Source organism: Spea bombifrons, chromosome 6, assembly GCF_027358695.1.
Source record: "Spea bombifrons isolate aSpeBom1 chromosome 6, aSpeBom1.2.pri, whole genome shotgun sequence".
NCBI classification, from domain to species: domain Eukaryota; kingdom Metazoa; phylum Chordata; class Amphibia; order Anura; family Pelobatidae; genus Spea; species Spea bombifrons.
Genome location: NC_071092.1, coordinates 36,931,410 through 37,003,498, shown reverse-complemented (window position 1 = coordinate 37,003,498; position 72,089 = coordinate 36,931,410). Strand labels below are relative to the sequence as shown.

Sequence of the window (72,089 nt, the reverse complement as noted above, 5' to 3'; positions counted from 1 at the left end):
AATGGAGATAGATACCCATCTGATGGTTTGTAGTAAAAAAATGTAAGGGAATCAAAGAAAATAAAGAGAACTAAAGTAAAATGTGGGCTGAATTTTAATAGTGATATTAAAGTGAAGGATAGAAATAGGGAATGTCTAATATTTTTTAATTCTCTTTTGTTCTAGAAAAATCTGCTTCAGTTGTTATCTTAGGAAAGTATCAAAGACCTTTATATCATCATTGCCTCTTTAACGTCATAAGCAGTCCTGTTGGTACAATAACAAATGGCGAGAGCAATATGTAATATAAATATACCATAAAAAAAATAAGATGTGACCCATCTCATAAAGGTATTTTACGTTTCTAAGCTTTAATTCTAAGCCTCCTCCACATCACATACAGCAACAGCTCACAGCCTGTCCCAGAATAACAGTTGACATTGTGTCACTCGACAGCATCTGTGCTGTTAAAGAGCAGGTGAGATCATTCAATAAAAGACAAACTTACACTTTCATGACTACATAACGACAGGAACGCTCCTGACAAAATGGTGTTTCTTCAATAGCATCATCTGCACAAAATGTATTTTTAGCCATAATTCTAACCACTACTGTTAAAGGGGCAGCAACGCTTTATTCGTTTTAGGGATGAGTGGCGCAGACACTATTTGCCTTACTAATACCTGTCTTTCAGTGAAAGTCAGAAACGAGACTTTCCTACCAGCTTTGTTCAAGATTGAACTCTGCCGGCATAGAGTCAACACGGTTGCATGCTAAACGGACTAACAGTCCATCAAGTATAAAGGTGCTTTGCAGAGCAATTCACATAGAAACACCCTGCAGACCTTGATCCCAACAAAAAGATCTCACTGGCACATTGATCATTTTAATCCATGCGTGATACGCCGGTATTTCACATGTAAAAGCATACATTAATTGGATGCAAACACAGAAAAAAAATACATAGAGATATACAGCAATGGTGACATTCAGGGGCGTAACTAGAAACCTCAGGGCCCCGGTGCGAGAATCTGTTAAGGTCATATGCCGGCGCTCAGCGTGAAGCGCCGGCACCCGAGACAAACGCCTCACGCTCCCAACACTGCACTCTGGGCAGCGCTGAGGCAGCGGCAACGGCGGTAACGGCGGCAGCAGCGGTGACGGCGGCAGCAGCGGCGGGGAGCGGAGGCATCCTGGATTTCTGTCAGTCAGTGGGGCCCAAGAGTTGCCGAGCGGTCGTTTTCAGCAACCGCTCGGCACCCCTTGGGCCCCCCTGACTGGCAGAACTCCAGGGCCCGGTCGCAGTTGCGACCCCTGCGACCCCGGTAGCTCCGCCACTGGTGACATTATAAAATGGTGTTCATCAAAGAACAAAGAAAGGGCAGTATCGCTGTAAAGCCTGCACAGCTGGGAAAAAACTTTGTGTGTCAGTCAAAAAAATTCAATACTGGATTAGCAGGGGTTCTGTAGGGTAGGAGGCAGGTGAATGCAGGAAACTGTAGGGTGTAGATACAGGAGATTGATGGGGATATTATTACATAGGTATAGGGGATGATACAAAAAACTGGTGAGAGGGGATATTATGAGAAACAGCTGTTGATTAATTTAATGCCCAGAACATAAAAAAAATCTGAAGTTTGTATATCAAGGAATACAATTGCATTTCACAATGCTCTTACACTCGGTAGAAGCGCGGTAACAAGTCATAGCTGAAATTCAACAGAGAATGGCTTCTTTTCTCACAAACACCCACACAGCATCCATATATTCAGAGGCCAATTTTCTTTTATTGCATGTAAAGCAGGCTGATAACACTTACTTTTTTTGTTATATGCTGTGAGCCATGACTGTACCAAGAGAATGGCAAGGATGGTAAGCCTATCAGAGAACCAATCCAAATGGTCTATTAACTCATGATATAGCAGGAAGAAAATGCTTATAACTAATTGTCTGCTGGATAAAGCCTACAAAGATTCTGCTTCAGTTATAAGTGCATCTGAAAACACATATGCTCTACCACATCATACAGTTGCCCTAACTGGTCTCAGTTCCACTACTATAAGTGACAAACAACTTTATCACTGAGAAAAGCCAGCGCCATATTCTACACTAGGCCAAGAGAACAGGGTTGCCACCCAGTGCCACCAGTTTCTTTTGCAGTGGGGAGCAGGCAGAATATGTGAATAGTATTGGGGGGGAAAGAGGGACATGGTGGGAAAACATGCCAATACAACAACAAATCCCTCTATTAAAACTGATTTATTTTTTACCAATTAATTAAGCCATGTTATCTATGTGTATTTCTTAGACCTTAGAAAAATTACAAGTAATGAATAAGTATGGTTCAAAGCGCTGTTTGGACCACCACTGTGCTTCAAAATATCAACAGTGCTTTACAAAAACTGTGGGAAAAAGGATAACGAGGGGGCAGTAGCCCCCCTCACATAAAACCAGGGAACAGATCACCCTCTTAGGCGATCTGCCCCTCTGCTGTGCCGCAACTCAGGGCCGGTTACAAGATAAATCTCCAGTCTCCCTTACTGACCCTTCTACATTATGGAGGCTGTACTGAGCTGGCACGAAGCAGTGAGGACAGTGCCTGTGGAAGGGTGGCTGGGGGCCCTTCCCTGGGTCAGGCCTAGCGCAGTACCCAAGGTAAGTTTGACCCTGCTACAAGCAAAGCTTTCATTGTTTAAATTGTAGGAAAACATGGTAAATTTTGCAAACATAAAATGCATTTGCTGTTTCTTTAGATTTAAAATCTTCATACTAATGCAATGAGTATGTGTAAAATGACGGTGCCCTGGAGGATATCTCACAGCATATGAAGTCATTTTCACACATTTTATGGAGCAGAATGTTTTAATGCTATGAACCTTACCCAAATCTGATTAGTGTAGCAAGCTGATAAAACACTGTTTAAACCTTTGGGTGTATGAGCGAAAACACCCCAGTATCTGGTGTTATTTAACCTTTTTTTGCTAACTTTAACAGTTTTGTAACTAGATGTAACAAAACATGTTGAATGTTCAAATGATTCCCAGAAATAATTATGTAATTATGTAAAACTTTGTCTCATTCATATTTTTTTTGTTGTTGCCAGAAACACTTTGTCGCATAACACAAAAGCAAGCGCTGTTAGGCTGTTGCCATAGACAACCGAAATTATCTTAAGAACTCCTATGTTATTTTCATTAGAAAGAATTAAAGACACAGTTGCGTGTTGGGGTCCATTTGGAGCATACATTTAGTTGTTGGCGTAAGAAAATTAGATTCCTGTCCACTTTCCCCCCTCCCCTGGCTACCTGTACAGAAATCAGGAAGCATTTGTATGTAATCTTCTTGCACATGCTCAGTATCACTCCCACTGAAGTCCCTGAAGCAGCAACCAATCACGCATAAGCATACACGTGATTGGCTGTCGCTATTTAATTGGGAGTTCTACTGGGCATGTGCAAGAAGCACATTGTGGTATGCTCGCCATAGGCAGCCATTGAAGAGTTAAATACCATATCATTTTCCAACCCCAACTATTAAAGAATGCCTGCTCCAACTTTTATGGTGTAAAATACACAGGAGTCCATGCAAAATGGACTCAAATAGGCACTTAATGAGACGATAGGGCTTGAGTCCTCCTTTAACATGCTAGAAAGTGCAATTCATGTTTTTAAATGGAACAGCACATTTAAATTGCATGGATTATCTAATCATCAATGAAACAGATTATCTCATTAGAAAACTGTACAACTCCTGAGGTCCTCCCTGGTGGCTCTGTCACCAAAGTTAAACGTGGCACATGCCAGTTGTGAATTATGCATTGCCTACATGTTGAGTTAGCCTTTTAGGCATAAATTAAATGTCCATTTTCAAAATATATTTAGTTAAATATTTTCTACTTTTTTTGTGAAACTCATCATGAGATGGGAAAGTTTCTAAGCCATCTTCTATTTCCTATTTCTTCTATCATCAGCCAACAGAAGGGACTAGAAATTCATGATTGTGATTTCATAACCCAGTTGTAATACGGAATAGAAGGGGTTTTATTTTTTACCAATTAATGACCAGTTTTTAGTGGTGACAGGTCTTTATTTCCTATTGGAAATCTACTATATCTGATGGCCACTGTACCTAAAAAACATTAACACATATTTAGTAAATTGCGCCAATGCTTTTGGTCTGATTAGATCCACAATGGTAGCGTTTCCATGGAATTACAGAAGTGAAATTATCTTCATCTTTTGATATTACTTAGTTGTATTGACTTCCCAGTGCCTGGATATACAGATTTCTCTGCATGGAGGTGTGTAAGGTAACTTGGATGGTGGTGCTGTGCAGAAGCTTTGTCTGATACAGACAAAACTACCAAAGGGGTAGCCAATATGGCACACAAGTCGAACATAACAGTTAAACATAAAAAGTGGGTGGTAATAATGGAGATAATATAAGATATGAATTATTATTACTTAATGATTATAATATTTTAACAGCTACAGAAAAGGTATAACGAAAGAAGAAGAAAATCTGATGGCAGATAAACAACCAGGCCATCAAGTCTTTACATTTTGCTGTAAAAAACACTATTTTTGCCCTAGTCTTATCATATGCTCAGGATAAACCTATGCCTACCCCATGCATGTGTGCAGTACCAATGTTAAGTCAATGATTAACAGTCAAAATGCCTATTGCCAACCACAGTAATTGACATGAAGGGGATACCTCTTTATATGTACTTTCCATCCCATAAGAAGATATTGTTAATTATATCATGGTTACCATGAGTATACTGTCTTTTGAATATTGGCTTTCACTGCCTTATTTGTTCTATACTTAAACAAGACCAAGATATATTTTTTGTAGTAAACCAGGATTTCTTATATAGGTAAAAACAATACAATGAAACGAACATCATACATCTTCCTTTGATTCCATAAGACAGCAATAAATAGACATCAATACAAATTGGTGTTCACATGCCCTGTGATATGTTACAAGTCTGCCGGGATTAATTTAGTGTAGAACAAAACATGTGTGATCTTCCCGCTGTTAGACACTTCACATCATCTTTGAACTCTAAATAAAACTCTAGAAATGAGTAATAACCTTCAGGAATAATTACACTGCATTCTACATACAGTTTTGTTCTAACTTGTGCAAGAAATACATAATGACTTCCAAAACCCCCAAATATTCATGTTCCAAGTGACCTTTTATTCCACGGTTACATTTCTTGATGATAGAGATGGCTGTCTTTATATGTCATGCATTCCTTTTGTTAGCTAGCAAGTAAGTATATTAGAAAGGATATACGATTAAATTTAAGGTATTGTGCATGGGAGGCTAATGGAGCTGCCCATACAATAGAAGTCAAGGTGGTATTATACAAATCTATAAAAATAAGAAATGATATAAATCACCATGGTAAAACATCATAAAAATCCTCTGAAATGCATTTGTCATATTACCCTATAAGCAAAAATAGATTTTTCTAAGTGCCATTAAATAGACAGTAACCTATTTGAACCTTTTGAGAGAAATGAACAAAACTTTAATATCAGATGAATTTCATATCAATAAACACGTTACTTAACAACGGTCTTTGGTGTGAATTATCTATTCTTTAACTTATGAACACCATTGCCTTTGGGTGCCAAAGGGATGAGTAAAAGGGTTTGCTGTCTAGCCATCTAGCACTAAATGGGTTAAATACTAGAACAGATGTTTCTTGATGCAGCAATGGCTACAATGAAATACAGCTTAACTGTTTTGATCATATTAGAGGAAAGCTGTTTCTGTCTCTAACTGAACTGATGACTTATGTATCATGTTATAGCATTAGCACAAGTTAATTGAATGATCTCTTTGGAGTAGTTTGGGTTGAATCCTAATCTCATGTAGCAGTCTCTATGCAGCAACGTAAAACCACTTGCAAATCATACAATGCAGAACTAACTGCCCCACCCTTATTCTTACCAGAAATGAACATTTCAAGCTTGGACAGACCAACACATCGCTTCCAAGAACAAATGAATGCAACATCAATGCTAATCATCTAAAACTGGTAAAAGTTAATTGAGAACAACAGTGGGGGCATTAGGCTACTGGACGTGTTTCAAGTAAACTGAACCATACACCATACACTAAAAATTAAATACGATAGTGAAAGATAACACAAAGATTTTGCCATCCATATACTCTTATTGACAAGTAGATAGGACCTATATATTGTAAAAACTTACATTTTATTGGTTGATGAGAAAGTCACACTCAATGACTACAATGTACAGTATTTAATAAAACATGTCAGAAGGCACAATAAAACAACTCTTTCAAATATTGGTTTTTAACTTTTTTTTAAATAAAAATGGAGCATATAGGATGAAAACAAAAGTTGGTTAGAGAAAAAGGATAATGTTCTGGGACAAACCTGGACCTGTCCAGAGACATCCATTCCACTGAAATACGAAACTTGTTTGTTTTAAGATATGGAATAGAGAACAATGGTTCATTCTTCTTACATCTGGTTTACTAGTGTATTGCAGGGGTTTGTAATTATTAATAGTGTAAGCAATTGGTATAAATATGAGCAATGCAAATCCCAAGGGGGAAATGTACATTGAAGCCTATTTTTGTTTCTAAGGAAATTTCAAAAAATGTTTCCAATACAATTTCCATAAGTTTTGCTAAAGAGCATGTTGTTTATCCATTGAGGGTCTCGCATCATACCAGGTCTAAGAATATTTCATTTACTGCTGTACGTACCTTGATCCTCATCTGCACATCTGACATTTTTGCTACAGCTATTCATTTACATTGATATGGAGAAGACGGACCAGGAGGTTTGCTAATGACTATGACATATAATGGGTGTGTAAAATATTTGATAACCTAGTTATAACCTAGTTATAAAGCATGACATTAGTAAGTAAAGCTGAATGTATGTACTGCACACTCGCAAATCTTTATATATATATATCCAAATAAAAGAGCTGACCCAGCATTCCGGATGCTGGAACCTAAGACTATACAAAAAACTGGAAAAGCACCAAACTATATCAAGCTATATAAAACAATATATCGTTCCAAATATAGGGGGGGTAGGCTTACCCGGTCAGCAGACTTCAGATTCGGCGTCCAAGCCAAAACCAATGCAGATGAAGATGAAGATGCGTAAAAAATAATCCAAACTGCAAAGCCACAGCCTATGATTAAGGCCATAAGGCTTGAAACACATTAGGCTATTTTTCTACTCCCTGCCTATTGCCCCCCCACCGCTTAACTATGGATGTTGGTGGAGTTATTTGAATTTGAGTTCGGTTTGGCGGTTTTGCAGCGTTGGATTATTTTCTCTGCATCTTTTGCAACCTAAAACTATAGGCTAGTACAATAAAGCCACATCCATATCCTATAATGCCCCTAAAAAGGCTTTTTGAATCTGTACAGCATTACTTATTGGTTATCTTGCTGTGTTATCTTCACAAAAATCAGATTGCAGAGATGAGTCACACACAATAACTCATCAGTTTTAAAACTCCTGGGTTCCAGACATTTAGTCCAACTTGGTTCTGGCCACTCCAACCAGGTACCACCTTCAACCACATCTGGCTCTGCCTTCAAACTAGACTGGTGATAGGCTTCACTAATTCCCAAACCTTTCCAGAAAGCCGGATTTAAAAGTAAAACAGCTAATCCCTCAAATGTATGTTATGGAAACCAAGTGCTCTCAATCTGTTAACTACAGCTCCCATGATCCTCTGCTAACTACTCCCTGTAAGCCTGGCAGGAGCAATCTATGCCATTCCAGCTTTTGATAGATAGTTACAAGATGCTATGTCAAAGGCAGCCAGAATGCAACATGTCTATCCCTTCTTTGCAATACGTACTCCAGCACCAAAGCCATTGAAAGCAGATTCAAGGCAGACTTTTAGAGTCATTTACGAAGAGAACATATTTCTAGGTATCATCGATCTTGTGCATCTTACATTTCCCTCACCTCTTGCCTATGAAGTGGAGTGAATGTTATTAACATTTTTTATTCACACATACAGGACAAAGAAGTTGTTAAGTATTTTAGAGTACAGCAAACTGATTGCTTTAGCAAAATTTAAATCACGTTTAACGAGTCAGATATATTTACACCTTCTAGATGTGAGATACAATACTTAGCACTCTTACTTTTCTACTTCCTAATTAAACACTCATCTGATTAATCCATGGCGTTTCTGTACAAGTTACACAGACTGACCCAGCATTAACGATGCCGGAACCTAAGACTACAGGCAAATGCAAAGCCTCATCTGTGCTTTTAACGCCATGTTTAACGCTCTTTGTATCCATTCCATTTACCTCTTTGTCCCGCTGTATGCAGTCCGTGTCTACGTCCGTGTTTGATAAGTGGGTGCTCGTGTGCGTCTGAAAGATTAACAGCACTGGAGCTAAAGCACGAAGCTAATAGATTTGAGAGTTTAGGCATAAAAATGCTTCATTTATTTTCCCAAATCTGTGTTTCTTATTTCTGTTTTTAAGGAAAGCAAAATCCAAAGACGTGCAGTGAAGAATTCATACTTTACAGTAAAATACCACGTCTATTTTACGTAAGATTATGTGTAATAAATCTAGAAGATACATGCAGGATAAGCATGGATTGACGTATGAGTGCAGGTGGTAAGAAGATACATTATTGTTAGTGTTCATCTCACTTAAACACATTAATCAAATATGTTGTCCTGAAACTGTAAATTTCAATTTTCATTTTACTTATGAAAATGCCAGTAAGGTAATTTGGTGCACCTTGCCACGTATTTAAAAACACCTGCATAAACTTAGCCTGAAGCAGACTAAATGAAACAAAAGCTGCAGTTGAGTTCACGACAGCTAGCAACTCGTTTCTGCACCTCTTTTTCTCTGCTGTTCCATCTGCATTATTCCTGGCTCCTGGAGCACTTCTGCATCAGGGTGGAGCCTTGGCATGCACCATGGACACAACCTCTAATCCGGATGAAGGGTTGGCCGCATGATGTGAGCCACGGCTTCGACCTGATGCGGAAGTGCTCCAGGAGGCAAGAATAATGCAGATGGATCAGCAAGAGAAGCAGATCACCACAGAAGGAAGAACAACAAAGTGGAGAACACGAAGAAAAAGAAGGAGAAGATGCAGAGAACAGGAAGCGGAGCTATGGAGACACGGAGAAGGTAGAGAGACATTGAGCGAGTGAAGGTGATTGACAACAAATTTTGTGTCTGAATCATTTTGGTCCATGTGCACGAAAGTCAACCAATACAGGCAAGTTGCTCCTATGGATGAAGAGGCTGAAGAAATGTCACTGGTTCTACTATTCATTATACAGAATGAGCCAAGCTCTTCCAGCTTCAGAAGGTCACTTAGGTTAGACCTTCATAATGTAAAAGAGAAGTCAAGGAGCTGATTTATTATTATTGTTACTTATTACTGGACAAACAGAACATGAACATTCTACAACTCATCATTAGTATGAAGTAAATAGCATGGAGATTAATGTCTGGCCCCACCAGATGGTAAATACTGTCTAATGATTTCATTGAATCCTGTTCCAGGCATACCTTGAGTTTACATCCAGTAATTCAGTTTAAGTAATTCAAGTTTCTTGCTACCCGCGGCTTCTAGTTTCTGATGGCCTAATAAGAGGAAGACAGGAATCTGAGGGTCCAGAGGTAACCAAGGATACTGGAGTATTATGTCAAATCCCCCTGTACTGACTTGGCAATCAATGTAGATTGCGACTAAATGACCATGAGTCTTATCTCAAAAAAGCCATCGAGACTTTGGCTACAGACCCAACTTCCAACGCTTGTGAATCCTTTGGTTATCCCACTGCGAATCCTATACAAGTATGTGTGTTATTGTTTGATGTTTTACACCAAATTCAAGAATAACTTAGAGTATGAAGTATTTTTAAACCTTACAGATTGTTATACAGAACAGCATATGTTACAGACATCATGAAATGCAAAAAAGATGTCACTCAAAAAGATGCAGATTATGAATAATCAACTATAGAATCCTTAGAACATAAACAAGCAACTTTAAGGGGAAATGATCAAACATTAAGTGGATCTTAATTATCTTTAAAAAATGCTTACAATAACTGAAAGTATTTTGTTAATGATTAATGTTAGTCTGTGTTATAATGTTTTTTTTAACATGTGGCTCAAAAAGTATAATATAAATGCTGGTTGACCCATTCCTGCAAATTGTTTGCAGAAGAGCTATAGTTGAGCTCCATCACTTTATTATATATATATATATATATATATATATATATATATATACGGTATATCATGATGGTTCAAAGCCAACAACCTCCTGCTGCATCCCTGGCCCTGCATAATGTATCGTGATATAATTTCTTCAAACTCTCCCTACACAAAATAATGCAGCATACAGGGCCATCTTAGAATTCTCTTCATAATGAATAGTGATGCTGCCAATCCTACCTTTAGTGAACTCACTTTAAGTCTCAAGTTTTCTCTCCCAGTTTCAGCATTCCCATAACTTTACATCTGAGGTTGTAGTGTATATGATTATGACTATGATTTCATTCTGAATACAACTTCTGCTTAACAGGCATTACACTAATGCATGAGGTCACGTGACTTTAGATGACCCAATGCGCTGGCACGCACATCTACATCAAGTGGCCCCTTACGCTCCTCCAGCACTTTAAAAAAGCAAAGTGTCCTGGTAGATAAAGGTAACCTGCCAGAAATAAAACAATGTGGGACGAGGATAGAGGCGCCAGCATTGGGGAGCCCAACTGGCCAAGATGTCAGAAGTGATACAGATAGCATCTACCTTGGGTCAATTCTGACTGTTATTGGTATAAAGTTCTCTGTATGGTTCAGTAAATGGTTCTTTTCTCCCTTGATACATTAGTATATTAGGGCTTACTGTGATGGAAAAAGGTTTGATTATATTGTATTGGCTTATTTTATTTAAAAGAAAGCCATCTCTGTAGTTGTCACTAAACTCTGCATCATCAGGCACTACCTTCATGTGGGTATTGTATGAAGAGAGTGGACAATGGGTCGCTTATATAGAAATACAATGAAACACATGCAGGATTTCTAGAATAAAAATTGAACTAAATACAACAGGGCATTGAATTTTCTATATTCCTGTTTTGGTGCAGAAGGAATCATACTGATCATTTTGTTTCAAAAGTTTGGGACACAAAATATGGAATAACCTTTAAGACTAACAGCAATGATAAGCTGCTATTCTTCCTCAAAGATTTTAAAAACTAATGTGTTTTTGATTGCTTTAAACGTCTGCCTGGATGAAGAGACAAGGATTATAATGGATATTGTAGTCCTCTGGTCTCACAAACTCTTAATGACAACAAAAGGCAAAATAAAGTATTCTAAAAGCCACATCAGTTTTTTTTAATGGAAACAGTATGGCTCCAACAGTTACTATGTAACCTACATATATCATAATTCAAATCAAGTTAATACCTAACTTTGTTAGTCAGTGATTAGTATTCTTTGTTTTAAGGCATTGGTAGAAAATAATTCCTAGTTATTTTTGTCCTAATTTAGCCTGTTGTTTCTAACAGTACTCCAGGACAGAAAGATCCCTGGTGTTTGGAACATAATTATTTATATCCAGTAGAATTTCCTTAAATCCATGCGGAAAGAGAAGGAATTTTAAAGAAGGAGCCGCTATAAATGGCTTGGTGAAATGTACACTTCTACCTCCTACGGCAAAATATTCGCATCCTCAACGTATTCAATGCTAATGCATCCTGAACACAGTTTAGCTTATTTCCCACATATTGCTGCCAGCAAAATGACCCATCCAAAAAAAAAATGCCCTATTAGCCAGGGAACAGTGCGGCATCATATTGTATAAAAGAATAATCAACTAGAATATGCATGTAACTACATACATGTCATTATGTAATGAAACATAATACAGTGTGATAATTAAGTCAAAATATGGACTGCTGTTAGTGAGCTCACTAGCAATAGCAGAAAACAAAAGCAAAGTGTATGGCATATATATATATATATATATATATATATATATATATATATATATACATATTATATATTTAATATTACATATATATATATATATATATATATGTGTGTGTGTGTGTGTGTGTGTGTGTATGTGTGTGTGTGTGTATATATATATATATATATATATATATATATGTACATATATATATATATATATATATATATAAATATATATATACATACACACAAGCCTTGACTGGCCATCTGGCATACTGGGCACTGGCCAAAATTGCTCCATAGGCACCTGCAGTGTTTGGCCATAGGCTGGATACACTTGGCCATACGCTACGTGAGCATAAAATGTAATGTGTGACCTGCCACAGCCATCTGTCGTCTGTGTTACGGCATTAGGTGGCCACTGGCCTTAAAGTGCCAGGGCTGCCTCGTTATCCAAAGTATATACTTCCTTTCTATCTCATTGGCCAAAATTGTGAAAAAAATAACCCATTAAAACCATGAAAATTATTCCAAATAGTAACACCGTGTTTGTTTTTCATTGGTAGATGTGATCTTCATGATTACTTAGGAAAAGTGCCGTAGTTAGGTTATTTTGTGCTATACAGCTATTGGGGTGGGAATAAAACGTGTGACATTAACACAGCAAGGGTTAGCATTACTGCCAGTACAGCTATCACGAAACAGAAATCTGAATTGACCTTATTTTCTCGTTAAGCGTGTTTGCCCAGGGATTCTTTAAAAACGTGCTCCATATGGAATCTTTATCATTACGGGAGGGTCGTGAGTGTTGACCAATAGGCGGGGATACTGGAAGAGCAGTTACTGGTTTTGCCTGGGGTGCTGTATACAAAATGAGCTGCGTGGGACAGTGACAAAGAGGATTAGTCTGAGGAAGGGAAGGATAAATGTACGGTAAATGTTCCAGGGACAACCAACCTGTCTGCGCAGCAGTACAAATCACTCTCCAGTATAAAAATGGGTTAGCAAGCACATAAATGCAATCTTTTAGATTGTAAGCTTCCAAGCAAGCCACCCTTTACCTAATGCAATTGCAGCAGTCTGTCAGTTCTAGCTTTGTCATATGGACTGTAAGAAGCTCTGCAGAAATTGTTGGCACTATATAAATGAAAGATAATAATAATAATATAATTTGTCAGACAATCATATAATACTTCCCATGGTCATTCCCCAGTAGAACTTCAGCATCTCCATGCACGGTGCCGAGTTCAGAGATACTCTACGGCAGATGTACAATCCTAGGCTCTCACTAGTTGCTGTCTGTGGTGCTGAAAATGTTTTCCTGGCACACATCACACGCAGAAGCCTAACAAACCCCCTCTCCTCGCTGTATCTATCACTTCAGTGTATCGTTAGTATCTCAAAGACTTGTCAAGCATGATTTAATCTGGAAAGCGGACAATTTGTCATCACTGTACTAAAAGTGATTGTTATTTCTGTTGCGGTGGATATCTGCGAGCGCCAGGCTTTTAATAATTAATAATTGCGTTAAGAAGAAGGGGGGTAGCTATGAAGGTTTTCGCCCTGCTATAGTACAGGCATTGGAGATTTATCAGTGATGCGTGGGGCAGGAGAAGTTCTTCTAGGGAGCAGTTTAATGGCCTGTAGGGGAGCAGATACTGACGAGCAGGACAGGGAATAACTGAAAACTAAATAAGGGAGCTGTGTCTGTATGTAATCATAGGTACATAAAAAAAAAACACTAACATACAGAGTATACAACTTAATTAAAGAGCAGATCAAACAATTTTGTGAATAGAAATGAAAGACAATGTGAGCCTGAGTGGCAGTGTGTGTGTGTGGATTCACAAATGGGATTATTGCATTGTACCGATCGTCTTACCTTATTTACGACTTAAAGATATTCTCATTGACTGCAGTTATGCTATCAGGGTATTGATGGATACCCGTCATAGATGCTGCAGATACCATAGAAATGAAACAGGGTTTTTCTCCAGGGCACAGTGTAAAGGATATGGCCAATCGATTAGCTTCTTCGCATATTTCCTGATGATATTATCTTCTCCGAAGATGAAGAGAGACCTGTTTACTGTGAAGCAGTTCTGTCGGACCGGGATGGGGTTGTATAAAGCCATAGTCCTTGCTCTTTGGGCTTTGGATTGTTTGAATGCTGCTTGGGTGCCCACTGGGGCAGCTGGGGACCCTTGAAGTGTTTTGCTTCGCTCCGATCCTCCATCTCCAGATCCCAACCTGCCAGCCATCGCCTCTCCAAAACGAGCCATCCTACAAGTTTAAGGGAAAAACAGAGGCTTAATCCACATAGAGGAGCCAGACTGACAAAAGGGAGGGGGGGCTATTAAATGATAATCCAATAACCACCAGGCTTATCATACTCACTCTGTTTGGAAGATATGTATAGAGTTGTATATAGAATGTTCTCAACACTGAAGCAGATAGAAATCAAGCATTCCTAAGGCATAAGAATACACGATCACCATAACCCTGCTACAAGAAGGGATGTGGATCCAGTATAAGTAGCCAAAGCGTCTAATTAATTAACGAGTAATTTCAAGAAACAAAAAACTGCTCCCCGGTTTAACAATGTTACTGTAATTTCATTGAAGGAAAAACCCAGTCCGGTTCATCCAGATGTATCCCAAATGCCCAAGGGGTGATCAGTTCATAAAAATATGACAAAGAAGATTTAAGCCTGAAAACATTTAAGCAGACTGTGTCCAAATGTCTCGATAAGACCCTTCCATAATCCTGAGAGGTGACCACAGGCAGTGAGGAAGAGCAGCCTGGAAAGGCAAAGCTCAAAAGAGCAAAGAGATGAACTTCCTGACAATGAAATCTTGAGATTAACAACCACATGCAGGAGTCCAGGCGGAATTAGTACGCACTCATACAAGATGAAACAAATCACAAAGGGGATGTAAAAAAAAAAAACACTGGCAGCGTGGAATAGACACGATGAGACGCCAAATAGCCTTTGCAGCCTTGGGTGGGGAAATCAGACATAATTAAATCAGTTTAAAATGGGCTAGGCAGCCAGCGAAGCGCAATGCAAGCAGAGAACAAAACCACATGTAACTCACGCAATGAAGACAATGTACGGAGAAAAGGAAAAAAATACAAGAAAACCCACATGTAACTCATGCAATGAAGATAATCTACAGGGAAAAAGAAAGAAAGGCAACATACATTGTGCAGCAGGTCTTTAGTGCTTTCTCCCGTGCTGATCTGCTTGTGTACTGCAGGCAGTATTAACATGTAGATGTCCTGATGCCAAAATGCTCTCTCTCTTTCTCTCTCACACACACACACACACACACACACACACTTCCTCATGGAGACAACTCCAGAATGTGCACACACCCCACCCCCTCCTCTTTCATCTCCTCTAATTGAAGGTGCTTCTTGTAGGCTGTATAATGCTGCCTGCAGCCAGAAGCAGCTCCCCTCTAGTCTTTATTTTACACTCCTTGTCTCCAGTCGTCCACCCTTTCATATCTCCCCAGGAGAGTGAGCAAGATTCAGGCTGTGAAAGCCTGTACATATTAATAAGCATAGATCATTAGCATCTGCAAGATGTTTTGACACTCAAGCAAATGCATTAGCAAGCATGTAAACAGCACAATGGCAATGTCTCCAGATAGGATACCATACTAAAAGTTTAGAAGGTTTCATTCTGCAGGTGTGTTTAAGAAATGTAGGCAATAAAACTGTCAGAGATGGTGTGAACCACATAGCAAGTAACCACTTTTTTCGTGAGTATTCCCATTATATATGAGAGTACATCCATAATGTATGTTGTGGTGGGACCATATAGTGTTAGCATGTAGATCTAAGGCGCACATATGGAAAGAACCAAACATTACATGATTTAATTAGATTAACAACCAAATGATGTAATGAGTTGGCAAGAAACCAGATCAGCATTCCCTCATAGCATCTGCCCTTTAAATAAGACAATAATGCTTAATGCTTTACATTACAGCATGTGCTGTTGCTTGGCAACCTATAAGAAAATGTTACAAAGAGAATATGTCTGATCAGTTTGAACGTAATAATGAAGGCACTAAGGATGGATATCCAGACGGTCTGTACAGGGGTAGTACATGTACTAAGACTGGGCACGCTGGTGCAGAAAGCACATGACCTGGTGCCCCAGATCCGGCTAAACTCATCCCTCCCTTTCCGGTAGTCAGTCCCAGTTCTGTCTCTAGCAGGGGAGGGCTGGCACATTCAGGCCCGGGGGGCAGGCAAAGCCAAGTGACCCCAAAACCTTGGCTCCCCTCCTGGAAGCTAATATACGAACGAACACACACACTTACACAAGTGCTGACATTAACACAAACTCGTACACAGTTACACACTCTAACACACTGACCCTAGCACACTAAAATACATACACACTTACTGTGACACATACTCACATCAAAACATCCTTACTTACTCCAACATTTCTTCTATGACTACTCGCACACTGTGCAAGCAGCTGTGCTGTTACTGCAGGGTCACATAACATCACGTGACCCCACTGTTTGAAGAATTTTGGACGGGTGCAGGAGCAATTGCTTCCCTGTCCCCTTGGACCAGCCCACCCCTGGTCTCGAGAGGGTCAGTGAGGGGTAGCTTCATGTAGGGACAGAGTTAACCCCAGCCAGTTTTTACTGGACAGGTAGTAGATAGTATTGGGTGGGTAGTAGGTGCAACCTGGGCAAGTTGGCATGATTAAACCCTGCTGCTTTGCTCGCAGACTGAAGGAACTGATGTGGAGTCCCGGGGAAGCAGCTCTTCACCTGAAGACTTTGGGTCAAACCAAAAAGTTACTAGGGATGCATGCAAGCCGTGCTATACATAACTTAGTGACAGCTGCTGCTAGGGGGCCCCTCACTAAGTGGGGACCCTAAACAGCTGCTTAATATGCTTATATGGTAGAGCTGAAATTATACACGGCCGATATGCCCCTGGATTAAAAGATGCCAATCTTCCCTTGGTCTGTCAGAAAATCTGATCCTACATGAAACCTACCATTTAGCACAAAAAGCCACACATTAATAGTAAGTTTTTATTTTGAAAACATCAAACAGATGTATTGGAGAAAGTTTGTCGTCTTAATATTTAATGATATTAGGTAGCAAGCATTTTTGTATGTTTTTTAGGCATTACATACAACACAAAGCCAAGTTATGTTACCAATGGCAATATCAATTGTCTGGTGAACGTGCGCACACTACACTACACCAAACTCTCTTCTTCGGACTGGTTTTGTATCTTAGAAATCTGTATGCATCACTCATTGTAGAAGGTTTTCACTTTCAGGTTCCTAGGCAACGGTATACTTTGAGTTGTATTCACTATTTAAAGACATGCACAATAATTGAATGTTGCAGCTTCCAGTTATCTGTATGCATTATTAGGAAGTGCCAACTCCATTGAGCTTTATATGCAAGAGAGGCTGAGTTGGTATGTGTATGACTTGCACGATTCAAATAGCCCACAAACAAATGCAAATAACTGGGTAAGTACATACCCTTAAGCTAGCCTAATACGATATCTGGCCCTGGCAGAGCAGGGGAATCAAGGTATGGCACAATAACATTTTGTTTTAAAAAAAAAGGGTGCTTGGGTATTTTTGAATGAAAAGAACTTTATGTGAATACAAGCTATATGTATTAGAGGGTACAAGGTATTTCTGGAGGCAGAGTGGCATATAGGGGTTAAAAGGCATTTCAGAAAAGCCTTATGCCCCTCCCCCCTGATTTACCACTGCTTCTGACTCCCTGGTGTCTGGTGGGGGCAGCAGGTGGAGGCCGGCGTTCATGAAATTAAAGGGGCTGGCGTGCACGCACCAAGCCGCCCAATGGCCGTGCCTCAGCTCTTCGTCCCACCCCTGGCTCTGGGTGCTCCCCCTCCTGCCAATCAGGAGATGCTCTAAATACCGTCTGTGCCGGTGAAATACCGGCCAGGTGGCCACCCTATTGCTAACACTGACTACTTATTCAAAGCTACCTTTAGTGTCCTGTATATCAAGAACCACTGCCGTCATGTAGCACATTTTTTAGGGGAAGACTGGCAAGGAGAGACGAGGGGACCATTGCTATATAGTAATTATAACCTAATGAAGCACTGCTTTTAAACTAGGCTGGGGTCTGTGAGACAATATATCCGTTCCTTTTTTCATTTTAGTATAGAGCAAAGAAGAAAATAATTCTTTTGAAACGCAGCTTTGTTAGCATATAAGGCACTTCACTTGCACTTTGGTTTGTTCTTATATTATAAGTCATTCATAATAAGTGTTTCAAGGAACTTCTTAGACTTCTTAGAAACCCACTGTAAGCAAAATGATTTTAATGCTCGGGGACTACAGAGACTCTGACATATTCTGTGTCATAATTTACTTGCACTTTTCTTTATCGGTCGATCATAGCAATTACACAATAACTATAATTTGGAAAAGCTATAATTTCATTCCTGTGAGCGCTTATTGTCATCATAATCATTATCATCTTTCGTACAAATAATAAGTCGCGGGGTATTACAAAAGTAACGAGGCTCTGCTTTTACGCATAGTACGCCGTTTATCAAGAATTAGTGGCACGTCTTGGCCTTCATTCCCAAAAGCTTCAAACTCTGAGATCCAAAAAAGTTTTATTCTTACAAAAGTGTTGCTGGAGTTTAATTAACATAAATTCTAGGTGGATTGGATTGATCCAAGACAATATATAATCACTAATGAGGAACATTCTGTAGATCAGTATTTCAAATGCTTTGTACAATAGTAATATCTTTTTTTTAACCAAGCTGTTCCTATCCATCTTAAGAGTAAGCAAAAAGAAGTCATGGGCTTCAACTCTTTCTTTAAGTTCAGTTTTTTTATCTGTATAATTGTTTAAGGGATATTTCGTTTAAAATAAAGGAACTGTTTTATTTAAGGGATGTGGGATCTGTGACAGTAGGTACAAACCTAGCCTTGGTCCTAAATGTATCCCCCCTTCCTCATCCCAGCCTTAAAAAGGCTACCTTGGGGAAGATCGGTAAAGATGCTCACATTACCTCTTTTGAACCAATATAATATATTTTACATTTTAAAATCTATTATACCTGTATTATTTTATTACTTACAGGTCTTGATTTATCACAGAGCGGCATATAAAGCCTCAATGATCTGGGGCGTCAGTATGGTCTTCTATTAATCATTTGACGCTAGACAGAAGCAATGAACCAAGTTTATCACTAGATGTTTAACCATTAAAGCATTCCCTGACTTCACTATGGATAGTTAAGCACCGACCCCAGTATTTTTTTCCTCGCAAGGAGAGATGAGTAGGTCCTGAATAATGTGTAGTTCAATCAGCCCGTACAATGGATAAATCTTTTAAAATCTTAAATTTAGGTGCCCAAAGAAGATGTCCATTGGCTCCCCTCCAACAACCGCCATAGTGAAAGAGATGTCTGTGTACAGCCAGCATAGCCGTGTCCTAATGCTTCCTATTTTGTGTACTGTGCACCAGGATGGAGAAGGTAGTGGGGGTGCTCCGTGCCAGCGGCTGCACAGACCTCCACCTCCACTCAAGGGAGAGTTGGCGGCATTCAACCCCGGGAACAAGTCCAGATAAGTGACCTAGTCATAAAGTACCCTGAGACACACCTGTCAGACAAGCTCAATGACTGCTTTCCAGTTCTGTCCGAAACAAATTTACAGCAAAGGATTTAATAGAATTGCAATAAAGGGAGCACAGAAAAGATCAGGTTAGGCTTTAAATGTTGCCTTATGTCCTTGTTACCCTAGGCGGATACATGTGGAATCTGAAGTACGACACAAAAAAGCTTCAGGTAGTGGCCCAAATGTTTAAACTAGAGCAGCTTTGGAGGCAATAGTCTTCCCACCCCCATGAACCCTTGTCAGCCCTATCCTGTCTCATGATTTCATTTTTCAGGCACCCACCAACTACTGCTTTTTTGTCTAGGGAACCTGCACAAACAAAGGTAACCCTGCCAGGAAATCTTCTACACATTATGCTAGGGTTTTTATTAGGTTAATTTTGGAAAGTTTTGAAGTTATTATGGATATAAGTAATCAGCATATATATCACACCTTATTAAACCAATTACTATGGGATTCCATATATATATATATAATTATATAATGTCTATAAAAAAGACCATACTAAATCCATCCCGAGGCCATGGTGAACACAACAGCTTAATCAAAAGTGATGGCACTCTTAAATCACTTCCCAGGGCCGTAGTAATCACGCTGACGTATGGAGCTAAATTTACACCATCCTTCACAGAGATAATGTGCGTATTCAAATTGCTATGACTGGGTGACATGAAAGCACTGTCCACAGCCATTATTCTCTATGTAAAGCAAATAAAGACTTTGAGCTAATATTTAAAATATATATATATATATATATATATATATATATATATATATACATCTATCTATCTATATATATAATGCATGGTACGTGAAAACTTTAAAATTCATTTTAATTTCTTCATACCAAGATGTTTCGATCTGCAGTCTCTGCGCACTCAGATATCGCCATCTGCTGGTTGATGAGGTACTCGGGTGATCACGTCATTCAATTTTCCTTTTCCAGGGTAATATTTGAGTTTTCCTTATGAAAATTCAATAGACAAACCCAGCAAAAAAAATGTTCATGCTTTAATTGTAATCTTTAGTGAAATGGAGCGTGTTGTGTTTTTTTGACATTTCCTGGATTTCTTAACATAATCTAATGACACCCTATTCTTTTTCAAATACTCTCATCACGGTGGGGTTTTTCTTTAGAGGAACCTCAATCGGTTTGTAGCAAGTAATCCTGGCATGTATTCATAAGCCGGTTGTAAACTACAGCTAGCCTCTTCTTGTTCTTCTGTCTTCATATGCTTCCCCCGGCAGAAATTCCAACAGAAACTCTCCAAAATATTGTGGAAAACTTTCCCAGGAGAGTGGAAGTTTTTATAGCGGCAAAGGGGGAACAACTTTATATTAATGTCTAATTAGAATGCAATGTCAAAAAAGTCCCTGTTGGTGTAATGGCCAATTGGTTGATGGCAGACGGGCCCCCTGCTGGTGACCAATAGAGTCGCTCGTACAGACTGTTAAAATCCTGGTGCCGAAACTCAGCCTGGGGAGACCACTTGGCCGTTCCAAGAGTTAAAGGTCTCGGAAGGACCTTTAATATCTGACGGTGAACCTACTAATTTCCGCTCCCGTTAACCCCTGCGATGCTGCGTAGATAAGGTAGGCTAGACGGGGAAGGGACCAGGGAAATTAGTAAACAAAGACAAACACGTCATGTTCATTTCTTTGGTATTCGGGCTGAACAACGAAAACGCACCCTTCGTGTTCGTTTTCATGTTGGCCCGAATACGAATGCACAAGTTAATGGGCAGGTGTGTGTAGAGGCAGCATGTAGGGCAGTGTATGGGTGTGTTTATGGACAGGTGTGTGCACAGGCAATGTGTAAGGGCAGTGTAAATAAAACAACGTCTGTACAAAAATAGCTGGGGGCACAATTTTCCATTCTTGCCTTGGGCGCAAAAGTTGCTAGCTATGGCTCTGATTCTAACTAAAGTCAGTCACTGGTAATGTAGAAATCTTCTGCATACTTTCAGGATTCCTGAATTTAATGCCAGTATTTTTTTTTAGGAGCAAATGTATTTTTACATGAAGGTGTACGTATTATTTCTGTTTCCATATCTGCACCATGTAAAGAGTATTGCAAGAAAAACAGAAATTGGTAACTCAACCATGAACAGAACGGTGAGGGGACATATGAAAGGAAGTTTCATAAGAGAAATGTGATTAGGCCCATACTGTGTATATGTTAAACAGGGCTATATATATATACATGTTTATATTCTACATTTGTTATGTCATTATGGTCTCCATAGTTACTAGTGCTTTTGGAATGTCACCAAGTGATGGATTGGAAATTATAATTTACATCTGCAGTACCTTATTCCAAGTGCATTATTGCCACAGGATGTTTAAAGTGAAATGGATCAGAAACAACGCAAGAGCATACAGTGTGTGCGTGTACAGAGGATGAAATATACCGTTTGGAGCAAATGTTCCATTAGGTAGTTAAAGCCTCCTTTTGTCTACATGCTCTCTATGTAAATATGACTCTGGTGTTATCGCTATAGGAACCAACAGGAGCTGGTAGGGGTACTTTCCTATACTGACAGCAAGTGAATGCAAGATAAATGGTTGGCACTTGACCATTTTTAAAAGAGTAAGCTTGTTGATTTCAATGGGGTCGATTTCCTCACATGCACATGGGGGTCTTAACAAACCCCCACCAGCAGTGTTCACCAAGCCAGCTTGGGAGAAGACTTGTGTGCACTATTTGGGTATATGATGGCATAATTTAAACAATGTGCCCCATGGCTGCAATACAGAACCTTTGGGCACTGTTACTAATATGCTGTATTGAGACCAGTTTTTACCTTTTGAATTTGTCAACTTTAACGCAACACAGGGGTTCTGGACTAGATCATAATTTCATTACCGGGAAATTACTCCAAAGGCTCCAGAATGTAAGTCAGAATTCCCGGTCCATGGGGATAGTACCCTATACTATGCTGTCTGTCTATTTTTATCCACCTCCACTCAAATATAACCCATCCAAGATTCCAGCACTTTAAGAATATTTAATCATCGCGGATGAGTGGCCACCATTCTTTCCACGTTCATTAATGACACACGCTGTCAATGATTAGAAAACGGCATTCTGCACAAAAGCCACATATGTGACTTACTTCATATGAAAAAAAAAATACAAAAGCCAATTTTTGTAGGTTTTTTCCTTCAAAAACATCCAAACCTATAAATTCTACTTTGAAACACAGAATTATATTTTTGGAACCAACCCTGCCATTTACCTCAGGGTTTTCATATAACTGGCAGCATATAGGCCATTATTAAAACATGAATACTTCTCCCACATGCACAACGTTTCACAATAGGGAGAACGCTGACAAATGAAACATTAGCAAGGATCAGAGCAATTTCTGCAACCTAAATTGCTCCAGACACACATTAAGCTTACAAATTACAATGGATGCCTTTTCAAAGGACTTTTAGGCTTAGTTAACTCACAAAGATAAATCGCTGTGTAGCAGTCACCAGGGTGAATCCTGTACACGGATTGCTTCTTTATTAACATACCTGGGTTGTCTGACTTGGATACCTGGTAAATGTACAATTGTGTTTTTTAAAAAAAATATTAACCTACTATGCACAAAATAACAGCTTGCGTCATTGTGTGGGCTGTGACAGCTTCTTTGTTCTGCTTCATTCTTTTTATTGATAGATAACTACATGCCTGTATACATTACTTAAAAAAATGAGAATGCTCTAATTATAAAAGGAAATGTATTGCCCCCAATTCTATACAATAATACAGGGAAAAATCCTTTTCCTTCAATTATTTTAATCCTTTTCCATAAAAAAAAGCTTTGTGCTTTTACAAAATCACGCATCTATTTGTAAAATAAGTCTTCAGCCATTATACACTTTGCTAAATGAAGGGGGCAGATGTGTTACGCACTTAACCGCAGCCTTCTCCTTCCAGAAAGAACAAACCTGTGATCTTTCCTTACAGCCAAAAGATTTGTATCTGTAAATACCTCGTTTCTGAGAGAGAGAAAAAACATTCCTAAAAGAATGCAATTTTGATGATAGTTAATGTAATAAAATATCAAGTATTGTATATTTGAGTGAATTGTATTACTTTTGGAAAAGCTTTTTTTTTTTTAATATAGTAAATGTAGACATGCATATGGCTATCCTAAATATAATACATATGTAAAATACATACAGGTTATGCATATAATTCATGTAGTATATATACATTACCTGTAAGTGTGTGTATATATATATATATATATATATATATATATATATATATATATATATATATATATATTGTGTAGGTCCTCCTTTTGCCACCAGAACACTCCTGACCCGTCAACGTTAGCAGCAGATCCTTTAAGTCCTGTAAGTTGCGAGGTGAGGCCTCGATGGATCAAACTTTTTTGTCTAGCACATCCCACAGATACTCGATTGAGTTGAGAACTAGGGAATTTGGAGGCCAAGTCAATACCTTGAACTTGTTCCTCAAACCATTCCTGAACTATTTTTGCTTTATGGCAGGGCACGTTATCCTGTAGTTATATATAGTTAATATATCCCACACACTGGAACAGTGGAAACATGTTCTTTAGAGTGATAAATAACACTTTACTATATGCATGTCAGATGGGGATGTTTGAAGAGCATGACTCTGCCACACTGCTCAAAGCACAGTCTATAAAGGCATGGTTGGATGAGTTTGGTGTGGTAGAACTTGACCGGCCTCACATAGCCTAGACCAACCCCATCGCACTTCTTTTGGGATGGAGATTGTGAGCCAGGCCTTCTCATTCGAAATCAGTGTCTGACCTCAAAAATGCTCTTTTGGGGAAACAATCTGAAATCTTGGGGAAAGCTTTCCCAGAAGAGTAGAGGCTTCCATATTAATGCGCATGGTTTTGGAATAAGATGTCTAAAAGCTCATATTAGGTTAATGGTAGGTGTCCACATGCTTTTGGTCATATAAAGATGTTCCATAACTTTTAAATACATTAGCTTTTTATATGCATCAGCTTCTTATATTTAAAAGGTGCAATGTCTACATGTTACCAATTGATCAACTCACTTTACTATAACTGCCAAAGATCGATTTGAAGCCTTCATATTGTGACCCTATTAGTTCTTGCAATTGGACAGTCAATATTGTTGTAATTAACCTCCCACCCTTAAAAAATGTATTTCCCCAGCTGATAAAATTCACCACATTTTCACTGATGTGAAAAATAATAACAAAACATGAAGTTCTATTACATTACATTACAGAATGATATTTCATATATGTGCAGAATGTGTATCATTTAATAACACAATTTTCTGCTGGCATACATTTCTACGTATAAAAAAGGAAAAAACTATTAAAGTGTAAAAACCTATCAATATTTTTGAAGAAACTTTTCTTCTCTTCGAGAAAGAATAATGCTTACTGAATTTCAATAAACTGGCACTAAATCATATGATGATGGAATGGTGCAAATAGTCATATATCATAGTTACAATTTTTAAATATACTTTCCGCTCGCATGGGTGATTTTCCCAAACATTTCCCAAATTTTGGGCATAACTCAGATTGTAGAGTTCGAGTTTTTCTAATCTCCATCACACTATGGTCTAAATCAAGCAGTCTTTAATGAGCTTTGTTTTTCTGGCCTGCTCATTGAATGTAAAAAAGTGGAAAAGTTACATACTCGGTATTGGATTCATATTGATAATTCAAAATAACATATCAACATTGTTCAACTGAACTAGACAGGATCTACAGGGGCAGAGCGGCATTTCTAGGGGGCATAAGGCATATCTGGGGGGCAACGTGGCATATCAGGGGGGCAGAGAGGTGCATTGTGAATTAAGGGGGGGGGCTTGGTTATTGGTTTTCCAAATTTTCTTTAAAAATAATTGTCTCTTTAAAATTGCCCTTAACTTTAAGGGTGCAGCCTATCATCGAGCCAATACGGTGTTTGTAGTTACAGTCTGTTCTATTCTATGTTCGTTACAATAGTTAAAAGAGAGACGCATTAAGCCTTCTTAATTACATGAGAAACATTCCGTGCTGAGATAATCTATTTATATAAAAAATGCTTCAATTCATTAGTATGTAAATGAAAAAGTTGCCTGTGTACCGTCAACTGCAAATAATAAAAAATATCAGTTCTGTTATGGTAAATATTTGCCCAGAAGTCACCAGTCTGGGAAATGTAGATGAGTTTATTTCTTCTGAAACTAAAAATATCTTCTGGTAACGCGTGGCATGTATAATACATTTTTAATCTAAGAACCCAGAGGCCGTTGTGGTTAATCTTTAAGGTCTAGTTTATGTATGACCAACATATATTGCTCTTGTTATTGGAATATGTCATAAAACTGCCGTAGCTAGAGGGAGATTTAGCTATACTTTAAATGTAAGGGATTTTGTGACTAACATTCCAAAATGGAATGTTTTTTAAAGATATACAGCCATTGGCCAAAAGCTGAAGGGTATCTAAACTCTTAAGCGTAACACTACACATTTTTACACGTCGGCATAGTGAGCGAAGAATTCAGACCACTGCTACCTACATCTCCCACGATTCTCTCAGTTTTGAGACCCTGCTGTATCTAATTAGTTTCTGTAAACAGTAAGCTGGACTACTCAAGGCCTAAGCCTATACAGTATATGAACCTTCAACATCAACAGTTCCTGAACACATTCTAGAGGTATACGATGACCACTGAGATTTTGGCTGCTATGACATTATAGTGGTCCGGGATGTGAGTGGGACAGATAAAACATCATTTATGATATCATACCTAGGAATACCTACAAAACAAGATCATAGTGCTGGACCTGTCTCTTGTTGTGACAGCACATGCTCGACTTTGTGAGTAAATAATAAGAATGTAAATGTTAGTATATACAGGACTGGAATGAAAATTATTGACCTTGCCTTCAGAATAACATTATTTCCAATAGCATATGTGGTATGGTTTGCTAGGCCATTCCCATTATCACCATTGTAGGGGTGGGTTAAAAATAATAATAATTTATGCCAGTCATCCCATCCTGCGAAAAGTGAGTTCAGGGAGGTGGCTTCACCTCCAGCCCGAGGTTCCTGTGCCCTGGCCCTCCTCTGTGGAAGACTGGCTCTGGAGAAACCAAGAGAGCATATCTGTCTGATATGCTCTTTGCAATATAAATGCACACACAGCACATTACTTTTTTTATCTTTTTTGGTATTTTTTTTCCATCAGGATAGCCAGTTCCTATTAGGGACCACTTGGCAGTTCTAACACACAGTAGACATTGGTGTACATGAGGCATCAGACAGCAAGCGAGAGCATAAGTCTCTGCAATGTACATTGGTCTACAATTAGGAAGCCAGTTAATATTATATATTATTTTTCTTTATTGGCCTACATAACTTCAAATTATTAAGCAATGTACAGTGCAAGCATGACATAACAAGTAGTACATGTCAAATATTAAAGCCCCTTGTTCACTGACTTTTGAGATCTGTTAATTGTAACAGATTATAAATGGCCAACTTTCTTGCTGGTCACAGCCTCAAAGGTTTTAATTTAAACAGATTTCTGACATGATTAAATAAGATTAAGTCAAATTAAAACAAACATGTTTAATTAGCCTGTCCAGCAGCAGATCAGGTGCTATAGGGGGCGGACGCTGGCTGAATACACCCAGCTCCACGCTATGTCAACATAAAAACGTAGCATGTGGCGGCATGGCATTCTGGACAGACTGGAAGAACCATAATCACCATCTCATACCCCTCAACCAATACAATTGACGAGGGAGGACTCTAGATTTCCGGGCTTTACATATGAGCCGCCCCACTATCGCCCTTTTATGGCCAATGGTAATCATGGAATGGTTGGGGATTTCAAATGATTTTCACAGACTGGCCTACAAAGCTATAGAAACCATGGAGATCTGTGCATTAGCAGCACCGACCATGACCTATTGAAGTGAAGACTCAAGTGGAGACCTATGGAGCACTTTAATGTGTTGCGAGGTGGTCCAAACAGGTACGTTTAAAAAAAAATTAAACACTGCCCCAACCAAGGTGTCTCACTCATAAATGACTCATTAAAAAAGCTAAGAACCATACTCGGTAACGTTTACGTAAGAACATCCTGATACTGTACATAACTCAAGAGTTAATCTGTATTTGAGTCATCCGTATTAACCATTAGATTGCAAGAGTGACAAATGCATTGTTTCATAATTAGTTGTACTCTCACTGACATTTAAAGAGTTCATTGAAAGGCAGGACTGCAATACTTTTTACGCCTCTGTGGGCAATACATAAGGGCAACTGGCCACACACTTAACATGAAAGAGACTTTGATAGTAGCGATTATACAATATTTATTAGATTCAGCTACAACAGCTCTTATGGAGGGAACTGTAGGCATAGAAGTAGCAGCAAACACAGCTCCCACACACAAGAGGAGATTAAACAGCATACACACAACACAAACCACCTGTTCCAAGCAGAAGGCAAGGGAGTTGTGAACCTCTGTGCCCACGCACCTTTAGGAAGTTTACAACATACTTACCCCCCTACTCGGTTTATGGGCTTGAATAAGCCCCACCAAACGTAAGGGTCCATTTTGCCTGTTAGATATATACACACAACTATTTTGATGAATTACACTATGATGTTTTTTTCTTTTCTCTTTGTTTTATGATTGAATTTTACATACTGCTCAGATTTCCTTGAAGCTACATTGAATTGGTATCATTTGCATTATTTATACTCACTTGGTGTGAGGGGCGCGGTCACCTATATATGTTTTTGTAGTTTTTCTTTAACAAAGTGGGGATTTGTTCTGAGGTGTACCAGCAGCACATTCACATTTATCTATTTATTACATTTTTTGCTTGTATATTTGTATCTTATATTATTTATATAATTTTATTGCGCACTACTCACTTTTTATTCTAGTTTACAACATACGCACGCATGCCAAATGTAGCCTTCTGTATCTGATGGAAGTCTGAACATCTAAAATATACATTGTTGTCTATAGCAAGGTAGTCACTGTGCTGTCCATAACAGAACCATCCACCTATCCTAGCCATCAAGCCATCTCAAAGTGCCAGGCTGAAATGTGCTGCAAGGTGGTCACGTGGAAGCTCTGATTGAGGTTTGAACTGCAAAAGCATGCTGGGTCATTCAGGGGAGACTATCTCCAATAATCCCAGTGGGAGTGCTTGGTAGGACAGTGCTGGAAAATCTGAGCTTTTTCACAAAAATTCCGGAGGTATGATAACAATGAGATCATGAATGAATCAGAAAAGATGTAATACATTACTCAGGTGTGAGGTCAAAAGCTTTGGGTAAGTCATTATAACTCCTTGTGAGCAAGACAGGAATATTATTGGGTCTACATTGCCTCTGGGGCAGCCATTTATCTCTAGGCGGGGATAGGCAATTAGCTTTGTCAATTTCTTACCCCAATTCTGCCTACTTTCTGACTGCTTACGCACCTACAGGAGGCATGCCCTACCAGCGTATGTCGCTTAACTTGCCTCTCCAACCTCATACACATCCTTCTGTCTCAAGTAAGAAGCAGAAGGAGATAATCCCTAGGGTCTACCCCTGGGTATGTTACAGGAATGTTGATGGACCATTTTCTTTTTGAGACAGATTTACAGGGTATGTCCGAGGACTATGATATCATACAAACCTCATTGCATCAAGCACCAATCGGGGACAGAGGCCCACAGAAGGAGCTTCACCATAATTTGTAGGTATTCTGTGTTCTAGAACCTTTACCTTCTGCTTAGCTAAAACAATTATGTTCTTCTGTCTTCATTAGCAGTCATTTTATTTCAAGCTCCTTTAACAAAATATTCTTAAACTATATTAACTGATGGTTATAACAATAATACATGATCTTGGGTCAAATAAAACATTAAAGAGTTACTTTTATGCGTGTGAAATTTAAATAGCAATAAATTAGATTGTAAGTTGTTTATACCAAGCAGAACTGCGGTATGTGGTTGCACACAAAGCAATATCCTCAGGAACAGTTTGTAGAGCTCTAGTTTAGTGGTTGTCGAGTATCTCTGCCAGCCAAACCTCCTCTGTCTCCTAATTTTCAAAGGGGTAACTGAACTGTTTAGGTTGAAGGAAACAAGAAATAGAGGAAAGTAATTAAGTGTATTGGCAGGAACCAGCAAGTCATGAATTTAAGTTGGGAACACGCGGACTTGATGGATCTACTCAGATAGATGTATTGTTAATCTGAGGCTTTCATTGTATATGTTATGTTTGATGGATCGCCAACAGGATGTGAAGGGTAGGCAGGGATGATATTTAGGAAACAAAGGTACCATGTTAATTACTCTTTGCTGTCACTAAGAGTTTAGTTCTCTGTTTTCCACTTGCTATACGGTGTGGCATCCCATGTTTAAAGAAACACTCCAGCCATCATATGCACATTAATGCGTGTGATAGCTGTGTAGCCCATTTAAATTTTCAGGTGATCCTTGTTGCAAATGCATGAAAGGATTGTGCGGAATCCTCTTACATGCATTTGCCTCTTCCCCCTTTCCTAACTATTTGGCTTGGAGGAGATTTATTAAAATGGTTTCTTTGATTTCAAAGGGAGCGATTCCCTGCTGCTGATTGACTGCTTTTATAGGAACTGCATATAAAAAAAGGAACATGGAGAAGTAATTGCCCTAAAGCTGCAGCTTTTCCTAAAGGTAAGTGATTTTTTACGTGATGAAGAATGCGTATTAAAGCACTTACAAAGTAGTTTAATATGCATTCTTCGTTGATGAGGCTCCATGTTGTTGAGCGGACCTTTAATCAGCCATATATTCATAGGATGCCTAGAGAAATATATTGCACATAATCCACTACCCCTCCAAGATAGGTTCTTAAAACCAACATGTGTCATCAGCCTGCCTGGAAATCAACATTGATATTTGGTGAAAAGAAGCTAAATCTGTTAATGCTTGGTGACATTACAAACAAAATTAAGTTCAACTTCTAAAGCAACATAAGTTTATATGTGAATTTACAGTTTCATGTACAAGGTTAACTGTAATTTGCACAATGTTTAGGTTAGTCTTCTTGCTATGTTAATGTACTATCGCCCAGCCAAGTGGATGTACTTAACCCAACAAAACCAGCTGGTTTCCAGTCTTTCATGGTCTTGGATGCTGCAGCAGAACAGGTAACCCTATCCCAGTCATAAAGGGGATTGGCCACAAAGAAACCTAGATGTATGGCATGTATGGGTGTAAATATGATGGAAACATAATTTAGTAGCCTGCATAAGAAAAAATGTATCTGATTTACAAGAAGATGGAAGAAAGGTGTGTGACTAATAAGCTTACACATGTATTAAGATCACGAATATTATTAACAAACCACTCAATATAACTCAACATTAGTTATAGTGCTTACTGTTCAAGTAAAATAATCTACATCTTGGTAATCAGATATTTATATAACAAGATGTAAATTAAAGTTGGATTTTTAAAAGGTGACGCTACCTCCACGTGGTGATATGTTTTTAACCTGTAAGGTTTCTGGATACGTTTTCCCATGAGATAAATATTTTGATGGTTTTAAGCATGCATGAGCTACATTAAAATGTTGGTGAAACATTTGTTTCTCACATTCTAAATATGGAATCCAACTGTGAAAATAGATAGCAAACATAGGGAAGAACGGAAAATAGGATGTTTATGAGGCAGGAAATCCCTATGCAAGTCTCTAACTCTATGAAAGCATTACTAGAAAATTGCCCCCCGTATCTAGTAAAAAAGGTTTGTATATCTGCAGCTACAGATGTGTGTGTCTTTGTAGCAGTTGTGTATTTTTGTGGAGCTGTTCTATGATCTGTAGGTCTGATCACTAAAAAAAGAGAATTTATGGGCGCCATGGGAAGGATACCATCTTAGTGCCCATATCCATGTATGTTGAGAGTATAATAAGCAGATAATTCTAGTAGTGTTTGCCCAAATTGGTGGGGGTTTAATTTAGGTTTAGGCTTCTTGATAATGCAGTCTATTTAATTAAAGCATAATTTTATTTTTAAGCAAAACAGGAAGTTATTTCGTGATATTAGTTCTAGCATTCTGATAGTAATGTCATTCCAGATATTAAATAATCACACACCGTTTTTTGTAAATGTTGTCTTCAACATGAACTTTTCTACTAATGAAATAGACCCCATTATGTGAAGCCCCCATGCTTATGGCCATGCACCTAATTTAGCCCCAATGCAATCCACTAGTGACCACAGAATAGTCTTGCGTGTATGTTGCAAGATGATATTTGATCATGGTATGTTTTTTCCTCAAGTTTCCCATAAAATAGTCACACAAATCTATTCCTGCATCACAGCAATGGGGAGGGTAAAATGCATGAAAGATTATTATTTACATATCTGCATAATGAGGCATATATATAGTGTTGTTCATTTATTGAAATCCCTAGAGGTGCTCAGATAGGATGTGATAATGAACCTTGAAAAGCCACAGATGTGTAAGTCACAAAGCATAATTCAATTCTCATCATGGGAGTTTATAACAAATATGATCCTATTGTACTGTTCAGATAGAATCATTTGTAGGCAGTGACCTTGTGAGGTCCAAGGGTAAAGGTAGGGCTTTAGCTTCGAGCCAAGGAATCGCCCAAGCAAAAAGGAAAAGTGATTGGTGAACCTTCCAGTGCGGGGCAGATGAAAAAATGCTGACTAACTAATGGGGCTACTACTAAAGTCATCGGATTCTAGCACATGTCCATACAAACGTTGAATAGCCCTACTACAGTTTCCTTCTAGTACATTATGTCTAGCTCTCATCCAACTACTGCTGAGCCAGGCTGAGTCTGGCACCTGTACCCACCATAAATATGCATTCAAAAGTAACAACAATGCACTTGGAACATCCATGTCCAACACTGTGCCATCCACCAGCATGGGTTAATGTACAGCATGGGTTAATGTACAGCATGGGTTAATGTGCAGCATGGGTTAATGCACACATTGGAAATACCCAATGGTCTCCTGGCCATCAGCACCCCACACTCACTGGATCCACTGCTTCAGCGTACCCATATCCAGCCATCAGCCGCACCTACATCATCTGGCGTTGTGATTGCCTGGTCTAGAGGATAAATTGGCCAATAGCCTAAAAGGGGCATGTTGTTATTAATGAAAGACAGTGGATAATAAATATATACATTCTTGATAAACATTTGGAAGAACACACTGAGGAGAAGATGCTCTAAGATAAATAGAAGGCCCCACATCTCTTATCTGCAATACAGGTCATGATGTCATAATGTATCTGTCAGTTTAGTCCATAAACATTAAACAGGCATAACCAGTTAACAGTACATATGCACTTAATGCTTCTGTGCCAGTTCTTCATTCATGCCGAGAGATTTATGGCCTTAGTTGAATAGTTTTCAGGTTAAAGATTATCAGGAGGAACTAGAGTGTCTCATGTGTTTAGCTAAGAGAAGAAAGCATATGGTGAAACTAGAGCGTCAGATGTTAAGATGTAATGAAAGGAAGTTTTACTTCACTGATGACAGGATGGTAGTTAAGTGGAACAGCCTCCCAGCAGAACACATAGAGGTTAATACAGTGAGGGAATTTAAACATGCATGGATAGATATAAAGATACTTTGAATAGAAGGCAAGTACAGCAGGAAATAATTGGCATACTAGATGGGCTAAAAGGTTCCTATCTGCTGTCAAATGCTACGCTGTCATACACATAATACATTTACAGATGCAGAGTAGGAGAACACAGAATAGAGGTCATAACTTTAAAGAGTTACCAGCAGTAACACCTCACTGATTTAAATTGTAATTACTGAAGACCAATTTACGTCTAATGAGCTGAGGAAGATTGTTATATTTTTCACATACAGTTTAGTTCAGTTTAGGAGCGTCTTTTCCTCATCATTTTTATGGAAGCATAAAGCAAATGAAGGGGCCCCCTGGACCAATAGGGAAGGGCATTACTGCTGGCCCACGAACAGGTTAGTCGCATGGCTACTCGCTATTAGAGAGGGGGCTGCAAATACCGGTATGTTGCAGCTTTGGGGTATGAAGCTGGGAAAAGAGGACATCACTTAGGTGACACCTGCTCCCCCACCTGCCCTTCTTGTCTACTATGTTGGGAGGTTGAAGTTATGTTCACTGTCCACTCTCTGGCTTTGTCTAGGTCGGTGTTCTTTTGTAGTCACAGCTGCCGTGATGGTTCCCATTTGGGGTTGACTGGCAGAGTTTATCGCCCATAAAACTAAGTTCCCAAAAGGACTTGGGGAGGCTTGTCTTGCAGGGGGCTTATGGTACCATTGGGGCTAGGACTCTTTTTCAAGGTGTTCTCTGAAGATCTGCCTGTCAGGCTCCATAGCTTGGCAGCCGGCAGGTTGTTTAACATTTGGTATTCAATTGGTGTTGTTGGCCTGGGGAGGGGAGCCTATGTAACTAAAGTCGTGGTCAATGCCCTACCCGTACATTGGTGTTGAGTGTCTTTATTGGGTCAGGTGGTGTCGGCTTGGGCTATGTTATGGGTCTAAGCAGCCATGATGTTTTACAAAAAGTAAGTCACTTGGTCAAGAATGGAGCTGGTTAGGCAGTAACCTGAGCCAAGAATTACCATCCCAGGATAATTGAGTTCATAACTTCAGTACTTTTAAAATATTAATAGCGGTATTTTAAAATGAACATTTAACCAAACATTTGTGTTATCACTGAGCAATGCTGCTAGTCAGGAAGCAAAATCTAAATCAAAATTTTAACATTAGATGGTGAAAGTGGGTTGTTTGGCACAGCTCTGCGAGTATTAATTGTCTTAGTACCCAGGTCACCCTCCCTACATGGACACAAAGCAAATAATGTTTATACAGAAGAAAGACCAGTTGCAAATTATAGCACAACAATCCATGGTTGCCAATCCAACGAGTTAAACTTTTACCGTTTATCAGTACATGTGTTTATATTAAATGTCCCTGCACCAGATCAAGGAAATATACCGGTAGATTCATGAATCAGATATTGGTTCACACAATGTCAGCTCTCCATTCATGTTGTCAGATGCTTGGTCTCAAGTGTCCTACAGGCACTCAGCAGGAACATTGTAATTGTCCCGCATTTAAAACTTTGCCTAAGAATTGAAATAGCAACCCCTACCCCTTAATTTTAATAATTAATGGAAGAGTGATGTCAAATTTATTGTGCAACGTTTGGTTCCACCATATAATGCCAACTGACATTAGGTAGCAATTCTGTCAGCTATATAACTTTGTGAATCAAAAAATATCTTTACATTTCCCTCGCCGGTTTGCTAGTTGTTTTAGCGAAGCCCAGATTGGCCATCTGGCACGACAGACAAATGCCTCTTACATCTCCACCAGTAATAACATATAATGCAATATATATGAAGCTGTGGAAGAAGACTACATATGTGTCATAGGTTTTGCGACAGTGCATAGAAAAGGTTTTATTCTGTACCTGAAGAACACGTGGGAAAAGACAGCCCCGATTTACCCCTTATCCAAACAAATTGCACTCTTACGCAAATACAATGAGGAGCAAGGAAGAAACTACTGCGGCAAGATAAACTAAACTAGATAAACTAGAGTAAAATGAATAATGGTTGTAACTGTATATACAATGACCCCCCCCCAATAGAGTCACTCTTTAAGAGTCTATTCTGAAATACTAAGATCTGCAATTCCTACAGTTTTCCTTTTAATCAGCCTGAAGAACACCATCATCATTTCATCAGTGGGGGTATTTATTTAATAGGCAGCACACAAGCTTTTATATGAAACAACCGCACAAAATGCTACTTTCACTGGAGAATACTTCCCTGCCACGTAGCACCTGCAGCACCGTTGATGAATGTGGGGGCTTCAGGATTTTTAAAGACCCTTTGGCTTCTGGCTGCACAAGTTGGTCCTTTCATACTGGCATCATCATCTTATGTTACTGATCTCTTCTCTAATTATTTAATACAAGCCATGCACCGGTGTTGTTTTCATGCAAAACGTCCCGCTTTGTGTTTAATTCCTCCATAATACAATTTAAAAGCTTTGTGGATTAAAGACAGATTATGTACAAACAGAGTAGGGCATTCAACACAATTTAAACAGGAGACCAAGAATTGTGTGTTATGCCATTGCTCCTTTCACTAAGCAATGCTGAATGCTGGCAATATGCCACCCGCATGGTCCTGACCTTTCAGGTGCCCTAGTATTAGCAGTAAGAATGTCAAATGCATCATATGTTCCTTAGATCCATATGATACCGTTTCATACGTTGCTAGATTCCTATATATCAATGTGTATATTTATATTATTTTAACTCTAAAGCACTGAGATTCTGCAGCCTAGCAATTAAAAAACGAAAAAATATATAAATCTGTAACACAGTCCATTTCAAACAGTTACAATAAATATAATAATCAGACACATTGTTTATAAATCTGCACAGAAGAATGGTTTTTCTATACAATAAATTGTATAAGTTTGAATCTGAATTCTTTGTACATATAGAAGAGTTGTTCACCCAATAAACAAATATGAAAGACTTTGATCTTGAGAATACTGTGGAAATACAGTGGATTTAGAAACCTTTTGATCCAAATGTCCAAACATGGAAAACCTACATGGAAAAAATTCCCGGTGGAAGGAGAACCAAAAAGGTGCAAAGTGCCTTAGTGCATAACAGTAACTGTGCATGCAAAATCTGATTCCCCAAACCCACACACAGCAACAGTCACACAATTTCTACCCAACAGCATAAAAAAGAATCAAGCGTCTTTAGCTCACCCTCACGGCTTCCAGCAATATATTCCCCAAAATTCCATGGCAAGGTTCAAATCTTTGAGCATATGCAATAAGCAGGTAGTGCTTTAGCATCATTCAATGACCGCGTGACAACGCAGAACTGCCCTTCTTCCAAAATAATTAGAGCCACACATTGCTCTTCGAACCGATTTCTATAAACATTGCCATATTTAGTGAAGCGATGATCAAAGCATCCATATAGCTGCCACGTGGTTGACTTAGGAAAACTTTAGAGTAATAAGATGTCTGCAAAAATATTATCCAGTTGTTTAAAAGGAATGAACTGCGATGTCTGGTTACAGTCGGGAAGAGAAATTACCTAGTTAAAAACACATAGGTCACGTCTGTTTAACAAGTACAAAGGGAATTGTGACCTTCAGCCAGCCTCTATGTTAAAGCGAATCCCATAATATACATCTAAATAGTTGTATGTGGTGTTACCCATAATTGCTTAATATGTAAGTAGTGTAGGAGTTAGCGGTGTGATTGATATCTTATGGTGCATAACGTGTCACCATTGAAAGGGTTAAACGCCCATGGTAAGGTTTATGTTTGCTTGACTGCACATGTGCAGCGTGTTTAATGGGGTCTTGGCTGTCTACCTCATAGTTCAATCAGGTCTAGTAAGGTTATCTGTGGTTTCGATGTAGTATTTTTTGTGTGGTCATACTGTGGAATCTACAGTTGCTTTATGAGTTTTAGTCAGGCTGTTGAATTGCTTAGTGTGTTTTTTGTTATACTGTTGAGGCCAATTAACCCATTCACAACTGATGACATCCCAGGTAGGTAATAAAAAATGTCCCTACATGACCCATGATGTACCTAGTATGTCAAAGGTTGTATACAGCATTGACATATTTCAGGTCAGCATGAGGATTGGTCTAATTGTAAGCTTGTGAGCCGGGCTCTCTCCACCTAATGTATCGGTTTGTCTTAGTCTGTGAATTCTCTTCTTGGCGCTATATAAATAAAAGATAATTATAAGTTTAATCATTTCCGGCACCATGCATAGCTTCTCATCCAAAAGAGGCCAGTGCACTAAATCCTGCAGTTGGCTTAAAATATACTCTATTTCTTGGAGTTCTTCTCTGTTAAGATGTTGATCACAAACTGGCTGCTTTCCTAAAAAATGCTACAGTTTCTTGGGCCATCTTTCATTGAGTTTTATATGATGCAAAGATCAGAACCCAAGAATTTTGTAGTAATTCAGGTTTTTCAGCCATTTCAGATTAGGAAATTCCAAGTGGCCCTTTAAATATGTTTTGCATTTTTCAAAATATTCAACCCTGAGCGAAAGTGTTGCAAAGTACCTCTTTTGCCAACATTGTCCTAGATACACTTCTTGCACCCATACAGAAACCACAACCACATTCTCTGCATGGAAAGTCAAATTCCTTTGGCTTGTCATTTGTCATACACTTCTTGATTCTTGGAGCCTCCAGCCTTTTGTAGAGAGAGCTTCCACTCAGAGGAAAGGCATATGGTCGCCAATTCGCTGCAACCTCAATGAGTCTCTACTGCGGAAAGGACTAAGTCGAAGCATTTCAGCTCACCAACATTGCATTACACGCAGCCTTGTAAACCTGTGCAGCAATTACAGCTGTGTTTGCCATGTATAATGCATACTTCTGGTGTGTTGTTTCCGTTGACTTTACCCTGTATCGCGCAGGGCCAACTCCACCATTTTTGCAAAAGCTCCACAAAACTTGGCCAAGATTCCTGTCCTATGTAGGATAACCAATAAGATCCTAACGTGTGAGCATTTTTACACTTCATTAACAATAAAAGTGGGCCAGTTAGTAATGGAGTAATGCTTTGAGGGGCCCATAACAGCAGCCTTCACTTTGCCAGGGGGGCTAGACAGCGACCTAGTTCCTGTGCTCATTTCATAAGTCTGTGTAGTGTACCAATGGCTTCCTGCAATGACCCAAATGACGACTAATAATCCATCTTACAGAGTACCTGTCCCCCGCCAGCCAGACATCAATATTCAGGAATTATGTGGTCGGCATCGGGAAATTATGTTCCATATTGCATTACTGTTAACCCAATGAGTACCAAAGAACACAGGTTGCTCATTTTAGCAGGAGTAACACTTTTTGCATCTCACCAGCACATGTCTTTCATTAAATACCCAGAAGACCTGGGTAGCTGACCTCCTTCACAGTAGTCAGTCCCAGAAGTGAAAAGAAATCCAAACTAATTATCTCTGCAACAAGCTAATAGACATGTTAAATATACAATGACATTTAACAGCTGTCAAGTGGGAGAGAGAATACCTTCCCCGCTAACACCAAGCTCACAAATTGATTTGCTGGGGAATATTCATACTAAGTTTATTCTTACAAAATGACACTAAAAAGAACTTTGCCTTGTTCCACCCACCTTAAAACATTTTTCTACTTAAATCATTCGTATGACTTTATAAATAATATTATCTAAATACATTATACATTATGGTAATTATACCATTGTTGTCTATAACCGAACAATAGAAGGTTATACAATTACAACATTAACTCTAACACTACCAATGCAGTCTTGATCCTCCAAGATGAAAATAATGAATCTGGTAGGTTCTGAAGAAAACTGTAATAGGGAGACAGTCAGAAAGGAAAACTGTATGGGTAAAGATACCCTTCACTAGACACTTCACTCCCAGATTATTGACCCACGTTAGATTTTTTCCCTGAAAGAGTTAATTATATAGCCATCAAACACCTTTCTGGCACATGAGTAAGGTGTAAATTGTTCTACCAAACATTGAGGAGGCATACTGTCTTGCTATATAGATTCTGTGCTATATATTCCAATATCAACACTGCCTACATATGATAAGTAAAGGCCCGGGACAGAGTGTTGGCAACTACCAACTCAAACAGAACCCCGTAGAAAGACCACGGGTGGAAGGGCACATTCAGATATGCTTTTGGAAAAAGGTTCTGGAAATCAGAGCTGTCTTGTAGTTTTGTAGGTAAGATGATTCTACAGAAGAATGGACACTATAGGAAACCACCTGTCCTGGGAAACAATAAGCTGTAGCATGAGACCAAGACATGTACTATTATCTCCCAACCTGGCACACCAGTTATTGTTTCAAATTTAGCCTCAGATCTGCTTTTTAGTTCCAGAATCAAATTCTATTAAGGATTTTATTAGCACATGTATAACATGTTTACCAATCATGCTATTTAAATGCCCCCTATAACTAAGTATTCAAAGTGTGTTTGTGCAGAAATGACAAATTACATAATCTCAAAGCAGAGACCTTCTACAGATGTCAACAGACCATGAGCAGAACGGATGCAGGTGGTTCAGTGCACCTGGCTCTTTATTACTGTTGGCTTGGTCGTGGCTACAACTGCAGTGACATCCATAATTCCACACAAGATCCATGTAATATCTTGTATTTTGTACCTGATAGCCCCTATAATAGACATTTGGGATTTTTCTCATGGGAATTACAAATTCCACTATAACCTACACGCACTGGCACATTCTGGGGTCTGTTCCCAAAGGTTCCATTTGTGATAGGCAGTTCCAAGACTAGCTTGACTTAGTTGGCTGAAACTGAACTGTTTTTTCATTCACTAAAGAGAAACTGACTGCCAGGTTGACCACAGTCCAAGCCAAATCTATTCAATGTAACCCTGCCGGCACATAGCAATAGCCTATAAAAAATGTATTCACAGTAATTCAACTTGAGTTAAGTTAGCAATGAAGTTAAAAATGTTTCTAACTTTACAGAATCAATTTAGTCGGAGATGCTTTGACCCTGAACTCCACTAAACTCAATTTCCAAACTTGACAACCAATTTGTCTATCAACTCATCTAAGGGATAATAATAATAATTAAACAGTCCTTGGTCTCATCTTAGATGCCTATCCCATGCCGATCCAACACTGTTGGTGGAAGATCGTTTCACTTAACAATCACCCTCTCAGTAATGTAAAAAGTTGGCATTGCTGAATGTAAGTGCAATTTTGGTGTAACTCAACATGATGGTCGGAATATCCAACAAGACAGGATTCATCAAAGGTTTTGGCTCAAGCAGGTGTAGTTATCTTGTCTATGGAAACATTGACCAATACAACACTCTCTGACGTACCCAATATCTCTCTTCATATAAAAATTTGGCTGCACTCTCAATGGTGAACCATGAGTATCCATATTCTCCAACGAATTCAGTCTAAGACATATTAACAAAATCAAAAGTTCATCCACCGTAGTGTACGAAGGTTTGGTAACCTTCACTGCATGCTAGAGCCCATGTAATGACAAATGTGGTGTTCTGGGAGCTGTAGGCCAGCAACTGTAGGAATCCAATGAACTTCACTCTGATATTGAACTCCCTTCTGTTGCTGTTGACCTAATGTCCCACGACCCTCTGCCAGTCATAGTCTGTCTGGAGGAAGCGTGAGTACCCTACAAAATGAAGAGTGCTGGTAATGCATTGTATTCATATAAAGCATCCTTCCTATATGTTTTATCCGTGCTGATGAAAACATATAATGTTCAGGCCATTACTTAGAACATGATATCTCTTTATCAATCCTGTTGAGCAGAGTGAAAGGACTCTCTATCCTTATGTGCAACTTGTGTTATGTATGTAGCTTTCAACCACAACTGGTTCTATTGTAATATTAAAAACATCCACTCTCCTTGGGGAGAACATGTTCAGACTCCAAATATGCCAACCATAACAGCAGATGTTCAAGTATTTCATTGGCCTTTCAAGTCAAGCTAGAAGGAAGAGCAGTGAGGGATAGATGGTCAGTAACATCTGTATCAACAGATGTATTGGTTATATTTTAATCTCATACACTGTCTGAGAATGGGCATTTAAACATATAGTTCAGCTGTTTGTGCTAAGAGATGCAGCAAAACCTTAATTATTTGATGCCAAATTTAATTACAGAAAGCAAAATGCCACAAAATAAATCAGATCAGATAAGAACATCCACGTATCCCCAGTCTCAAGACATATGGCAAATAGTATGGGTTGGTTTATCAATATATATATATATATATATATATATATATATATATATATATATATATATTGGTATCTTTGCCTGCATTCAGTCATTCTGGAAGCAATATTGCACTTTTTATTGTTCAGTCCCTTAAAAGTGCCAAGGCGACACTGCTCTGGATTTAGCACTTTGGTCTATACGTGTGCCGTTTAAATTCTGCCGCACAATCCCAATTCCTGAATAAATTACATTTTAACCAAATTTAAGCAAAAAAGGTTTTCTGATAGAATAAAGTAAACTGCTTAAATAAATGTATGCACTTCAGGCTCCTGCCCCCACCAGGGGTGCTTTGATTCCTTGCACCTGTAGTGAATATTCATTCAGTCATTTCATGTTGTAAAGTGACATTCAGATAATTATGTTGTCTTTAAACTTGCTTGTTTTTGATTATGCTGAAGTTTGTTAAATGCTCGCAAATTGCCTCTGTTTATCTTCTTGCTAATTGTGATTTGCCGTTTGCTCCATAATTAATAGGTTTCAATCAGGTACTTTAATATTTCACAACAAAACTAGAAAATGGCTTAAAAAGTATGAATAATTATCACTGCATAGGTTTTTTTATGGAGCTACAGGGCAGTCTTCATAATAGTCTCATGAAGTCTTATTAACCCTTTATTTATTTTCACAAAAGGCAATAGTGACCAAAGAGTTAGTAGCCACAAGATTTGGATGATCAATGCCAGACTGGTCTAACGGGATTCCCGGGAAATTTTCCAGTGGGCTGCCTGCTATGGGGGTACAATTGATCTTAAAAAAAGGAGTGTTTGTTTTCATGGGGAAATAATTAAATTCTGTGGTATATCACCCTGTGTTCCTAAAGGGAAAAGTCTTCCTTGATCTCTATAAAAGGTAAAGAGAACTAGACATGTTTTACATTTGTTTATATATACAGTATTTCTATATATATATTTTTTAAACTCCCTCTGCTCTCCTTTAGAGATTATGGGATCTGTCAGGCTGTCAGGTTTGTGCTCCAATATCTAGGTTTGTTTCTGTAACATAAACTCCTTTATAATCAAACTCATTTGTAGGTCTCCGGATCTAAGCGCCTCTCTAAGTCTAAATTCCCAGAAACCGCAGTAGCCGACTTTTCCATTGTCATGGGATGATATTTATGCGTTGGAAAGTTACATTGTAACTGAAGTTCATCTGAGCTATAATTTTGTCAATTGCAATTTTCAAGTGTTTTTAAATACAACTAGAAAAATGTGGTTGCTGGAAACATTTTGTTTTAAATACAAGATATTAAGTAACAAGAAGTAACATTAGTTGTACAACAACAACACAACACTAATAATAATAATAATAATAATAATAAAATAAAGGGAAGTATTATTATTAGCAGTCTTATTTTTAATCAAATTAAAATTGTGGTTTATGTAGAAAAAGAGCAGTGGTTGCGGACAATAAGTGAAAAGTCATCATTCTGGGGGTGACTTCCCAACAGAGACATTAGTGCTTTTGGGATCCCTGGCCAGATGCAGCACTTAAATGTTTGTGTATGGCCCTCCTCTTATTTAAGTAGCCGAAAGGTTCTGCTGTATTAAATGGGAATTACTTTTGCCTGCAGAAAAAGCTTCAGAAATGCATGCAGCTGTTCAGATTAAAAAGTTGGACAGCATTGAACTAATGAATTCAAGTACGTCACCTGGGAAATTGCCAATTCCTACGGAAAGTGAATTGTGAGCTGCCTTGAAAATCTAATTACTGGACCTAGAAGAACTTACAGCAAACTCTGGTGCCGCAAGAGCCAGTCGCCATGCCATTGCATGTGTAACGCAATGTGTGGTCTGCTTTGCAATAAAAAAAATGACAAGTAGAATAAAGAAGTAGTGATCGAGAAGAACTATATTATGCTTCAATATAATACATTCAATAGTGTGTACCCCTGCTATATACTCATTAATAAAGGATCGAGGAACTGTATCATACTATACTGTTTTCTTTTTTTAAAACAATTTTAGTTTTTCAGAATATAATATTGTCATACAGATGTAAACCCAATGTGTATATGTAAGCCCAATCTAGTACGCAACTCCCTGACTCCTCTTACTGCCTTGTGGTAAGCTATAGAATCTCTCTGCCTCCAATATGGATGGGGATATATTATTTCTATCTGTTATCAGCAATGAGCTAGCCTTTGACTTGAAGATGCTCTGGAGCAGATATGTATTGGAAGGATGATTGATCTTGTAAAACAACCTCCTACTGTATGTCATAATATGTGAATCTTTTAGGTTTAAGAAATGGCTCAGTCTTAATGACCCAGGGGGACACTGAGCGAAATGAAAATTTATGGAGGAACGGATTTCATTGTAAAAATAGGATATCATAATCATTGCTGTAAAGGATTAGCTCAGTGTGGTCAGCAGGGAAAGTCACCCAAATTATTATTCAACTTACAACAATGGCAGCCTCCAGGTCTGCAGATAAAGGACATTTATTGGAAGAAAATTAAATAAAACCAAGTTTTCTTCAATGCCAAATCACATTAGTTTATACAGTGCTATTTCCAATGCTCAAAAGAAAAATATTAACATTTTCCACTGGCTTTTCTTTTTAAGTATATAAATTAAGGGGTTCTTAGAACTACAGAATTGCTTTAAAAAGTATTTTAACAGATCCGAGGCACTATGGTGTCATGCCAGAAAAAAACAATGGTTCATATGCTGAAAGGACCTATTCACAAAGATCCAGGTGATAATTCCCAGGTGAAAATAATGAGCAATTACTGGATCAACAATGCAAATAAGGAAAATATTTGGGATAATATTTAATGAACAGGTTACTGCACAAATGGTGTAGAGAAGGAGAGTCAGTTCTCGTGAACGACTTAAAGAAAATGTGTTAGACAAGTTCATTATCATCTATCCCAACAAGTCCTTGATTAGGATAGAAACAGTGCCTATGCCACTGAAACATACATAGGACCTGCTCTTTACCTGTCATTCAATAATCCTTACTTCTCGTCTGGGATAACTGTCAAGTTTCCCTGCTATGATGTCATTAATGATATCGTAAAAGCTTACTTGCTTGTTATGCGTTGCAGCTGAGGTCTCGGCAGAGAATTGCTAAGTCAATTATTGTGACATAATACCAACTCCTCACAGAGAGATAGAATTCATTTTTCTCAAGTGTGTCTCGAATGTGGATAATTCTCTAGATAGCGTGTATGGAATATAATTAGAATGAAATGCTCTTGTTGGCATGTAGATAATTAGAGTCGCCTAAATTTACAGAACAAGCTTAATGCAATCGTTAGCACACTAGATTGCCATATGCCTTCCATAAGCACCCTTTAATAGAGAGATAGGGCAACCTTTGATTAATGCGGTAGGAAAAGGTTGTACATCCATGGCAATAAATGCCTTGGGTTTCTGTCACCACTGATAACTGAACTTCAACAGCATCTTCCCAGAGAGAATACAAACAGGTGCTCGGTTCATATGCTTTTAGTGTTTATTTTTCACGGTTTGAAGTTGCTTTCCAGTTACATTCAGTGTCTACGAATTCTATGCACTTGAAGACTGTATTCTAGAATGCTCGTGTCTTTGTGAGAGTATGTGGGTGCTGACCATTGTGTTCATGGGTCTATGAACGTTTGTGGCACGTATACGTTCATCCCTAAGCGGCAGTACTGCAGTCATGCCATCAGAGAGAGTGTTTGCAAAAGATGCAGGAAATATATCATATTATTATTCTTTTTTTGTTTTATATAGCGCCATCATATTCCATAGCGCTGTACAATGGGTAGACAGGACATAACAAGTAGTACATAACATAACAATGTGACTTGCAGAAACAACAGTTGAGGAGAGCCCTGCTCAAACGAGCTTACTATCTAGAGGATTAAAGACTTTTGTGTTTTTCTGTAGACCCCATACATTAATATATCTAGGTTTCTTGACAAAGATGACTAATATTGCTCTTATGTTGATTGCTCTGCTTTTTAAATGTAGAAAGAATAAATACATTTATAGGAGCGGAGTGATATTTAAACTTTAATGCACTGAATACAGTGGATATTTTTTCTTCGTAGCTGTAATCTGTATATAAGGCAGCCATGTGAAAAGGAACACGGGTCTCCTCACGCAGACATAGAAACAGTACTCGGAGGTGTGCACTGGCTCGATTATGAGATTCAATATTTTTTAATTGCAAATTCAACAAAGCATAATGTGTTGTATTTGTTGAATGGAAACAAAATACTGCCCAAGGACAGATCATGGTTATTTTACTTTTCAGAATATTGTGCTATCTGCATGGCTACACTGCTAAGTGGGTTGTAAAGTATCAGAATAGAAAGAGGAGAGAAGGGATCTAGATTTATGATGGCGGAACAAAAAAAAAGGGGGGAAACATTATTTATTTATGCGCCAGGGCGAGAAACAGATGGGAAGTGTGAGTGATGCCACAGAACAAAGCATCAAATATTTAATTAAGGAAGTCAAGATCAGGATTCCAGTAGGAAGGCTTAGAGTGAATCTATCACCAAAACATCATCAAAGAAAAATATGCATTCATTACAATTGCTGGGGGGGCAGCATTGTATCCGTAACTGAAGTCAGTACTCCGATTCTGTTTAATAAGAAGGACATTTTTCAGCTTTATCCTTTATGCATGGAGTGTAGTAGGAACCCTAAGCGTATGCTGAAATGTTCTAGGTATTTTTAGTTCAAATGATCTATTTTATAAAAGAGATAAAACAGGTAGGAGAGTTGTCAAGCAACTAGATCACCACAGCATGTATCCAGCAGTCAGTGGCTATAGTTATTTTATTAATGACTGGTCAAAAAATACATCAGTACTGTAAAGTAAATCATCACAAAAAGGTCTTTTAAGCTTACAATAAACAAGTGGTGGGTAACTTATTATCATCTTAAATTGTTTTATAGAAATGAAGAGTTAAACATGTTGTAATATTTTGTCACAAACTGTCTAGGTGTGTTTAGATTTTACCATATGTAAGTAGAAGAAAAAGGGAAAATGCACATTTTTCACTCATGGCATTGAATGGGACTCTGATCCTTTGTCTACTAGAACTCTGATCCCTGGTGTGTGGGCAAAAGCCATAATAAAAAAAAAAAAAAACTCTCACCCTACTAAAGTTGGCAACAAATATATAAACATAATATAAATGAGAGGTTTTGGTTATATGAATTGGCCAAAGCATAATTAAGCTCACTCGCCACATCAAGGCACACTCTCAGTAGCCATAATATGTCCATCATTGTATGGAAATTACAGGGGGTACAGGCGAATGGGCACATGTATATGGGGAAGATAATTATAATGGAGAATACGGTATTACATATAGTTACATTCTGTTAATAGGAGACCTCATTTTAGATTAATATTTGTTGAAATTCCAAATTCATTCACAGACCTCAGCATATCCTCTGTAGGTGAAAGAATACATAGATATACATTTCGTTTGTACTATACAATGGCTAACAATGTCCAAGGTTTTTTTTTTCCTTGAAAGATAATTTCCATTCCTGTCTTGAGTATTAAGTTCCCAGTTACCTTGGAGACTGTAAACCATTTGCCTTCTGGATGCTAAAACTTGAGTAGTCTGTTGTAAACTGATCAGCCGTGCGTGACAAATATGATTCTATTTGGATTATCACTTGCGTTAATACTGTGTCTCAGGGTTCGATTTAAGCATGTGCTTACTGTTTCCCAGTAACAACCTTTAAAGTGAATCAAACCAATTCAAGTATTCATTTTTACCATAACTGGCCTCAATGAATAGAATGCATGGTAAATGGAAGATCCACATAAATGACCTTAATCTGACAATTTAAAAGGTAAAAAATAAAATGGTCTATCATGTATATCTATATATATACTGTATTTGCTCGATTATAAGACGATCCCCCAAATATTAATTTAGGAAAAAAAGAAAAAGCCTGAATATAAGACGACCCTATAGGAAAAAAGTTTTACCAGTAAATGTTAATTCATCTAAACTATTTTTTTTAATAAAAGCTATGATTGAGAAAAATGCCACTGTGCCCCATGATATGCCTTTTAACCGGCACCGGTGCGGGGAACTCTGATCTCTGAGAGCCAGGGAAGGTCTGCGCGATGGACGCAGATAACCCCCGCTGCTAGCCACACCTCCTTCCTGCTGCAGCGGAAGTTGTCTACGCGAATCGCGTAGACATCTACACGCTGCCCCAGCTACAAACCGGGGACTCAGAAGTACCGGTAAGTGGGGCGGGGGGGAGACAGGAGGATCCAGGTCCCCTGCAGCTGCGGGGGATCTGGATCTTAGTCGTCTCATAGTCAGACCTATTTAAGGTCTGATTATAAGATGACCCCGATTATAAGACGAGGGGTATTTTTCAGAGCATTTGCTCTGAAAAAAACCTTGTCTTATAATCGAGCAAATACGGTATCTCTCTCTCTCTATATATATATAGTGGGTAGTAGAAGCATTATTAAACACTCATCTACAGACACCAGACACGCCAGAAGGCTTGTTTGAAGTTATTATCCTGTTTATTGACTTTGGACTGTACTTTTTGCCTCTGCCTCATCCCTGCATACACCCGGGTCCTGAGCAATAATCTGTTCCTGCACAGGGTTACTTACATCTCTCAATCTGTCTTTGAATTTTAGCATACTATGATATTGCCCAGTAATAAAGGACAATCTAACTCACCACAATAGCCTTGTATTGTGCGACGTGACATAGTTAAATACACGCTTAACCACTCAGCCCAGTAGTAATAGGACTCATGGCTCATCGTTCTAATTCTGCGAAGATAATCTGTCTCCTCTTGCAGACAGATAAAAATCTTTCATTATCCAACATTTTGGAATTCATCTTCATTCTGTTCACCTGCAAAGCAGCCAAGTATGCTGAAACACTATAAAAGGTCTCCATAAAACAAGGAGGAGTTGGAGACCACCCAGTGGTGAAGATGATCTCTATAGTAGATAGAAAATAATGCTATGTTTATCTGGAGTTTGCTACATTTCATAATGGGTGACCACAACCGTCTAATTTCACCTTTAAAATGCTGGCATTAAACTTGATTTAGGAAAAGGACACCCACATTTCGGCAGTATTTATCCAAATTTGGATGTCCAATTAAAATATTTTGTTGAATCCATTATACTGCAAATGATCTAATACAGGTTTGCCTAGTAAAGGTGGGTGTGCCGACAGGGTCGTAGGCATGAACCCACCTTGGATCATCCAGCCAATTTGCCCTCAATCATCATAAGTCCTCAAGAGAGCCATTTACGATGAACATACAGAAAACGTTATTGAGATGGAGGATGAGTTCTGCATTTAGTTTCTGTCTGTCGTATGTTCCTTTCCCACTAATGATTCTGTCAGACAATAGCAATTGTCCATATGGACAAGCCTAGTGTTATTGCATCAAACACTGTTTTCTGTTTGTTCTGTTTATTATACAGTGCTGTAAAAAATAGAAACATAGTTGGAAATATGATACGGTTTGCATATTTCCTTGTCCACAGAAAGACAAGCGCTCTCTTGTCAGCCATCTGAAAATGCTTTTATGGGAATTCACTTATATACAGGTACTGGGGGAGCTTCTAAGACACCTTTCTATATCATTGTGTATTACGTATGTTATGAAAGTGTAGCTGGCTTTTACCGTATTTGCTCGATTATAAGACGACCCTGATTATAAGACGACCCCCCAAAATCAAAATATTAATTTAGGAAAAAAACAAAAAGCCTGAATATAAGACGACCCTATAGGAAAAAAGTTTTACTAGTAAATATTAGTTCATGTAAACTAATTTTCATATTTAATAAAAGTAGAGCTGAAACAACGAATCGATAAAATCGATAATAATCGATAACGGAAATCATCGATAACGATTTCCGTTATCGATTAATCGAGTGATCGATTCGTCGTTGGAGCACTAGGCTCCTTTTACTTACCTCCGCCAGCGTTCCCCGCTTCTGCTCCACGCTCTGCAGTCTCCGCCTTCTAGCTACGTGACGGATGTGACGCGCTTCAATCGAGTTCAATAAAGTTTTAAAAGTTTGAAGTGGAACGAGTCCGTAGCGGAGGTAAGTATTCTTTATGTCTATGTGCGAATCGCTCTGTGCGAGTGGCTCCATTCGCACAGAGCGAATCGCTCTGTGCGAGTGGCTCCATTCGCACAGAGCGAATCGCTCTGTGCGAGTGGCTCCATTCGCACAGAGCGAATCGCTCTGTGCGAGTGGCTCCATTCGCACAGAGCGATTCGCTCTGTGCGAGTGGCTCCATTCGCACAGAGCGATTCGCTCTGTGCGAGTGGCTCCATTCGCACAGAGCGATTCGCTCTGTGCGAGTGGCTCCATTCGCACAGAGCGATTCGCTCTGTGCGAGTGGCTCCATTCGCACAGAGCGATTCGCGGGGGTGGGGGTCCACGGCGGGGTGGGGGTCCACGGCGGGGTGGGGGTGGGGTTTCAGGGCAGGGTGTGAGTGTGGGTGCAGGGGAGAGTGGGGGTGCAGGGCAGAGTGGGGGTGGGGGGGCAGGCCAGGGTAGGAGACTGGGTGCAGGGCAGAGTGGGGGTGGGGATGCAGGGCAGGAGACTGGATGCAGGGCAGAGTGGGGGTGGGGATGCAGGGTGTGAGTGTGGGTGCAGGGCAGAGTGGGGGTGGGGGGGTTAGGGCAGAGTGGGGGTGGGGGGGTTAGGGCAGAGTGGGAGACTGGGTGCAGGGCAGAGTGGGAGACTGGGTGCAGGGCAGAGTGGGGGTGGGGGGGCAGGGCAGAGTGGGGGTGGGGGGGCAGAGTGGGGGTGGGGGGGCAGGGCAGGGTGTGGGTGCAGGGCAGAGTGGGTGCAGGGCAGAATGTGGGGGCAGGGCTGGGTGCAGGGCAGAGTTGGAGACTGGGTGCAGGGGCACAGTGCAAAGTGCTGGGTGCAAAGTGCCAGGGCTGGGTGCAAAGTGCCGGGTGCAAAGTGCCAGGGCTGGGGCAAAGTGCTGACTGCAAAGTGCTGGGTGCAAAGTGCCAGGGCTGGGTGCAAAGTGCTGGGTGCAAAGTGCTGGGTGCAAAGTGCCAGGGCTGGGGCAAAGTGCTGGGTGCAAAGTGCCAGTGCTGGGTGCAAAGTGCTGGGTGCAAAGTGCCAGGGCTGGGGCACAGTGTTGGGTGCAAAGTGCTGAGTGCTGGGTGCAAAGTGCCAGGGCTGGGTGCAAAGTGCTGGGTGCAAAGTGCAAGGGCTGGGTGCAAAGTGCTGGGTGCAAAGTGCTGGGTGCAAAGTGCATAAATATTGTGTGGGTTCTTGTACTTTGAAAATATTGTTTTTTATTACATCATAACAAAATAAGAATGTTAATGTAAATTTTAAGTTGTTTTTTAACATCCAGTTCATTAAATTCTTTTAAATAAACGAAAAATTTGCATATTGTTTTTTTTTATCCGATTAATCGATTAATCGAAAAAATAATCGGCCGATTAATCGATTATTAAAATAATCGTTAGTTGCAGCCCTAAATAAAAGCTATGATTGAGAAAAATATATTTTTTATTTCCTTTTATTTGCCAACCTGCGCCCCCCAGTTATGCACATCTGCCCCCAGGCTTGCCACTCTGCCCCCAGAAATGCCTTATACCCCCCTATTTGCCACTCTGCCCCATGATGTGCCTTTTAACCCTCTATATGCCACTCTCCCTCCAGAAATGTCTTATACCCTCCTATATGCCACTGTGCCCCATGATATGCCTTTTAACCCCCTATATGCCCCTCTGTCCCATGATATGCCTTATACCCCTATATGCCACTCTGGCATATAGGGGGTTAAAAGGCATATCATGGGGCTGAGTGGCAAAGGGGGTTTAAAATGCATTTCTGGAGATATATATATATACTGCTAACAGCAATCACACTCCTATCAAGCCAAGGCAGCCAGTACATGCTGGAACCTGGGGATGTTAGAAGTGTGATTACAGCCTCCCTATGCCATGCTACCACCCCACCTCCCTTACACATCCATGCTATCACACACACACTCATTCACAAACATTTAAATACTCATTCATTCCATTAATCACACATACACACACACGCTCAAACCCCCCACCCCCCACCCCCTTACCTGAACTGCAGATCTCCCACTCGCAGACTTCTGCAGGGGCCCGGCTGTGCGAGCAACTTCTCTGGCCCCGCCCCCAGAGGAAGGAGGGGGGAGGTGGAGTTATGTGAGGACTGTGCTAGCTTCCTGTTCTCCTGCTGCTAATAGCAGAGATGCTGCTCGCGATCAAAGCGACCTCGATTATAAGACGAGGGGTATTTTTCAGAGCATTTGCTCTGGAAAAAACCTCGTCTTATAATCGAGCAAATACGGTAATTATTTTCCTACCAAATGACGATACAACTTCAACTCAAATTATTTCAGCCCTTCATACTATAAAAAGTAGTATTTTTCTATTAAATTTAAGTAAACCTAAGTAAAAACACTGCTGCAGTTTTAATTAATTTAATTTTTTTAAATTAATTCAATGCAATTTTTATATGTTTGTCATGAGTACCACTTATAGTTATGGAAATTTTTTAAGCGCCCTTGTGAAAGAAAACACATTAGTGTTTTTTCCTTGTGTCTTAATACAAAACGCTTGATATCAACAGCTCAGAGATACTTTGTGCATTGTGAAAGAAAATAAGTTAAAAGAAAAGAAATCTGTTGCAAAATTGCTTAAATTCTCATCTGGCAATTTACAATCTTTCATCTTCTCCTACTTGTTAAAACAAGGCCTCAAGTCACACATGCTAATGTAATTCATTGTTTCCACTGTACTGGAAATACAAACTCTGTCAGCCTGCCCAAATGGTTTATACAACTCACTGAGAATTATCGCAGAGAGCGTTGAAGTGCTGGAACAGTTCCAGAATATTTTTAATGGTGCTAACATTTAACACTAACATACCGTCCATGGTAAAGATTAACGCATTTCTCTTATAGAATGCTTTAATACATGGAAAAATTTAATTTTTTTTACTTTAATCTAATTTTTGTAACTGCTTTGTGGACCATTTAACAACATCAATCACATGGATTTTAAAGCATTAGCCAATGTCTGGAACACATATATATAACAAGCCATCATCTTCACTTTAAAGCTGGTAAATCATATAGAAACTATACAAACCCCATGTCTGTCTTCCTGTGCAAGAAACCTATAAACTTGTGATCCAGTGTTGAGATTTTCCGCTCATGATCTCTTCTAGTATGTAAGTATGTATTTGATAATATATTATTTGTTTATGAGTGGATAGGACTACCTGCAACTTTTCATTTGGAAGGTTGCAGGCGAGGGAAAGTGAGTTGAATGGAAACTCACATGCCCTTGCTTGAAACGAATAAAAAACAAATGGAATGGATAGAGAATGAAATTGTTCCCCTTTCCCCCCACTCATTATTACCCCAGGTAATTTTTATTACAGGCTTTCTTAAAAATGTATCTATGAAAATTACAAGGGGGCTCCCAGCAATGAAAATTGACAGGCTGCGCAAAATTTGATCCATACATTCCTTAATGTATTATGCATGTATTATTAGTAGTAGTTATGTATTACATATACATATATATAGTAATGATCATTTTTATCATTATTGTTATCAGTAATCCTGTATATTTGACAGATATGTGTTAAGGTTGTACTTTAGCTTCGTTTTGAATCAAGGGGATCTGGACACATTTTGATGGCTAGTTAATCTCAGTTGATTACCCAGAGGTTTGCTTGGATTTGCTTAGTCAAGCAGTTATTTTTAACTGAAAACAGTGTTCATTTGATACATGCCTTGAATGTGTATCTGTGATTGAACAATTAGCACATGTTACTTGACTGTGTGTCCAGGAAGCTGAATCAATGATTACATGGTAACATTCTTTTTCTCCAGCAAGAGTGCAAAAACTATATGTGTCATTAAATCTGGCCCAATGTATCATATATTTATGCAGCATATATAAAAAAGCTAAGCACAATATTGTGTTTGAATCTGACTATTCTATACTATGAAACATATACATGTAGCAACCAAAACAATATTCACGATAATGTTCAATCACAATTATAATTCAAACTGAGACCAATCTGGGGAACATAGACCTCTTTAAATACCTTGTTTTTAATGAGTAACACTTAGCTGGTAGCATGTTGAACATGGTGAGGTTATTGGATGTAATCAGAATAATTATCTATACTAAAATATGTATAAAATAGAATCTGCCTTAAACAGATCCCTTAAACAATACACACATAATGCAACAAACCAAACTAATTAAATTATAATTTAAGACAAGAAAGGATAGTACTTACTCCCACTCCTTCCGCCGTGCCTGGGGCGTGCTTTGCATTTTATGTGCCTCATGGGCTTTGATGATATCCTTCTGCTCTATGAGGCCTCCTCGTCTTCGCTTAATTATATGTGGGCTCAATGGAAAATCAGCATCCATTCCAGTGGCCACCTCAAACATACTGCTCCCTTCAAAAGGGAAGCTAGTCTCTGCTTCACGAGCACGGAGGTCATACAACGCATCATAGCTTGCTGTGCGGGAAACTAGAGTTTCTGAAAGAGTCTCAGGCTCCAGAAGAGAACAGGAGTGGGTGGACTGTGTCAAACCCAATCTGTGCTTGCGCCATGTCTCTGCTTCGGGAAGGGCTAAGACATACCTTTGTGTGTCAGCATCAAGTGCTGATAGCCCTAGTGTGCTGGAGTGGTCAGGTTCGGTAAGGGTATGAGCACTGGTTGAACAGGAGCTTAATCCCAACATCTTTAATACCATCTGAACGCATCTCTCTGCAAGAAAACACAATACAGAACAGTATGTAAGTGGCTAACAGCTCTGAAACAAATTATTCCAAATCATGGTTAACGCATTCTCCCTCTAAATACCACATTGACAAAAACTGCTATTAAAAAGGAAAGGAAAAATGTGATTTATGTAGGAGGTGGAGAGGGTTAAAAATGTATGATTCTACCGCAAAACAATAGGATAGAACAGAACTCATCTTTGCTTGGCTGAATCAGACAGGAGGTGAAGGCTGTTTAAAAACAGAGCTTAGTGGCTAAATGTTCCCCCAAGCTGTCGTGATGCAGAGGTAAGAGACACATGAATTTTATGTGACATGTAAAATGCTTTCACGACAAACACAACACTGCATGTATTAATGTTGCATTAGTCTTAACTGACACTTCAATGAACAAGTTCACTGTTTCCAACCAGCTGTAATGCAGTGAGATAAACAATGAACTGCTTATTACTCAGGAAATCCAATTGTACTTCACACAAATTCTAGTTTAAGTTTAGTTATGTTATCAGTTGGAAGACGTATCTTAATTTGTGCTACAGAATCTGCAGCTCATTGGTGAGCTTTTGGACAACATTTGTTCTTCCGGTGGAGATGTGGGTAACACTTAATAATCGAGAGTTAAGGCAGCGAATTTGCTTCATAGGCCCCATATAGACCACTGGTATACAACTCACGTCTGGAATACGACATTGCTTCATGCTTCTTCCATTTGGCTCTCTGATGAGTGCTGGTTAGATACAGCAGACCAGGATGTTTTCGGGGATAATTAGTTGTTGTGGCCTCTAAATGGCTTGTCCCCGGGGTGAATTGGACCCAAAATGAAAGGAGCACAAGGTTTGTCCGTACAGACCTTCACTTCAGTGCTCCTTCTCACTGTGTCCTGGCTATCGATGCTAAGTACCACGATACGATGTCACATCCCAGTGCTCAACATTGAGAGGGAACACTTAAATGAGACATTGGGCTTTAATCACCGGGAATTAAAGCAAACAGTAGGGAGAAGAAAAGGAGGCAGAGAGAAAAGGAAGAAAGGGAGAGAAAGTGAAGGAAGTGTGCGTGTTTTAAAATGTGTGAGGAAACACATGCACAGTATAGATCAAAAATTATGTTTAATGCTGAAATACCATACCAACACTAAAAAAAAATTTCCATACGAATTTCGAAACACAAAAATAATCTGGAGTCTACAATTGAGTCTTCTCATGGCCAGTCAGGGCCTATAAAGTGTTAAGAAGTATGGTGGATGTTGAGGGGGCCCAAGGGACACAAGGTAAGCTTTGGGCCCAGGGTATCTGCAATCCATGGCATGGTCTATGTTGCCTGATGTAAAAATCTTGGCTGCTGCACCAGCAGCCAATCAGTTAATCATCTAGTGCACCACAAATAAGTATATGAAGTATCTATGAGGCATAGATCAGATGCATAGCTGGAATATGTCAAAATAACAGCCAAACATAGAAAGAAGTCTGTGTATAAACCACTTTATTTCTATAAGTAGAGCAATAAAAATCATCCTGGTATGTGACCTTTAGAGCTATAAAACTCTACTTTCTGAATGATCTAGAATTACTGAAATTAACCTGATATAAATTCCTGGCCAATATCTTTACACTAGAAAAAAAGGCATTTTACAGACGATATGACATCATTACAAAAATAGAGACTGCGATAATACAAACTGCTCTCGGATGACCTGTTCATTAGTAGAACTGCACAAAGAACAAGAGGTCATCAATTCAGGCTTGAAGAAAGGAATTTTCACCTAAAGCTACAAAAAAGTATACTTTACAGCAAGAATAATAAAGATGCGGAATCCACTACCCGCAGACTTGTGCTATCAAGTTCCATAGATATGGAATCAATAATATACAGGGAAATAACAGTTATAAAGACACGATTAGTTATAGTTTATTGATCCAGTGTGTAATCAAATTGCCTCTTTAGCTTAAAGAAGCAATGTTTCCTCTTTTTTTAGAGGCACAATTGGAAATTGTTTAAATGTCGGGGTTTTGTCTTCTTCTGTATCAACAGCTGGGTTGACATGATGGCCATTTTTTAATCTAAAATACTATATCACTATGTTGCTTCCAAGTAAAAACAATACACACAGAGATATCATTAAATCCCCTGTAAGGACAAAAAAAAATAATATATGACTCGGTGCAAATCTACAGCTAATGCACGTATGAGATGCAATGCATAAAACAATAGAACACAGATTTTGGAGACTATAAAGCTGCTACAGGTAAACCGGTATATAGATTCCTTATATGTTGTCCGATCGGTAAACATAAACCCAAGGTGAGCATAGTCAATTAGTATATTTCTCAACATAGTTTCTTAATTATTTGTTTATACACCCAGGTCGAACTTTATGTTTTAATATGTTTGTTTGAGAGAAGGAAATTATGATGCTGGTAGATTGTCTTGATATATTGGATGAATGCAAATATCATTAACATTCATACGTTTTGCAAAGCTACTTGTCTACCCCCCCCATCCAATCCGTGCAATGCGGGTGCTGGCACAACAAGCAGATTATTCTAGAAGCACAAAGAACCAACTGCACACATCATTGAACACAGAATTGAGAGGAAGCTGATAAAGAGTACCCTGTATTAATGTCAGCGAGATCAGTGTTAGTCTAACTAAGGCCTACTTAAAATAGGATAATGTACACGTGTACCTGATCTAGGTGGGAGTTTAAAAACAGAAGTTATTTGATTTCTATTGTTTGGACTTCACTCTTCATAATTCTATACACGGTAATTTAAACGCCTTCTGACACCTACAAACCTCCAGCAAGACCCTTTATTAAATGCACAAAGTGAAAAAACAGGGAATTATGTCCTTACACTGCCATCAAACATGTTACACTCAGTAAAAGATTACTGCAGCCTTGTGCTGGAATTAACATTTTCTCTTCTTGGAGTCTTCTTTAAGATTTATATCTATAGTAGTAAATTACAGGTCTAAGGCCGCTTGGTCTTTTCAAATCTGTTATAGCATTTTCTAAAGGCTCATCCTAAACATATCTACTTACTGTTCATGTAAGCCTCATTTCACATACTTTGTAGGAAATTTAAGCAAATTCCTAGATGTTCAAACAATTTCTGCCTGCCCTCATATTTGCATAGCCCTTCATTGGTTGATGACGGCAACCAATAGAGTCGCTCTTACAGCCCTTTAACTCCTCATGCAGAAGCCATTGGTCCCCCCAAGCCAAGTTACTCTGAGGTGCACCTTGCCTTGCCCTTTGCCAGGGGGATTTAAATCCCTGTTCCTCCAAGGCCAAGTTGCTCAGAGCGGTTGTCTCAGACAACCGGTATGAGAAACTTGGCTTGGAAGGAATGGATTTTAGTCCCCCTGGCAAATGGGAGGGCAAGGTACACCTCTGAGTTACTTGGCCTGGAGAGAGCAATGGCTTCAGCTCCAGGATTTCAATTTTAAAGGTCCATAGGAGCGACTCTATTGGTAACTGGCAGGGGGCTACTCTGGCATCAACCAATGAAGGACTTCTGGTTGATGCCAGGTGAGCTCCCTGCCGAACCTTTAACTCCTGACACCATTGGTCTCCCGGCTTCAGGATTTAAAGGTCCGTAAGAGCAACTCTATTGGTCCCTGGCAGGGGCCTCCTCTAGCTTTAACAAATGAATGGGTTGCTGCTTTAGTGGAAATTGGCAACATTTGAACCAGAAAAAAAGGAGGTGAATTCCCAACAGGGTAGAAGTTAGTTATTCTAGCTTTGTCACATAATGCCACTAATCACAGTTTTCTTTATAGTCTCTTATTTCTGATGCAAATGTCTCCAGAATTATTAAGGTGATTGAAAAGCATCAGCTACTGGTACATTAAATAAGAAAAATTTAATGATGCTAAAATGTGTAACTGACATGTGAAATGTATATGAACTTGGAAGTTAGACTGCCCTCGTTGTTTTTCTCTTTGTTCTGTTACACAATCCCCTTAAGAAAACCGCTGAGATGTTCCTTCCACAATTCACCAGCATTTAGACTTGAAGAATGTATTTTTGGAGATATTCCCCAGACAAATAAACTGAGAGGAAGAGAGGCAGATTGTGCATTTCAAATGCAGTCTTTTCCAGAGTATGTTTTGCTGAAATGCTTTGATTCCATGTCACTCCAGTGTATTTGTTTTAAACTTAGATGAGGTTTTATTTTGAGTGCATTTTTGCGATCTTTCTTCAGACATGTGGAGAATGGTTGGATGGCAAAATGTTTGCAATTGCATTTGCTTTTAATCCCTTGAAATCAAAAGGGAGGAGCACTGGATAATCCTTGTCTATCTGTTAATAGTATGTATAATAATAATTAGATAGATGGGTATATGGATCTGCTTGTATACATTATATATATATATATATATATATACCGTATTGGCTCGGATATAGGCCGCCCCCGTATATAGGCCGCACCCTAAAAGTTTGGTGCTTTTTTAAAGAAAAAGTTTTTTTCTTTAAAAAAGCACCAAAAAAACATCCTGCCACTCTGTCCTCTCCCCCCCCCGAGATATGCTGCCACTCTGTCCTCCCCCCCCGAGATATGCTGCCACTCTGTCCTCCCCCCCCCGAGATATGCTGACACTCTGCCCCCCCCCAACCTATGCTGCCACTCTGTCGTCCCCCCCCCCGACTTACCAGAGCAGACTCCCGGGTGTCTTGCGGGGCCGGAGGGGGACATCTATGCACATCGTGTATACAACTCCCGGTGCCAGCACTCCCGGAAGTGCCGGCGCCGGAAGTTGTATACGCGATGTGCATAGATGTCTTCCGCCGGCCCTGCAAGACACCCGGGAGTCTGCTCTGGTAAGTCGGGGGGGGGATGTAAAATGCATCATGCGGACGTTCACCGGCAGCGGCGCATCGCGATGCGCTTAGACAACCTCCCGTGCCAGTACTCCCCCCGTGGGAAGTGCTGGCAGGGGAGGCTGTCTGAGCGTATCAGACAGTAGGATGCAGGTCCCCTGCACCGCTGCAGGGGATCTGTATCCTGACCCCGCTGCTTGCCCGGCGCCCGGGACTGCATGTCCCGGGCGTCGGGCGCTAGACCCCGAATATAGGCCGCACCCCCACTTTAAAGACTTAAAGTGGGGGGAAAGAGTGCGGCCTATATTCGGGCCAATACGGTATATATATATATATACATACATATATTGGTATATAAGTATAAATCACAATAATAATAATATATATATATATATAAATATATATATATATACATATATTCATGGAGAGAAGGTTACAAAAGCAGTATGTTTTTTAATCAATAGATAAATGGAGGAAAGTGTTATTAAATACCTCACAATGACTCCATTGGGTACAGAATGTTCCTGAATTTAAGAAAGAACTGTACAAAGTATTATGTCTTTTTAAAACAAGGAAAGATAATTAAAGGTTGCTTTTTAGTGAGAACGTACAAATTGGATCTTACTGAAGAGGCTGATATTTTCTCGGTCAATCATACAGTAAAATAATCATTTCAGAATAATATAAAAGTAGAAAAGGAGAAAGTTCTCGAGCTAGAGAAGATCTTATTTTGTGAAAGCATTACAGGGCAAGCTGCATATCTCAGCCAAGGCCACATCATTAAATGCAGTAAATGTTCTAAGTTTCTTCCAGGATGTACTTGGAAGGTCTGATTTTGACCGATTTTAGGCATTGAAACCAAGTGAACTGTCAGTGGATATTTACGCTCATTTTGTCAGCGTTTTGCAATTTTGTAACATTTTGCCTTGTAACATTTTTTTGTTTTCTACATTTTTTTTAAATATATCAAGATGACACTTATATTACTAACAGTTATTACAAGTTATTTCATGAAAAGCAACATCATAAAAACTAAAAAAAACGTAAAACTTTGTAATGCACATTTGTTAGCCTGTTTATTACAAAATATATGAGAAAAGTATTTCTAGTAATTTAAATAAATAAAACAAGTAATAAAAACGGGTAAAGAGGACACATTTTAAAAAAAAGTAACTGTTGTTTTAAAAGTTGGGTCTATACCAACACTAAATGTTTTTCCTCTTTCTTCCTCTTACCCTTTTTTCCTGCATGAATTCAGCAAGTTTTCAATCCTCGATTTATAATCAAAAACAAGTCCTCTCATTCTACACACTTGAGTCAAAGCCCTTCCAGAATAGAATAGATCGAAACAAAGGGATCCAACGCTTCTAATCGCTTACCGTGAATACAATGCAATAAATAATCCACTACTTTGCCAGTCAGAAAAGACAAACCTAAGAATTCTTTTTACTTCAAAATCAATTTTGCACAAATGTCTCCTTAAATAGAAGAACAATAGAAGTAGTTTCTCAAAATAGCAAAAAGATCTGGGTGACCATACAAATAAAATAAATATTCACTTATCGTATTGATAAAATAGTTAAGAAACTGACACAGTAATTAGTATTTTAGTAATTAGTATTTTGGTATTACTTTTTAGTCTGTCTTTGACATATTTGTTTGAAGATATAGAAGATAACTTCATAATCATACCTGTGGACTCTCAGGGTTTCTGCCCCAATCTCAGGGTAAAGGGGCACATATTCAGGGTTACACAGTTAGGAGATGTCTTGATCCTATTCTAGTCACATATGACTCTCAATTAGTGCTTTTGCCAGCAGTATAGTATGGTTGATATCCCTGCTTGAATGCAGGTGACTTTAAAGTTTATCTTTAAATAATGACAAGTCAAGTTTTCCAGGTGGACCAGTATTAGAGCCATTTGGTTTTCACATTTGGTGACTTGCTACATGGCATGTTCATGATGATCTGCGACATAGTATTTTAACCCTCTCAGGGTCAGTTCATATACATAGCCCCAGGTATGTTCATAATGTCAGCTGTAAAGCAGTATAATGTGCTTTGGAAGCAGGAGCTGCTAATAAATTAAAATAATTTCCATTACCTTAAAGGCTGTGTTTCTCCTATTTCAGGAATGTGTAATTGTCATGTAACATCAAATTTAAAATAGGAAATCAAAATATCCAAAACTTATATCCAAAATATAGTATGGCAGGTTTTTTTCTTTTTTAAATAGTACTACGAAATTGTTTCTTTTCTTTTTTTTTTCTTTTTTTTTAGATTAGTCTATTGCTACAAAGAAGTTTGGAATGTTGTTTATCATTGTTCAAGTTTGTCATTCTCAAATTTAAGAGTCTTATTGCCTTGCATAAATATACAGGAATAATAATACATAACCCCCTGAAGGAATAAGTAATAAATCAGAATAATATAATTACATTGTGTAACGTGTGGTTGAGCATGATGGGTGTTATTCTCTGCAACGGCTTTCAATCTTACCATACACAATTGCAGTTTATGGGGCGGAAATACAGAAAATGACAATGCAATGGAAAATAAGCTGTCTTCCACTAGATGGAGATAAATCAGAACTAACAGAATATCGGACAAGGAATAGGACATCGGAATTTCTAAATGTATTATTCTATCCTAGTTTTAAAAAATCTATAGAAAACACTTATGTAACAACAAAAAAATACAAACTAGGGGAGCACATAACCTAAAAAGCATAAAAGTACACATTCAGATTCCCAGGTCGCTGCTAGAATAATAAACACCAACAAGTACATAAAGCAAGAATTCAGCACATACCCAGAGAATTCCACTTAAAATACCACTACAAATGGATTTGTCTGTTAACACAGGTTTATTAAATACTGGCATAAAAACAAATTGTATAAATGTGTTTACTCTGATATACTATACATAAACGCAGTAGACACTAGCATATGCATGTTGGACCCAACTGTCCTGCTTTGTGTGGGACAGTCCCGATTTGCGTATGTGGTGCCTGTTCTGCTGCTGATAATGAAACGGTGTCCCCAGGGCCCCCGGCCTTTAGCGGAAATACTCCAGAAGGCCTGTTTCACAGAGACCTGGACAAAGAGAGAAGATGCAGGAAAAAGCAGAAGACAGGGGAATAAGAAGAGCTAAAGAAGCTGAGCTGGGGGATGGGAGACAGGTACGTCGGAGTGGTCAACGGAGAAGGTAGGGAGACTTGGCGAGAAAGGGAATTTCCAGGAGACTTGAGACCTCTGTGTCCAGGTGTGAACCCCCTGCCTTACACTTAAGCTATCTTGCCAAATTTTCCAATGTACACAATGCAAAATACTATTTAAAATATGTGAGTGTTGGTAAAGATGAGTCTACAGTGTGTAAGGCTTACCAAAATGTTTAGATTGAGTGCCAGTGAGCAGATGTCTACATGTGACACAATCTGTAGATTTGCAGCACCCCTACTTTCTGTTGTTCAATGCTTTCCAATGGCCACACCAAGCAACGGCTAACAGGGAGAGCTTGAGCTAAAAGGCTAGACTAGCCTCTAATTATTGTTTCAGTCCAGCCTTGGATGACTCCTAATTTAGTACCTAACCTAGCTCTACATTGACGTTGGTCTTTGCTACACGGAGAAATGTAAAGGGGGCTCAGATACATTTTTAGAAAAAGAATGTAGACTTAACAGTCAAACAAACCAATATGTATTTAACTAATATACTACATCTCTTTCTGATGTTTTGATTTACATTTGATAGGCTACGATCTACAATTAGAACATTTGAAGGCCCATTATTTCCTACAAAAAAGCCACTAACTCTAGAAGCTATTGTTTTAAGCAAGAATGAAAATAATGCGTTGCATGTAAATGAATGTGTGCGTACATGTGAGTATTACCACTTATGTCATTTCTAAAGCCATGTGACATGCATCTTATTAATAACCTTTTTTGCAGATAAAAGTGCTCCATTTGGCTCAGCAGCCAACCAGTTATCACAGTATTCAGAAAAACAGCATCCACCTTGCTCATTAACTGATCAGCATGCACTTCCAGAAATGGGTGGGATATATATTGCTACACATATTGTTATTAACACAAAATGTGCCAGGTATGGAATAAAACACTATGGGGTGTTAATGTACTTCTTCATGATATATATTGATATATATATATATATATATATATATATATATATATATATATATATATATATATACATACATACATACATACATACATACATAGACACACATGCAAGTTTTAGAGAGTATCGACCTCCTTTTATCAATTCAAAAGCAATATATGTAATAAAAAAATCTATTTGATTTATTATAATTTACACTATATAAGTTCATGCACATTCAAATAACAGACTTATTCAGACTGTGTGGTCCCCACAGGGCGAACTCTCATACGGTGAAAAGTTTGTATTATGGAACAGTTTAAGTATAACAGACTCTTTGAAAGATAAAAATGTCTTAAAATCAGTGCAGTTATAATAAGTATATAAAGTGATGAACTCTCTGATCACCTGGCTGATCAGCAGACTGCTCAAATCAAAGTGAATATACCGGTAATTGAAGGCTAATACATATTTTCTTGTAAAACCAAATTAAGTATTTTTAAGGGAAAAGACACCCTGAGGCTCAATAAACAAGGTGCCCAGCAGGGTCATGTAAAATGCGTTATGTGACCCTATGGTAGTAGGAAGGCAGCAGTGTGGCAGCTTGCAGTCTTGCATGTATGTATGTGTGTATAAGTATGTTATTGTGAGCATGTGTTATTGTATACCATTACATAAGTTATGGTGAGTAAAGGTGATGAAAAACCCTTCCACTAAAATTTAGGGGTATGTAGAAGTATTATTAAACACTCATCTACAGACACCAGACAAGCCAGAAGGCTTGTTTTCCCCTCAGAAATCTCATGGTGCTGCCACAACCACAAGGGATTCTGGGTAGGTGTATGCAAATAAGGTCAACAGTAATGTGTGTATATGGTGTGTGAGCATATAATGTTAGCATGAGAAAGTACATCCTGTTAGCATGAGTGTGTGCATGTTGCTGTATGGTGTGAGTGTGCGTGTCAGCATATGGTTTTACATTGTGTGTTTATGTTAGTGTATGGTGGTGTTTGCATGAATACGTGTTAGTATTCGGTGCCAGCATATGTGTGGTTGTATGTTGGTTGCGTGAGTGTGTATGGCTGGGGAATCATTTCGCTATGAAACATTTTACTGCATGGTGCTAACAGCCAGTCTAGCACTACATGTCTAGAAGAACAATAAATAAAACTAGCAAGATAAAAGTAGACAAGATGATATAAGCGGCAGTAAACACATTTATATAAGTGACAATTTTATTTACGCATGGTTAATTTTCCCCATTTGGCATACCATTACTCATCCAGCGTAGACCAGAACATTTACATTGTTCTGCTGTGCATACGTGACTTCAGGCACACATGTGAATGTATTATTATTATTATGACGTTTTATTTAAAGAGCCCAAGCAGATTTTGTAATGCTATTACAGTTTGAGGAGAATACAATAACATGGACGATCATAAGACATGCTGGTAGAATAGGGGCTACATTGTTAAAGACCTTGAGACATGAGTGGGAAGAAGGGACAACTTTTCAGGAAAGAAGCACTTTGGGGTTAGAATACAGAGGGCAGTACTTGGAAACGAGCCAAGCATATAGATGATTATAGTATTCTAAAGGAATTTGTAAGTAAGGATTGTATTTTAGTTTGGAAGGAATGGTAAACCAGTGGAGGGACAAGCACAGTGGCACAGCAGGCGAAGAGAGGTGGGATAAAACCAGTGTGACAGGGGGATTAGATTGGGGTGTGGAAAGGTGGGAGAAGGGAGGCCAATAAATCAAAATAATCTAGGTGCAAATCATTTCATATTTTTATGGTAGATAGTGGTAGATAGGGGAATTGTCAATCATGGAAATATCAGGAACTCAATATAGTGGAGATAGTAGAGATATAAGGGGTTCTCGGGTTGTTAAGGGCTCTGTAGGTCATGAGTTTGAATTTGACTCTGAAGGCTATGGGGAGGCAGTGAGTGATTGGCACAAAAGGACCGGCAGATGAGGAACGGTGACAGAGAAAGAATCTAGCTGCAGTGTTGAGGGCGGATTGGAGCGGTGAAAGGCAGGAGATGGGGAGACCAGTTAGTAAGGAGATAGGCGGGATATCACAAGGGAGTGGATAAATATTTCTGTTGTTCCTCTTGTGCGAAATGGGAAGATTTGTGAGATGTTTTTCAGGAGAAGGCGGCAAGATTTGGTGAGGAATATCGATGGAAGATCTAGGGAAGGGTTCTTCAAGATACGTGAGATGAGTGTGTTTAAGGGATTATGGGGGTGTGCTAGTGGTAAGAGGGTGTTTAAAATGAAAAATTAATTTATAAGATGTAAGGAAATAATGGTGAAGTGGGCAAGTTGAGAGGACATTTTTTTAGTGATTAGAGGGCTAAAGTTGAGCACAGCTATAGGTAAGGAGACAAACCGAGGTGCAGTTTATGATTTAGGAATGACATTTGTCTCTCTCAGAAATGTAACAGCAATGTACTATCCCCCAAATGTACGCTATTTTAATGGGAAACTCCAGTGTCTTTTAATCAAATCTATCTGCCCTCAGTCCTGCAAATCTAACCAGTGATGACAACACAGTGTTCAACAAAGAAACTTTAGTACTAGCTAAGGCTGCCACATTTTGTTTTACATTTCAGGCTTCTATCACAGGGGTACCAGCTGAACCCACATGTGCACCAACTTGCCAATTCTCCTAATTATTTTTCCAGAACAAGCTTAAAGCTCTTGGTGAATTTTTCATGGTCTGAGTAGCCAAAAGGCCCCCATGTCGATTTTACCGAGAGAATTATTTCAAGTTGGATCCAGGGGTCATTTAGTGAATAATTCTCTGCTTCAAAATGATGAATTATTACATCTCAAGCCAACTTGGACCTTGGATCTTAACAGCCTCCCAGTAGAGCTGAGGCTTCACTAAAGTAGAGAAACAAATTAATTTTTTCCCAGTGGTCCTTGTCAACTACAAGATATACTGAGCTCACACAGTACGCCTTTCCAAAAACAAATTTGTATGTGGAATGTAAAAGCAAAACTGATGTGTCTTTTGTCTGAAATAATTATGTTTTTCACACACATTAACTGATTTTTGAGTGGTGAAGTTCATTGTCTGAATATTTTATTAGTCACATGGACTACTTTTAAAGGTTCTTCACATTATACACACAAAGAGTACAGTATTTTTGAGTGATTACATTTGTAATTATCAACACTACCTACACATATCAGTGTATGGGGATTCATATACATTCAGGGGTATGTTTTGATGTATGTAAGCACACATGTATGTATGTGTGGAAACACAAAACTAATAATGAAGAAACATGTCATTCATTTATTCAGAGTAAGCTTAATATCAAAGCAAATTTGGCTATGCAGCCCATTGAATGAGTAAAGGAATGACCATGTATTTTTATTGTAGCCTCTAATTTGATAAACCTTTGTTATAGAGTGTTACATGAAGTGATGAGAGGCACTGAACAATATATCTGCCCATGTATACATATGTACCCATACTCATTGTTTGACGTAGGCAACAAATGTTACTCTTATTGGGACTCAGCTACGATTCCTAGAATGTTCATGCTGAAGGATCGTATTGAAGTATTCCATTCAGGCAACATGGGGCACTCTAATCGTTGTAAACTATAGCTGCCGTGATTAGTCTATAATCACAGGCTGCCACATTTCCGCAGGTTGCCTAGTGATGAATATTTAACCAAATGTTTCCAGGAAATGTCAAACTGGTCTTAATTCTGAGTATTAATTGGCTGTTTGCAGTTGGAATCTTTAAAACATTCCCCAATTTTTGCAATACTTCAGTCAGATGGATAGGTTAACCAACTTGCAATAAACATGGAAAGTATGATAATGATGTGCCTTATGGGCTGCAGCAAGGTTATATATAGAGCTTGCTTTACCATAGCCATGAAAAATTAGATAGGACTTGCCAAACTTAGAGTACTTTGACATAGTGACGGGCTTAGCAACACATGGCTGTGACAGAATGACCTGTCATACAGGGCCTCAATGTACTCAGAGATGGCTCCAGCCTGGCTGTCAAACAAAGATAGCACAGGTAGGAACTCCATCTGCCTGCTCCCTTCTGTGACCCCAGCTCCATTGACTTTACCCCCGCAATGTTGCCTAAAGGCGCTGATTTCTATGGATCCTGTAACCCCAGCAGAAGTGTTGGCAATGGGAGAGAGGCAGATCAACATCTCTTCCCAGCCGATGGAGTATACAGGAGGGGATGCATGTGGCTTCCCTCCCCTTGCAGTGGATCATACAAACATAGCACCTGGGGACCTTTGTGCCTTGCAGGTGGATTGGACCATGGTCACCACCTGCGTTCCCCAGGGGTGCCGGCAGTCATCCCAGAACCCAAGCGGCTGAGAGGACTCCAGGTAGAAGGCACATTTGACCCTTATTTTCCAGCGGCAGTTACGTTATTTGGGAGAAGCAGAGTGCGGCTGGGTGAGAACTATTTCTTTTTGTTGAAAAATTGTTTTGGGGAGTACCAATTTGTGGCTGGCAGTGGTGGTCTACTTATTTGGTACACATGGCAGGGTTCCAAGATGTGCATGCTGACTGGTGCTGGCAGTAATTTCGGGGACAACAGGAGGATACATCTGGGTGATCTCTGGGAGTTACTACAGCTCTCTAGGTGAACCTGTTACAACGGCCGTATAGTGTGATGGAATCCCCAACATTTTTGCCTTAGATGGGTTATTTTTGAATAGCATTTTTTGGGTATGCGCTGAATTCTTGCTTTGTCCTGTTTAGTTATTGAATATTATTATTCCAGCAGAAACCCAGAATCTGAATCCGTATGCCTTTTATGCTTTTTAGGTTGTGCGCTCCCCTTTTTGTTGAGTGTTAAACCCCTGGTCAATTATGAACTTAGTAATAGCTCTATTGACTGCCCCTTTAATAACCAAAGCAAAATAAGAGATTTACAACACATTTTCTGTTAAAGAATAACTCATTAGCTACTTGAATGCAAATGCTCCATTTAACAGACACTTCACGAGCCAAAGCTTTCTACAGGCTTTGTCAAACTTCCAGTTTCCTATATGTGTCACATTTCTTGGTCAGCCATGGAGCAAACTGAATGATCACACAATGGAACTAAATGATGACTGTCACCCAAATTAAAATAAAAACAAAAAAAAACAAATGGGTAGTAGAATTCCTTATTAATTGGGGTCACCACATCTTGTGATGGAAGGAAGCCCAGATCATGCTATTAAAAGAATTGATATATTCCTGGGTCCTGTCTCTTGGTATCTATTACACGCCATATATATATTCTTCTTTTATTTTGTTTTTGTGTAACTACAATGAAATTCCTTGTTACCCTGTGTACTGTAATGTATTACCATTGCTTTGTTACCTACACTACATTATGGATAATTGTTTTATGTGTGCATAAGTAATTTGCTTGTATGCACAAAACCTGTACGACTGTGGTATATAGCATCTAATTAACACTACCTACCAGCTGTTAAATAGCATAATTACCTGCAGTTATTGTCATGCTAAATCAATTGAAATGCTAATTGCTTTCCATTTGACACTTTTTGGCGCACCTCCATCATAACCAGGTATTCTGTGCTCTGCTGTGCGGTCTTACATGGGGGGGGGGGTGATTGTGCCCACAGCTTCACGTTTACTGTGGACATATTCAGATTAAATGCATCTTTTTTTTCCTACCATACCAGTACGTGAACAGGCAAAGTGGCACCTGCTAGGTTTTATGGCCCAGCGATGAACTAAGGTATAAGAGGTTGTTTTTGAGTTATGTTTTGTGCTCCATGGTTATGTACATCTAATATTAATTAAATGATTAAAACACTGTAGTGGCATACTGATAAATTACCATGCATTGATTCGTATTTTTGTATAAACAGAAATGCAAACAAATGCTTAATCTGTAAATCTGAAAAAGATTTTTGAATCTATATCGCCATTGCAGCTTTAAATGTAGGCATATTAATTAATCAAAACTTTTAACAGCTTTCTTATTTTACTTACTAAAAACATGTAATTGTTTTATAGGTATTTGGCTAATAATTCAATAACTAGGCCAGTCTTCCATGGATGTATGGATATACAGGGCCAGTTCAGGAATTCCGACCCAAAAATGGCCACTTGGAACTGGACATTCCATTAGAGGTCAGGTGTGGGTATTCAAAGAGTGGGTGTACGAAAACACTATTTAAGAGGCCCACTGACTCACTCTCTCACTCTCTTGGTCGCTCGTATGGACCTTAAACTCCTGGAACCTCCAATGGCCAAGTTCCGCCGTCAGGAGTTAAAGGTCTCTATTGGTCACCAGCAGGGGGCTCATCTGACATCAACCAATGAAGAGCAACTGCACTTCATTGGTTAATGGCAGAGAAGGCCACTCCTGGTGACCAATAGAGTTGCTCGTACGGACGCCAAAGTTGTTGCGTACAGCGTTAACCCCATATTAACCCCTTCTAAAAAAAAACGAACACGAAGAATGTACACGAATATTCGCCCAAACTGAACACAGGAATGAGCGAATATTCGTGGAATACAAAGATTTTTTCCCCCACAAAGACAAACACGAAGAGTTGGCCGGCGCCCAAGTCTAGTATAAACAGTACTGTGCAAAAAATGTAAGCAGGTGTGAAAATGCTGTAGAGTAAGAATACTGTCAAAAATAGACATAGTTCATTATTTTTATCATTGAACAAAATGCAAAGTGAGTGAACAGAAGAAAAATTTTAATCAAATCAATGTTTGATGTGACCACCCTTTGCCTTCAAAACAGCAAGAACTCTTCTAGGAACACTTGCACAAAGTCAGGGGTTTTGTAGGCATGTGGTTAGGTGAATGATTAAACAATTATACCAAACAGGTACTAATGATAATCAATTTAATATGTAGGTTGAAACACAATCATTACCTAAAACAGAAACAGCTGTATAGGAGGAATAAAGTTGGATAAGGAATAGCCAAACTCACTAGCCATGCCACTAGCCATTTGATGTCAAAAGTCCCACATCAGGGCAAGACTGAGCACAGCAACAAGGCTCAAGGTTGTTATACCGCATCAGCAAGGTCTCTCATAGACAGAAATTTCAAGCCAGACAGGGGGTTCCAGAAGTTCTTTTGAAGAAGCACAAAGAAACGGACCATAGACGCAGTGGTCAGCCAAGGAAACTTGTTACAGCAGATGGAAGACACATCGTGTGTGCTCCCCTTCACAATCTGAAGATTTCAACAGTGCCATCAGCTCAGGATTGGCAGAAAAAGTGGGACCATGGTAAAGCCATCTGCTGTCTGAGGTCTGGTCAGAAGTGGTCTTCATGGAAGACTTGCAGCCAAAAAGCCATACCTCTGACGCAGAAACAAGGCCAAGCGACATAACTATTCAGAAAAACACAGGACCTGGCATAAGGAAAAATGTCAGCAGATCCTTTGGACTGATGAGTCAAAATTTCAATTATTTGGCTGTAACAAAAGGCAGGCAACAGTGAAGCATCATAATTCAATATTGTGAAAAATTGTCAAAAAGCAACTTAAGTTCCAAAATGAGTTTTGATTGGAAATGGAATGTTGGGAGAACAATTTTATTTGTAATTACAAATCTTTTTGTGGCCCCTACCTAATTATGGCTAAAAGGCAGCTAGAGACCAAAAATAAGTAAAATATGTTTAAGTGCTGGTTTTTAATTAATCTCTTACTTTTATGAGCTATAAAAAAAAGATTTCCTGAAGGTGACATGTCCACTTTAAATATTGGAATGGACCTGAGTGATTATTTTATTGCACTGCCTCTTAATTATGCTTACAAACATCAGACTCCCATTTGGTTATTCAGGGTCTTGTCATTTTATGTACATTATCAAGTACGGATTTTGTTTGTTTATGATCGAATAAGAAAAAAATCAAAAATATTATTTCTTTCATTGTATTCTACACAATTATGTTAATACTAAATATGTCATTTGAATGATAAGACCAGAATTCAGATTGTATTAAACCTGCTAATACAACGTTTTCACACCCTGGTAAAATGTATTGGCAGTGAAAGAGAAAATAGCAAATGCTAGCATAATTACGAGGCACAGTCAGAAATATGAAACCATTTTTCAAATGATATATAGTACATAATCAGTCTCTTTGTATAAGGTATTCAAAACTGAAATCAAGATATATTTGCTACAAAGGTGTTTATTTGTAGCTAGGAAAAAACTTTATCTCACAATGTTAAGTACCGTATTGGCTCGAATATAGGCCGCACTTTTTTCCCCCACTTTAAGTCTTTAAAGTGGGGGTGCGGCCTATATTCGGGGTCTAGCGCCCGACGCCCGAGACATGCAGTCCCGGGCGCCGGGCAGGCAGCGGGGTTAGGATACAGTCTTATATTAGCCATCTCTATGCTTTCTAGTAGACTTCATTGGTTGATGGCAGACAAGCCTCCTGCTGGTGACCAATAGAGTCGCTCGTACAGACTTTTATTGGTCTCTGCCGGCCAAGTTGCACCAAGTTAACCCCTGACGGTAAACCTAGGGATTTCCGCTCCCATTATCTACGCAGCATCGCAGGGTTTAACGGGAGCGGAAATCCGTAGATTCGCCGCCAGGAGTTAAAAAGGGCGTGCGAGTGAGCCTATTGGTCGCCTGCTGGGTCCTCCTCTGGCATCAACCCTGCAGGTGACCAATAGAGTTGTTCGCACGGCCCCTTAACCCCTGAAGGCGAGCCCACGGATTTCTGCTCCCGTTAACCCCTGCGATGCTGCATAGATAAGGTAGGCTAGATGGGGAAGGGACCAGGGAGATTAATAGACAAAGACGAAGATTCTTCATCTTCGTCTATGTTTTGCCGCTGACACCGT

At 39.1% G+C, this 72,089-nt stretch overlaps 1 protein-coding gene across 1 annotated transcript; it reads right to left on the bottom strand.

The window, feature by feature from the left end:
- Positions 1-13,919: 13,919 nt before the first annotated feature.
- Positions 13,920-53,965, bottom strand: LOC128500902 (voltage-dependent R-type calcium channel subunit alpha-1E-like). Its single transcript, XM_053470274.1, has 2 exons — positions 53,802-53,965; positions 13,920-14,259 (listed from the first exon to the last, which is right to left on the bottom strand). The coding sequence occupies exons 1-2, from the start codon at positions 53,957-53,959 to the stop codon at positions 13,926-13,928; spliced, it is 492 nt and encodes a 163-aa protein (XP_053326249.1). The 5' UTR covers positions 53,960-53,965; the 3' UTR covers positions 13,920-13,925.
- Between the last annotated feature and the right edge of the window lie 18,124 nt (positions 53,966-72,089).

Coding starts and splice junctions, on each gene's coding strand:
- LOC128500902 (XM_053470274.1), bottom strand. CDS start 53,959: ATGTTTGAGGTGGCCACTGGAATGGATGCTGATTTTCCATTGAGCCCA. Junction 14,260..53,801: donor GCACGGCGGAAGGAGTGGGA/GTAAGTACTATC, acceptor TTAAACTTGTAG/GATGGCTCGTTTTGGAGAGG.